Source organism: Triticum aestivum, chromosome 2D (genome assembly GCF_018294505.1).
Source record: "Triticum aestivum cultivar Chinese Spring chromosome 2D, IWGSC CS RefSeq v2.1, whole genome shotgun sequence".
Taxonomy (NCBI): domain Eukaryota; kingdom Viridiplantae; phylum Streptophyta; class Magnoliopsida; order Poales; family Poaceae; genus Triticum; species Triticum aestivum.
The window spans coordinates 654,324,234-654,394,374 of record NC_057799.1 but is presented as its reverse complement, the minus strand read 5'-3'; the positions used below and the strand labels follow the sequence as shown (position 1 = coordinate 654,394,374).

The 70,141-nt window shown below is 45.6% G+C and overlaps 5 protein-coding genes and 1 long non-coding RNA gene across 7 annotated transcripts; 3 read left to right on the top strand and 3 right to left on the bottom strand.

Annotated features, from left to right (window-relative positions):
* Positions 1-19,637: 19,637 nt before the first annotated feature.
* Positions 19,638-32,038, top strand: LOC123055428 (uncharacterized). The gene is made up of 6 exons (XR_006426640.1): positions 19,638-20,004; positions 20,122-20,247; positions 25,963-26,009; positions 26,559-26,599; positions 26,930-26,991; positions 29,279-32,038. It is a non-coding gene; the product is annotated as an uncharacterized lncRNA (long non-coding RNA).
* Positions 32,039-40,260: 8,222 nt separating this feature from the next.
* Positions 40,261-43,027, bottom strand: LOC123055427 (uncharacterized). The gene is made up of 10 exons (XM_044479442.1): positions 42,467-43,027; positions 42,278-42,375; positions 42,150-42,195; positions 41,918-42,000; positions 41,632-41,693; positions 41,383-41,444; positions 41,100-41,159; positions 40,954-40,986; positions 40,765-40,830; positions 40,261-40,633 (listed from the first exon to the last, which is right to left on the bottom strand). Exons 1-10 carry the CDS (start codon positions 43,025-43,027, stop codon positions 40,577-40,579), a joined length of 1,128 nt encoding a protein of 375 aa, XP_044335377.1. The 3' UTR covers positions 40,261-40,576.
* Positions 43,028-43,128: 101 nt separating this feature from the next.
* LOC123055424 (tubulin-folding cofactor B) lies at positions 43,129-45,880 on the top strand. Its single transcript, XM_044479440.1, has 8 exons — positions 43,129-43,378; positions 43,484-43,635; positions 43,728-43,846; positions 44,054-44,115; positions 44,214-44,252; positions 45,101-45,234; positions 45,370-45,439; positions 45,563-45,880. Exons 1-8 carry the CDS (start codon positions 43,280-43,282, stop codon positions 45,611-45,613), a joined length of 726 nt encoding a protein of 241 aa, XP_044335375.1. The 5' UTR covers positions 43,129-43,279; the 3' UTR covers positions 45,614-45,880.
* On the bottom strand, positions 45,807-49,685 carry LOC123055425 (probable LRR receptor-like serine/threonine-protein kinase At3g47570). Its single transcript, XM_044479441.1, has 3 exons — positions 46,853-49,685; positions 46,367-46,689; positions 45,807-45,971 (listed from the first exon to the last, which is right to left on the bottom strand). The coding sequence occupies exons 1-3, from the start codon at positions 49,680-49,682 to the stop codon at positions 45,807-45,809; spliced, it is 3,318 nt and encodes a 1,105-aa protein (XP_044335376.1). The 5' UTR covers positions 49,683-49,685.
* An 8,176-nt stretch (positions 49,686-57,861) lies between these two features.
* Positions 57,862-60,453, top strand: LOC123055423 (UDP-galactose transporter 1). Its single transcript, XM_044479439.1, has 5 exons — positions 57,862-58,213; positions 58,801-59,050; positions 59,159-59,366; positions 59,592-59,823; positions 59,902-60,453. The coding sequence occupies exons 1-5, from the start codon at positions 58,103-58,105 to the stop codon at positions 60,127-60,129; spliced, it is 1,029 nt and encodes a 342-aa protein (XP_044335374.1). The 5' UTR covers positions 57,862-58,102; the 3' UTR covers positions 60,130-60,453.
* Positions 60,454-60,577: 124 nt separating this feature from the next.
* Positions 60,578-67,636, bottom strand: LOC123055422 (putative 1-phosphatidylinositol-3-phosphate 5-kinase FAB1D). Of its 2 annotated transcripts, XM_044479438.1 has the most exons (13): positions 67,039-67,609; positions 66,611-66,663; positions 66,477-66,547; positions 65,811-66,353; positions 65,555-65,699; positions 65,072-65,416; positions 64,119-64,991; positions 63,528-63,862; positions 63,248-63,374; positions 62,987-63,148; positions 61,605-62,876; positions 61,258-61,518; positions 60,578-61,161 (listed from the first exon to the last, which is right to left on the bottom strand). In XM_044479438.1, the coding sequence occupies exons 3-13, from the start codon at positions 66,524-66,526 to the stop codon at positions 60,805-60,807; spliced, it is 4,470 nt and encodes a 1,489-aa protein (XP_044335373.1). In that variant the 5' UTR covers positions 66,527-66,547; positions 66,611-66,663; positions 67,039-67,609; the 3' UTR covers positions 60,578-60,804. The 2 variants fall into 2 exon arrangements, with proteins under 2 accessions (XP_044335373.1, XP_044335372.1); XM_044479437.1 differs by having other exon boundaries at positions 66,477-66,663; positions 67,039-67,636.
* Positions 67,637-70,141: the final 2,505 nt, after the last annotated feature.

Below are 70,141 nucleotides of genomic sequence, written 5' to 3'. Positions count from 1 at the left end.
TGGCCGTCGGCATAGCCCTGAATGGCCGTCGGGACAGGCCTATGCCGACGGCCCCCGTCGGCATAGGACCATCGGCAACATATCCGTCGGCGTAGCCCGGGAGGCCGTCAGCATAGGCCCTATCCTGACGGTGTCCGTACATCTATGCCGACGGCCCTGGCCGTCGGCAACGTTACCTTCTAACGGCGGCCGCCGTCAAGTGCTGACCAACGCCTGCTCGCCACGTGGCAAGCCTATGCCGACGGCCTAGCCGTCGGCATAGATTTAAACTAAGCTGACGGCCAGGCCGTCGGCATAGGCCTGCCACGTGGCAGCAACTGGGCTCTCCTGGGGCAAGGCTATGCCGACGGCCTGGCCGTCAGCTTAGTATATATGTATGCCGACGGCCAGGCCGTCGGCATAGACTTGCCCGAGGAGCTCCCAGTTGCTGACACGTGGAGTCTATGCCGACGGCATAGATGCCACGCGTCAGCAACTAGGAGCTCGGCCAGCCCTATGCCGACGGCCTAGCCGTCGGCCGTCGGCATAGTTTGTATTTGATTTTTTTGTGTGTTTGTTTTCAAATCAATTCAATTCAGATATACAGCACATATCAGCAGATATATATGATGGAAATAGACATATAGAACACATCTAAGTATCATCCGTCACCATCACAACAATATATGCATAAGCATCATCATAATCAACATAAAGATAAGCATAAGCATATAAAGAAGCACGCAAGTCATCTAAAGGACCATCAAAGACCACAAGTTTATCATCATCACCACACACAAGTCATCTAAAGATAGATAAGCATAAGCACACAAGTAACCAAAAGGCTTAAGCGCCAGGACGTCGAGCACCGCGGAGGTCGTCACCGCCAAGACCGCTGAAGCCCAGGTCGTCAGTGCTAGCGGCAGCGCTACCGCCAAGACCGCCTCCACCTCCGCCTCCGCCTCCATGGATCGGAGTGGTTGGGCTCCGTGACTCGGGAGTGCTGCGAAGACCATCGACAACGGTTGATCCACCGGTTCCCTGGATGTTGAAAAGACATATTAACGGGATATATGACTGTGTTGAAAGGCATGATATGCTTTGAGTGAATAGATTGGGGATGAACTAACCGGCGAGGGGCCAGCGTTCTGTGCCACAAACTCCTCAAAGGTCAGCAACGTTGGTTGTGCTGGAGGACCCTCTGCTGATGGCCATTGAGGACACCTGCCGGCCGCCATTTCCTGAAAAGCGTGCTGCATCTGGCGATCCCTCTGCTGATGGTATGCATGAAGGCGGTCGTGCCACGCCATGGTCTCCTGACGTGTGTACTCCATGTAGGCCTACAGTATGACATGATGAGACTCATAAAACTACTAAATGCGGAAAATAAAGGGAGCAATGAAGATAAAGGGAAAATACTTACAGTTTGCTGCTCCTGAAAGAGGGACAGTGACGGTGCACTGCTCATGGGCGTGCTCGTGCGCTGGCTCAGGGTCGGGTCGATCCGACGGAGCTGTGTGTAGGAGATAGTAGGAGTGATCACAGCATCGAGAACCGCCTCCCGACCATGCTCCTTCGGCCCCATGCCCACCACCACCCTTTCATCCAGATCCGCCGCAATGGGGTCAGGTGTGTCAGGATGTAACGTCAGATACCCATCGGAGTAGGCCTTCTTCCTATGCGCGGTCTTCTTGCCGTAGTACTTGGGCTCGCCAGGCTTGGGGTCCTTCCGCGTATGGGCGATCTCCCACGCCTGCATGTGTGAGAGCGGCCGCTTCAGTTTCTCCTCCTGCGCCACCAAATAGAGGTTAGTCATACATAAGAAAGTAATGGTAAATAGAAGAAGAAGAATGTTTAATGGGGTTAGTCATACATTAACTGCCTTGTGGAGATAGTGGTTTCGGTTTCCCTGAGCATGTACTCCCTCCTTCCCTCGGTTAGCCTTGTTTTTGAGTCTCATAGCCACCCAGGCTCCAGCCTCATCACACCAAAGATCCACCAATGCCGCCCAGGACTCGTCTTTTCCATAACACCAATTTGGTAACACCTACATAATGAAAGCATAATGGCATGTCAACACGAAACGGTGAAATGTACCACAAGGTAATGAAAGAATAATGAAAGCATAATGAAAAATCTTTTATACTTACCTTCAAGAACTCGTCCCTCTCCAAGGTAATGCCCATCCTCCGCGCGTCTTCCTTGGTCATCTTCACACCAAGATAGTCGTGATGGTATGTCGAGATGGCCACATAGCGCACCTCGTACTGCATCTGGCGGGCCTTCTTCTTGCATTGGCGTAGCACGATCTGGTCCGCTCTGGCCCTGTGCTCCGGGAGAACTCGATAGAATTTCTACAATCATGCACGAAACAAGAATGGAAGAAGCCATGAGTTAAATCATTCATGAAACTAGAATGGACTTGTGCTTCTGAAGAGAACTCACCCAGAAAGTGGTGATCACGGCCTTGGCATGGGTCCCATGGTCCACGTGGAGGGCCGCTTCCCAGTGCTCCCAGCTCGTGGCCAAGACCCGATGGTTCGGGTGCCTGACTGGATCCGGACAGTACAACCCCAGCCAGTGTAACTTCAGCAAGACGGTGATGATGCCGTTGGGAATACGGACCCCTTTAGAATATATCCAGTTGCTGCAAAAGAATGAACTATTAGCATGTGACAAGCAAAATAAATAACAACCGGAATGAGCATGTGACAAGCAAAATAATGAAATTATTATAAAGTGGCACTTACTCTTTCCCCGTGGGCTCAATGAGCCACTTCTGCTCCTCTGTAGCAGGAACCTACTTTGATAGCTTTGCGTTACCACGTAGCCACCCCTTGTTGTCAACCCCCTCCCCGCCAGCACCATCATCCCCGCCACCACCCTCCTCCTCGCCTGCCTCCCCCTCCCCAACCTCCTCCTCCTCGTCCTCCTCCTCCACCTCCTCCTCGGCCCCATCCCGAACCTCCTTCTCCTCGCCTGCCTCGTCCTCCTCCTCCTCACCAGAGGAGGGTACCTCACTAGAGGAGGGTACCTCACTAGAGGATGGCCTCGAAGACAACACCCCTAAGTCGGTGAGGGTGCGCTCTTTCTGGCCGCGACCCCCTGTAGTGGCTCTCCCCCACCACCTCGCCCTCTAGGGGCTCTCCCCCCGCCCCCTCCTCCTCTAGGGGCACCTCTCCCTCGACCTCCCTGTGAGGAGTCATCGTCAAGTAGCCGGGGGGGGAGGATTACGTGCTCGACCACTCCGACTAGGCAGGCCAACGACCTTGCGTAGGAAACCCACGCCGTCGGCCTTCCCCTTGCCCATGTTCCACGAACCTGCATTGAAAAGAGAATAAGCAATTAGTAAATTAATGAAATGAAGGAAAAGGCATGATAATAAACACATTAATAAAAATGCATAAAAGGCATATTCCTAAACTATAGAAAAAAAGACTTGACACGTACATCTGCTACAAACCATATGAATCATCACTGTTGTAACCTCTTTCTCGGTCCGTCTCATCATCACTATCAATCATATCATCTTCGTTGTCTGACGGAGGTGGAGGCTCTTCCTCGTCGTCAGCGTCTTCGTTTAACTTTTCTAGCATAAGTATGTCATTTTCATTGACAATGGTCTCACCATCATTCCGTGCTTCGTCGTCATTTGGATCCACATCATCATCACCCAATGGTCTAGCGTCATCGTTTCTAACCACATCATCATCATCAGGTTGCTCTTGATAGAACACTCCCTTGTATGTCATGGGGTTAATGTTGTAGTAATCGTCTTCATTCGGGTTCGGTAGCTTACCATGTGGCGACACCTTGAACACAACTTCCCAACCCTTTAGGTACTCTTTCTGGCATGGGTAAGGCAGATAATATACTTGTGTAGCTTGGGTAGCCGCAATGAAGAGATTGGCTCCGGCATAGACGGTTGATGGTTTAACTTCGACCAAACCAATGGAAGGCGTATGTTTTACCCCCTCCCGCGGATCGAACCATCGACATTTGAACACAGGCAGACTTAGGGTCTCGCGTGCATTAGTTAACTAATAAATGTTGAACTAGGTATTTAATAGGGGAGTGTGGAAAATTACTTTCTCCATGAACCAAGCAACAAATTTTTTACGTCCAGGGTTTCCATGACGGAGAAGAGTAAGTGCCTCCGCCTCAGTAGGAGGATTCATTCCCGTCCATTCCTCTTGAACGAAATCACTAAAAAATGAAAACCGGTGTTAGACCGGGACTAAGTGAACATAAAACATGATGATGTGGAAGACATAAAGGAATGGTGTAGTGGTATTACCTCATCCACACTTCCTCAACTTCCCTGATGTTGTGCAAGATATAGAACATGAGGTCCTCCCACTCTTGTCGTGGCATGTTATAAGGTTTCGAGGCCCCAGCCCTCCCACCTTGCGCGTTGAATAGATGGAGCTTGGGTTGATACTTCGGCTCTTCTATATTGTATCGAGGCACCTTGTTATGCAGATGGGGAACGTGGTCTGGATAGTATGATGTCCTGAGGTCTGACACCTCCTCTAGGATAACTGCCTCAGCTATGGAAGCTTCAATCTTAGCTTTGTTTCCACATTTCTGTCGGAGATGCTTGTTCTGTCTCTCAGGGCCGTACTGCCAGCGATTCTGCACAGGCCCCCCCCAACAATACCTCGTTCGCGAGGTGCAGAATGAGATGTGTCATCGGTGTAAAGAAGCCTGGCGGAAAGATCTTCTCTAGCTTGACTATCAACTCCGGTGCCTTCTTATGCAATTTTTCAATCACGTCTTTACTTACTTCTTTAGCACAGAGTGTGCGGAAGAAATGGCTTAGCTCGGCAAGCACTCGCCAGACATGCTCGGGGACATAGCCTCGAACCATCACCGGCATTATCCGCTCAATCCATACATGGTAGTCATGACTCTTCAGGCCGGTCACTTTGCCCGTTGAAAGATTGACTCCCTTACTTATATTCGATGCATAACCATCGGTGAACTTCAAAATGTGTTTCAGCCAGATAAGTACTTCCTTTTTTCTGGCGGTTTAAGGACAAAGTCAGCATCTGGCTTGAACCAGTTTTTTCGACCGCCTGTGGGAGGCTTCATGTTCAGACGTGGTCTATCACAAATTCTCTGTTGATCGGCTCTAGCTTTAACGTTATCCTTCGTCTTATCAGGAATATTGAGGATCGTGTGGAAAAGGGACTCTGCCACATTCTTTTCGGTGTGCATCACATCGATATTGTAAGGAAGTTTGAGGTCCTTGAAATAGGGAAGCTGTGAGAAGGGGGTAATGTGAGTCCAGTTGTGTGTCTCACCATATCCCTCGAAGCCTTTGGCTTTGGCTTTGGCTTTGCCTTTGACTTTAGGCTGGAGAGCTTTTAGCTGAGCAAGAACATCTGCCCCCGAAAATGTTGGAATCTCGGTTACTTCATGAACAACCCGGCCTTTCGTGAAGTTCTTCTTGTCTTCCCTGTCTGGATGGTCTGGAGGGAGGAACTGTCGATGCAGATCAAAGGCTACATACTTGCCACCCTTACTCAGCCAAATCATTCGCAGAGCCTGCATGCACACTGGGCATGGCATCTTCCCACTTGTACACCATCCGCAGAATAGAGCATAGCCGGGAAAGTCATGCATGCAATAGTGCAACCAAACTTTCATCAAGAAATTTCTCTGCAGATCCCGGTCATATGTCAACGTCGGAAAGTACCAAGAATGGTGCAAAGCATCCACCAGCGGCTGCATAAACACACCCAATTGCTTCCCCGGATAATCAGGCCCCGGAATGATGAGCGACAAGAACATGGTCTTGCGTTGCATTAGGGCACCGGGAGGAAGATTGAGCGGAATTACAAACACGGGCCAGCAGATGTATGGATTGGACGACATACCATATGGATTCAACCCATCACCTGATATGGCTATTCTGACATTCCCAGCCTCGGCTGCTTCCTCGGGGTATTCTTCATCGAACGACTTCCATGCTTCCCCTTCCGATGGATGTACGATTTTTTTTGGATTGTACCTTATACCTTCCTTGTGCCACTTTATCATTTTGGCAGACTCCTTCGTGATGAAAAGGCGCTGCAGTCTTTTTATAAAATCAAGATACTGAAGAACCTTAACGGGGATGGTTAGCTGCTTTTTCTCACCATCCTCACCGACCACCTCAATGTACCGAGACGAACCGCACTGCCTACAATACTTGTCATCCGCATACTCGTGCCTAAACAAAAGGCAATTCTTCGGGCAAACATCTATTTTCTCATAATCCATAGAGAGTGCCTTCATGATTTTCTTTGTATCGTACATGCTTTTCGGCAGTTCATGACCCTCAGGGAGGCTGTTAGCCCATACTCCCAAGAATGCTTCGAAGTATTTCTGGCTACAGCCGTACTCAGCCTTGACTGCAATCAGTTGCGAGATGGCATCCAGCTGAGATATTTTCGCACCCGCATAAAGAGGTTTCTTCGACGAGGCCAAGACCTCCAAGAAGGCCTTTGCGGTTGCCTCCGGCTCCTCCGGTTCATTCTTTGAAGGTGTCGCATTTCCCGTTTCTGCAACAATGACATCATCTAGCATGTCCCTGACCCCGTTGTCCTCATATCCATCGATGCGTTGTCGCATCACCTCCTCTCTACCACGGTCCTGCTCGGCTATGTTTATCAGCGGCATGTCAAAGTTTGGCATATATCCGTGCGTGCGAAGGTGCTCACTCATGTCCGTCTGATTTCTACGGTGACATCTGGCACATCTCGCACAGGGGCATGGTGGGATAATTCTCATTGGACGACGGAATATCTCCTTCAAATACACATCGGTTTTCGCGATCCACTCTGATGTTACTCGATTCCGACAGATAAAACCACTGTACATCCACTGATTATCTGCCATCCTCTGCTTTTTTGCAAGCCACACAACATAATTAAGGATTCATTTAAATTAATCACATCAAATTTTCAGTTTCTACCACGTTTAATCCACCTACATCTCTAATAGGTAAAGATGGGTCCTAATCCCACCCGAGGATGTGTAGATTGAGTACGTTCTCCATTCTACCCCGTTCCGAGACAAAATTTCGGCAGCACCTCCCCGCTGTTCTCCAGATACACGTCTCGGCAAATAGCCGAGAGAATGTGCTCCGGAGAACAATGGGGAGGCGCCGCCGAAATCCTGTCTCGGAACGGGGTAGAACATGGAGAACATACCCAATCTACACATCCTCGGGCTGTCCATGGAAAATGCTGGACAATCCGAAAGAGCTGCGGTGATAAATATGCAATTAAATGCATATTTATCGATGCAACCCTTTCGGACGGGAGACCTAGGTTAAGCCAGGTGACTTGAGAATGAAATCTAGTGATATGAAAAAAGGGACGAGACGGACTTGTAGCTCACCCTCGGCTGTAGAGGAAGTAGTCGAACAGCAGAGGGATGCTCAGGGGGACCAACGCGTCGGACAACGGTCACTCCGATGAAATGCGACACCACAAAGCCTGCAAATTCCATCGCGACAAAAAATTAGAACATCACAACTAATAGAACATCACAATATCATCATCATCGTCTAACAATCATCGAATCATAAAAAAAACATCATCATCATCCAAAAATTATCGAAGCATAAAAAAACATCATCATCTATCATCAACATCATCATCTACCATCTGTCATCTATCATCATCATCATCTCAAAATCATCGAAGCATAAAAAATCATCATTATCACTTCTCATCTAACAATCATCATAATCATCTAAAAAAATCCGTATGAACAAGTTATCTATCTAACTACCATCTATGTGTCTAACTATCACATTTAGCCCTCTTATCCTCTGCAAAATCATGAAAAAAACAGAAAAAATGTTCTTGGGAGGGAAGGGGGGCCGGACCTAACGGAGAGGAGGTTGAGGCGGCGGCTGCTCCGGGGAGGGAGCGCGGTGACTCCGGGCAGGAGGCCCTCGCCTCACCACCGAGCGGCGGCAGTGTTGGGTGGGGATGAGGTCGACTCGGGGCGGGGTGGCGGCGTTGGGCGGGGACGAGGTCGGGGCGGGGCGGCGGCCAGGGCGGGGACGAGGTCGAGCCGGGGCGGCGGTGTTGGGAGGCGACGAGTTCGGGGCGGGGACGAGGTCGGGGTGGGGAGGGGCGTCGGCCGGGGCGTGGATGAGGTCGGGGCGGGGACGAGGTCGGGGTGGGGAGGGGCGTCGGCCGGGGCGTGGATGAGGTCGGGGCGGGGCGTTGGCCGGGGCAGGGACGAGGTCGGGGCGGGGAGGGGCGTCGGCCGGGGCGGGGTCGAGGTCGGGGAGGGGAGGGGCGTCGGTCGGGGCGGGGCGTCAGCCGGGGCGGGGACGAGGTCGGGGCGGGGCGGCGGCGTTGGGTGGCGGCGGCTATCGGGGTCGAGAGAGAGGTTGGGGTCAGGGTGAGACAGAGAGGGAATGGGTGTAGGAGGACGAACAGCGAGTGGATAAGGTCACCCCTATGCCGACGGCCTGGCCGTCGGCATAGGATGGGTCCACAAGTCAGTGGAGCGGGAGGAGTGGATAAGGTGGCCCTATGCCGACGGCCAGGCCGTCGGCATAGGAGTGGTCCCACCTGACAGCGAGAGGGCCATCGAGTGGATAAAGGTGGCTCTATGCCGACGGCTATGCCGTAGGCATAGATGGCAACTACTTTTTTTTGAAAAAATAGTCCCACCTCGCCGAGGGAAAAACAATTTGACCTGTTTAAATAGTTCACTAATCCATACGTTATAAGCTCCGGTATTCATTAGACTTATATGAAGAAAATGGACAATTGCTGTGAACTTTTCAGTGCTCGGGCACCGGGCGTGCCCGGGCAGCCGGCCCGGTGCCCGAGCACTAAAATGTTCACAGCAATTGTACATTTTCAATGATGAATAACGGAGTTTTTAATCAATTCAATTATTACATTTTTAAATTCTTAGTTTACCGTCTGTATGGGACCCGGTACCCGGCACCTGGAGGGGGGAAACGGACGCGTCGGGTCTACACGGAGGGGATCTTGCTGTGGGTCTGGCCCGGATGTTGCTCCAAAGTGTTCCTATGGGCTGATCTACCACAACCGGGTGGATAGGTCCACAGCTCAAAGCCCGTCCGTGCAAAGTCAAAGGGCTAGATCCCGTGGTCAAATGCTACAGGTTAGGTGGGACGGGGGGCCTAGGGGGTAGCAATGCCACCCGAGCGTCGCACCGGGCCCCCATACATGCGGGGTGGTGTGGTGGCATGTCCGAAGAGGCGGCACGCGTCTCCGGGGGGTGCCCCCCTCACGAACGGCGATGACACGGTAGTAGACGTTCTGCGGTAACGATGCGGCGTGAATATTATTAAATACTCGGAGCGCGATAAAATCATGAGTTTTTACATGACGCGGGCACATGTGCTGTAGGACTGATGGTAATTTTTCATAATTGTTCGTGATGGAGTAGTATCTGAACAATTCCCTCTATGCGGATTGCTCTTCGCGTGTCTACGACTATGGCCGGCGGCCTCCGAGGGCTAGCATGCCGCCAAATCTTGCGTAGGCGGCCTCTCACAAGTCTGGAAGTGTTGTGGCGGGTGCAAACGCCCGGCACGCGTCTCCGGGGTGTGCATCCCCTCACGGACGGCGCTGCCGCCGGCACCTGGAGGGGGGAAACAGACGCGTCGGGTCTACACGGAGGGGATCTTGCTGTGGGTCTGGCCCGGATGTTGCTCCAAAGTGTTCCTATGGGCTTACCTAACACAACCGGGTGGATAGGTCCACTACTCAAAGCCCGTCCGTGCAAAGTCAAAGGGCTAGATCCCGTGGTCAAACGCTACAGGGTAGGCGGGACGGGGGCCCTGGGGGGTAGCAATGCCACCGAGCGTCGCACCGGGCCCCAATACATGCGGGGTGGTGTGGTGGCATGTCCGAAGAGGCGGCACGCGTCTCCGGGGGGTGCCCCCCTCACGAACGGCGATGACACGGTAGTAGACGTTCTGCGGTAACGATGCGGCGTGAATATTATTAAATACTCGGAGCGCGATAAAATCATGAGTTTTTTACACGACGCGGGCACATGTGCTGTAGGACTGATGGTAATTTTTCATAATTGTTCGTGATGGAGTAGTATCTGAACAATTCCCTCTATGCGGATTGCTCTTCGTGTGTCTACGACTGTGGCCGGCGGCCTCCGGGGGCTAGCATGCCGCCAAATCTTGCGTAGGCGGCCTCTCACAAGTCTGGAAGTGTTGTGGCGGGTGCAAACGCCCGGCACGCGTCTCCGAGGTGTGCCCCCCCTCACGGACGGCGGCGCCGCCGACACCTGGAGGGGAGAAACGGACGCGTCGGGTCTACACGGAGGGGATCTTGCTGTGGGTCTGGCCCGGATATTGCTCCAAAGTGTTCCTATGGGCTTACCTAACACAACCGGGTGGATAGGTCCACTACTCAAAGCCCGTCCGTGCAAAGTCAAAGGGCTAGATCCCGTGGTCAAACGCTACAGGGTTAGGCGGGACGGGGGGCCTGGGGGTAGCAATGCCACCCGAGCGTCGCACCGGGCCCAGATACATGCGGGGTGGTGTGGTGGCATGTCCGAAGAGGCGGCACGCATCTCCGGGGGGTGCCCCCCCTCACGAACGGCGATGACACGGTAGTAGACGTTCTGCGGTAACTATGGGGCGTGAATATTATTAAATACTCGGAGCGCGATAAAATCATGAGTTTTTTACACGACGCGGGCACATGTGCTGTAGGACTGATGGTAATTTTTCATAATTGTTCGTGATGGAGTAGTATCTGAACAATTCCCTCTATGCGGATTGCTCTTCGCGTGTCTACGACTGTGGCCGGCGGCCTCCGAGGGCTAGCATGCCGCCAAATCTTGCGTAGGCGGCCTCTCACAAGTCTGGAAGTGTTGTGGCGGGTGCAAACGCCCGGCACGCGTCTCCGGGGTGTGCCCCCCTCACGGACGGCGCCGCCGCCGGCACCTGGAGGGGGGAAACGGACGCGTCGGGTCTACACGGAGGGGATCTTGCTGTGGGTCTGGCCCGGATGTTGCTCCAAAGTGTTCCTATGGGCTTACCTAACACAACCGGGTGGATAGGTCCACTACTCAAAGCCCGTCCGTGCAAAGTCAAAGGGCTAGATCCCGTGGTCAAACGCTACAGGGTTAGGCGGGACGGGGGGGCCTGGGGGGGTAGCAATGCCACCCGAGCGTCGCACCGGGCCCTGATACATGCGGGGTGGTGTGGTGGCATGTCCGAAGAGGCGGCACGCATCTCCGGGGGGTGCCCCCCCTCACGAACGGCGATGACACGGTAGTAGACGTTCTGCGGTAACGATGTGGCGTGAATATTATTAAATACTCGGAGCGCGATAAAATCATGAGTTTTTTACACGACGTGGGCACATGTGCTATAGGACTGATGGTAATTTTTCATAATTGTTCGTGATGGAGTAGTATCTGAACAATTCCCTCTATGCGGATTGCTCTTCGCGTGTCTACGACTGTGGTCGGCGGCCTCCGGGGGCTAGCATGCCGCCAAATCTTGCGTAGGCGGCCTCTCACAAGTCTGGAAGTGTTGTGGCGGGTGCAAACGCCCGGCACGCGTCTCCGGGGTGTGCCCCCCCCCCTCACGGACGGCGCCGCCGCCGACACCTGGAGGGGGGAAACGGACGCGTCGGGTCTACACGGAGGGGATCTTGCTGTGGGTCTGGCCCGGATGTTGCTCCAAAGTGTTCCTATGGGCTTACCTAACACAACCGGGTGGATAGGTCCACTACTCAAAGCCCGTCCGTGCAAAGTCAAAGGGCTAGATCCCGTGGTCAAACGCTATAGGGTTAGGCGGGACGGGGGGCCCTGGGGGGTAGCAATGCCACCCGAGCGTCGCACCGGGCCCTGATCCATGCGGGGTGGTGTGGTGGCATGTCCGAACATGGCACCGCATCGAGGGGGGCACTCCCCGGAGACGCGTGCCGCCTCTTCGGACATGGCACCACACCACCCTGGATGTATATATGAGGGCCCGGTGCGACGCTCCTGTTGCATTGCTATCCCCCTAGGGCCCCCGTCCCGCCTAACCATGTAGCGTTAGACCACGAGATCTAGCCCTTTGACTTTACACGGACGGGCTTTGACCAGTGGAACTCTGCACCCGGTTGTGTTAGGTCAGCCCATAGGAACACTTTGGAGGAACATCCGGGCCAGACCCACAGCAAGATCCCCTCCGTGTAGACCCGACGCGTCCGTTTCCCCCCTCCAGGTGCCGGCGGCGCCGCCGTCCGTGAGGGGGGGCACACCCCGGAGATGCGCGCCGCCTCTTTGGACATGGCACCACACCACCCCGCATGTATGAGGGCCCGGTGCGACGCTCCGGTGGTATTGCTATCCCCCCAGGGCCCCCGTCCCGCCTCTTCAGACATGGCACCACACCGCCCCGCATGTATGAGGGCCCGGTTAGACGGGACAGTGTACCTGGGAGGGTAGCAATGCCGTTAGGTGTTGCTTTGGGCCCTCCTACGGTTGTGGAAGCGTGGTGGCTGGCGCAGGCACCCGGCACGCAGCTCCGGGGTGTGCCCCCCTCACCGGCGTCGCTGTGGGGCACGGCGGCAGCAACGTCCGTGAGGGGGCAATCGATATACCATCGGGGTATTTTTTTTTGTTAGATAAGGCACGTTTATGTTGTGAAAAAAATAGGAAAAAGTAAATAATATAAATAAAAAATAAAAAAATAGAGGTATGCCGACGGCACCTGCGCACACGGCCACGGATCGATGACGTGGCAAAGGGCGGGGATCGATGACGTGGCAACATCCATGGGCCAGGAGTATGCCGACGGCCAGGCCGTCGGCATAGATTTGCCACCCCACGGACCAGCGAGCGACGCGGATCGATGACGTGGCGGGCGATGCGGATCGATGACGTGGGGACTATGCCGACGGCCGCCGTTAGCCCGTCGGCGTAGACTGACGCCGTCAAAAGGCCGTTTCCGCCCGGGTAGCCGGGCCCACGTTCTATGCCGACGGGCTTATCTATGCCGACGGCCGCCGTAGGCATATTTCTCGCGACGCCGACGGCTGAGCTTTGCCGACGGGGGCCGTCGGCATAGATGAATATACGCCGACGGCTTTTCTATGCCGACGGCTTGGGATGGGTCGTCGGGATAGGCCAATCTATGCCGACGGTGGCCGTCGGCATAGGTTCGGCCATCGGCATCGCCAGTTATTCTGGTAGTGGATGAAGCATATTCATGTGTTCCCGCAAAAAAAATATTAATGTGCTCCCTTTGATGTTCTTTGACATGATTTTAGGAAAAACAAATTTATATTGCCATCATGCATGCTACTCACATGGCAAAACTTAGAATTATTGTCACTCTACAATTTGTCATGGAAATTTTTAAAAGTTATAAGATTTTTGACATGCGAGCTTTTTTTTAAAAAAATTCTATACTTTTGCCATGCAACTACAATATATGGCATTTTTTGAACATGTTGTCTAGCAGTGACATGGCAATTTTTAGGTTAAACGTTCTTACAACATGGCAAATTTTAGACATTTTTAGTTCACTAACATGACAATTGTTGAAACCTTTTTGTGTCATGTGAATGTGCAATGATACTCTTCAATTGCCATCATGCGACTAGTTAGATGACAATTCTTAGATTCATTTTTCTACAATTGCCATGGCAAATTTTTAAGATGTTTGCACATGGCAAATATCATTTGCAATTCATAATTTGTTAAAGCTTTTTGCCATGCTGAAATCTTTTAAACTCTTTTGCAATGTACCAAATCCAATTTTTGGCCATCTAACCAACAAAATTTTTACCATGGCAAAAACTTCATTACTGCGTGCTATGCCACCAATACTAATTTTGCCATTTCAGTAACATAATATTTGCCATGGCAAAAAACCTAAAACTTTTGCCATGTACCAGTTACATTTTTTGCCATGGAATTTTGTTTGCTTATACACCATGTTAGTTTCATTGTACGTATCATTGAAATTTTATTATTTATACTATGGCAATTTCATTAATAGAACGTGTCAATTTCTTTTTCATAAACACCTTGTAGACCACGGAAAAATACATGAAAAAGTTGCCATGTATTTAGTAAAAATAAATCCTAAATTTCCACCCATTATATTTTTTCAAAATGTTGTTATGTGTTTCTAGCGAAACAAAAAAATCTTAAATTTGCTTTAATATTTTTTAACTAAAATAGCCATGCGTAAAATTTTCATAGGTAGTATGGCAATTTTATTATTTTGGCCATGGTAATTTTATTAATTGGACCATGTTAATTTTAATTTTTGCCACAACTTCTTTGTTTTTTTGTATAATAGTCATCGTACAATTTGCAATTTCAACACAGTTTTTGCAATGAAAATTAAACATATGTTGCCATGATACTTTCAAATGATTTTTGACATGCAAACTTGCATTTGTGTTGCCTTGATATTTCATACTAGTTTATCTAAATATACCATGGTAAATTTATGTGTTAGAGCTTGTCATTTTTATAGAGCATAGCATGACCATTTTTATAAATTAGTGCCTGTCATTTGTCATTTGTATGTTTTCTGCGCCTTATATGCACATGATATTTTTTTCGTAAAAAAATAGTTACCTAGCCTCTAGCCCAACTGCGAGGGTCGTGCTGGTTTTCCGCTGGAGTGAACAACGTTCAAGAGAGCGATTTTCGTTCGATCGATCGCTGATCGTTGGATCTGGGAGGTCTCCAGATCGAACGTCAGGTGGATATTCCAGAGCAGAGCTGGGACCGGCTAGCCATGGCCGCATCCCCACCTCTGGCTGCGAGGTCGGGTGGATGATGGGCAGGGTGGTGCGCGAGTGCGAGTGCGGCGGCGACATCTCTGCCTCCCAGGAGGACGCACTCGCCACCTCCCCCTTCCTCGGCGGCGGTGACCACGACCAGTCAGAGGGCTTGGCCGATCTGCCCCAGCAGCAGCGGCAGGAGGACACCGTCGCCATGTGCACCCTCCCCTCTACCCCTTCCCCCACCAGGTCGTCGTCGCCACCGCCTCCTTCCCCGCCCCCACGCCGGAAGCCGAGGGTGTGTGTCTGGAAGGTCGACAGGGGCAAGATCCCCACCGCAAACCCCAGGCCACCATACCAAAAGCAACAACCAGAAGACCGCCACCGAGTGCCAGGTAAAGAAGAATGGACGCACGCCACACATTCCTGGTATGTCAGTCATGCCTAGGAAAGATGACGTAGTTAGATCGATTAGATCGCACAACCTTGCTTCATTCCTTCACCATTCTTTCTTGCCAATACAGTCCAGTGCATGGTTGATGCTCCATGGAATGCAGTATTTCAGCAGCAAGCACTCTTGTTGTAGTATTTTTGGCCATGATATAATATAACCATATATGAGAACGGCTTGATGAGGTTTGTTGATTGTAATAAAATTAGATAGTACTCCCTCCGTAAAGAAATATAAGAGCGTCTTATATTTCTTTATAGAGGAAGAACCAAACTCATTCATTCATCCATCTCTGAATCAGGTAGGAAGATAATGTCAATTCTACCATACCAAGCATGCCCAAATACCATTAACTATCTACTCCCTCCGACCCATATGTCTTACATTATGGGACGAAGGGAGTACCATTCCATTCTCCAATCCAAGGCTAGATTGTAGCTTCTTTCTCTTCACCTACACTCTCCCTACACATACATGCGCACACATACATCACCAGCGTATATGTATACATACCTGCCTCAAAAACACACGCTCTCTACGCACCTGACAACATATACTCCCAAGAGATACCTCCCAGTCACAAACTTGTACTTCTTCTACCACTAAAGCACGGCAGAGTCAGCTGACATCGTCGTCGCCGTGCAGTATAGACTCGAGAAGGGCCTCCTCCTCCTCCTCCTGCATAAGCACAGCAACAAACACACCCCGAAAACACCCGTCAGTACCAGAAATATGATCACCAGTCGCAAAACTAGCTAGGAGCCAACTAGAAAGAAAGATAGAAAGAAAGAAAGCGATCGCTGGCTGGCGTACCACCAATGCCGTGGACTCCGTCTCTTCGTCTACGGCGCTCACGATGCTGGGGTCGTCCATCAGGTCCTGCATGTTCACAGTTGCTCTTCATATACAAAGCGCTTCTACATTGCACCACCAATCATCAGAAACGTTGTTCAGCGTATAAGAATAGTGATAAACAGACTTACATCTTCAGCAATGCGTAGTACACCGTCCTTGTCCTGCACAATGACATGCCAATCATTAATTGTGCATAATTTCTTTCAATGTGGGGTTTATAAAAGCATCTAGCTGCCGAGAGTTGCTAAGCAGGCTGAAAGGGCAACCGACATACCTTGAGTGCAACGAACAGAAGCGGGTCGATTGGTGTATAGATCATATAGTGTGCACCGTCCTGCAAACAGAGTATCCACGCTAATTGCCAGCAATAACATATTCACAAGCATTTTTTTTTTTTAGAAAAGGAGGAGGACCCCCGGCCTCTGCATCTGGACGATGCATACGGCCACTTTATTATAGTAGCAAGACATGAATATGTTAACTATTCTGAGAAGGCAAATAAATTACAGTCACCGCATGAATTTGATTCTTTGGCTACAGAATCTAATTTACTCACCAAATTGAAGTTGCAAATCTCTACACCTTCAAAAGGTGCCTCCCCGCTACCGCCACTAGAATCTGCAATTTTAATGTGACAAATCAAAGAGGGAACTATACAACTAGAAGCACATCACATAAGAGACACACAAACTTTTAAATTCATATCAAGATCTCGTTGAAACCTTTTCTTACTTCTAGTTTTTTTTATAAAAGAAACCTTTTCTTACAAGCAGGAACCTATTTTTGAGGGGTATTATTGGCACAATAATACTAGACAGGTTCGTGCTTCTGGTTACCGAGGAATTCTTGGATAGGGCCCTGTTTGGATACTCTAACTCAGTTAGAGGTTAGAGTTAGATTCTAACCTTGAACCAACCCTGAACTAACTCTATCAAAAAGGTGTTTGGATGGCAGGGTTAGATTGACAATAAATGCTCTTTTTCAATCATTTGGCTATTTTGGACCCTATTACTTGCCAGATTTGGCGGAGCGAGCCCTAGCCGATGCAAACGGGGACGCGCCCGGCAAGGAGCTGCGCTGGCCTCTCGCACAGCCCGCCGACCGAATCTGCCGTCCCTGCGCAAGGAGTCGCACTGGCCGAGGCCGACGGGGACGGGCTGCGCAAGGAGCCTCGACTGCTTACCGGCGGGCGGACGGGCCGCGGGGAGACGAGGGGGTTGGAACGGGAGGATAGGGCGGGGATGCTTACCGGCGGCGGACGGGAGCGCGGATACGGCAAGACGCCTTCACAGGCGGTGCGAGAGGGAGGGAGGGAGAGGACGAGAAGCTTCGAGGAAGTGGGGAGGGATCTGCTGCGGGGAGAGCGAGAGAAAAATGTGTTTTTTTAGTGGTCCCAAGAAGAACTAACCCAAATAAGCACCTCTTGGATGGGTTAGATTTTTTGGTGGGTTAGATGCATCTAACCCAAACTAACCCTCCTGTTTGGATATTTTTGGGTTAGTTGAGTCCAAACTAACCCAAACTAATTCTAACTCATGGAACTAAACAGCGCCAGCATCTTCAGGAAAGCAGAAGCCACGTCGTGCTGTGTAGCAGAATCTGAAACAAGGGCAAGAGACTATTACAGTATCATTTATCATCATTTCCTGGAGTTCTCTCCTTAATGCTTTGATTACTTCAAAAAAACATATCCTGTGAGAAATCAACAAAAAGATTTAAAAAAACTTCACATAATTTGGACTCATCAATCCCACCCGCCACTAATGTCACCCCACCTATAAGCAATTTTATAGTAGTGCTATGATGGACAAGATGGTGCTGGACTGATGCGGCGACATCTCCGCCTCGCCAACTCCCCCTTCCTCGGCGACCACAACAATGATCATCCTGGCGACTGAGGAGGCCTTCGCCACAACCAGGCGCTTCACCAACCAAAATGCCGTGGATGAGTTCCTTGCACCAGCCAGATATGCAAATTGGCAATATGAAAATTTCAGAAGAAAGATGGCAAACACACTCAACAGTCACTTACTTGTCACTTTTGTCTCTAAAATAATTTTTACTTGTCAATTCACAAAGAATACACCTGAATAATAATAAAAAAGAGATTTGCGTGACCTTGCCAAAAGAACCTGACATATAAGAATTAACTGATAGTAAAAATAAAAATCAATCGATCATATCAGGTAAAATAAAAATTCGACGACTCAAATTTTAACAAAAAACAATGATTTATGGCGTTATAAGTTGTAGACGGTAACTAGTTATATGACTAATATAGGTTAAACTAGACCTGATGATACACAACACTTAGTTTTACTTCTTACATAACCAATTGCAATATTATATGGCTGGGCAATCAACCGAGAAAGAAGTCCGTCTTTTCACTGACAAGCAAGGACCAGACTACAACAACCTCCACAGTGGCATTCCTAACCGAAGACTAAGTGTATTTATTTGGCAACGTTCGACAGGAAAGTTGATGTGACTTTTTCGAGCAATACAGCAACAAGACTTCTCATAGGCCATTCTCATCGTTCCGTGTGATTCCACTTAAACTAATTTTCTCGGCAAATGAAATTAGTTATGTAATACTTTATGCTTTCCTTTATCACACTGGTGGAAGAACACAACTCGCCCATAAAGTGGTGGTAATATGATTCTCTGTCACATCAAAATGAGACTAAGAGGAAACAACTCGACATCCACATTTGAAAGGTCGCCTATTTTTGTAACGTGTTTGTTTGGTTAATTTATTACAGGATTAATTTAGTCTTTACTTATATACCAATATACAATTTATCGTCATTTTCGTATTCCTCTAATAATTTTCTAAAACATGAATTTCATTTTATGGTTTATATAAATAATTTATAATTTACCAATTCATATAAATTTGTATGTTCAATTTAGTGTTGCCTAACCATTAACAAACCACTACTAGGAAAACCCTTACCAGTAGCGCTAGTTTTTTGCTATTAGTAGCGCGGGCAGGCGCGCTACTGCTACGGCGCTATAACTATTTTTTAGCAGTAGCGCTTGTTTGACCCAGCGCTACTGGTAACTGAAGCTAGCAGTAGCGCTCTTCCATCCAGCGCTACTGATACTTATCTGCAGCGTGTGTAGCTAGCCAGCGCTACTAATATTTGAGTGCTACTGGTAATCTTTACCCCCACGCCACTGCTAACTTTTGTAGTTTTTTCTAACGTTTTGGCTCTGTACACATTTAAACAGATCCACCGTTTATACAATAACATGCATATTGAACATATAAATCTAGCACACAACCCGCCTAACGAGCGCCATCGCGCTTTCCGGTCGATCCAGCCCGCACGATCTGCCCTGCTGTCCACTTACCATGTACTTTCTATCTCGCTGGTAAACATCTGGACGTTGATTTTTCTGTACGTTATGTGTTCTGGTTACAGTGGATGACACCTGGGCTACCCTTCTGCACGGGCCCGCTATTGCAGTCACAGCGAGCGTGTATTCGTGTGTTCGGCTCGAAAAGAGTGGTGGGCCGCAGCTATCGTGGGTTGCAGGTTGCGGTCAAAGCCTAGCCCCCAATCCCCTTCCGTCCCGAGCCCCACGCCCCACACGCCGCTCCATCTCCGTCCGTGCCATCCGCCGCCGCCGCCATGCCCCTCCTCCTCCCCTTGGTTTCTCTCCTCTTCGAGCTGCCTCTCCTCCACCCGCACCATCGACCATCTCCCTACCTCTTTCTCCTGTCCGCGAGACAGTGCCTTCCCACGTTCTCGATCCGGCATTGCCGTGCACGGTGGTTTCAGATCGTGCGCAGGTCGCAGGCATGGAAGTAAGGGGCGTGGTGGTTTCTGTGATGTGTATGGAGGAGCGGGGGAAGGTGAGGATGACGGACAGGTGGGAAGGCGCAGCAAGACTGGAGCTGCAGCGCTCGCATCATGATGGCGTGGAGCCGTCCATCACTACCCATCGACCCTAGTTTAGGTTTGCACATCTTTGGCCCCCATCTGCTTTCTTCTAGATTTTGCCTTTTGATTTCATCAGTTATTTGGTAATATTATTTTAATTTCTTGATTTTCCCTTTTTTTTCTCTAAAAAAAGATATGTACAGATCAGACGAAGAAGAGAAGAGGCAACCCGTTCGCTATGGTGAGTTGCAAGGTAGCGGGAGGATGCCGGTTATAGCAAAAGGAGCAGGCTGGTGAGGAGGGAAAGCAGCACCGGAAGGTATATATTTCTTCACACTAGTAAGCTTGCACGTGCAACGCACGTCTGAACTCCATCACATAATTATTAAAACAGTTGTATGGTTTTATATAGATTTTCATCTGCAAATTTTTCACTAAAAATAATGTTTGTTTGGGTGGAAAAAAATCAAATCACATGGACAAATGAAGAAGGTGTAAATAATATTAAAGATCAATGGAAATCTCTACTGAACATTGGTAGTCTCATATGCTTCCCATTGAACATCATACATTCTGTGAATTACCACTGCCCTAGGCAATCCACAATCCAGCTGTCTTGATTGTGAAGATCTGATATTGCTCAGTTCATTCTAATATACATCCTAATATACATCTGCAGAATCCGCGAAGTAAAAGCAGAGAGAAAGATTATACCGAATCTGGCGACCCTAACCAGATAGAGACATGAGAGAACAATTAAAAAAGACAATGAAAGATTTTAATGAATAAAATCTTATGCTTACATATCAATCCATGAGAGATAACTATATTTTTGCAAATTTTCATTACAACATTGTCGAATGTGTGATCAACAAAGACAAACTACAGTAGGCTTGTATCATGCATTATGATCTAACAGAGGCAGTCAACAGAGCCGAACTAATGGAGATAATTCATCTAGGTAGCTATAGGATGCATTATGATTTAATTCTCCCCCAAACATGCTTCCTATTAACTCCAAAATCTGATATTGAAATGACACAGTATTTGTCCTATCAGAATTTTTTTAGACAGAGGACCATCACATTCTGAAACTACATACTCATGCTCAACTTTTTCCAGCACAAAGACTAAGTTGTATGTGTTGAAAAGTATCAATCAATAGGATAAAGCATGTACCTGTACTAACCTTGACAACATCAATGGCCTTGTCATTCCTTCAGAACAACCATAATGAAACTATTCTTGTCTTATCTTTCAAATTGAAAGAGATAATATACATGAACAAAGCTTATTTCTGAAGATACATTGTTGCTAACACCCAGAGAGGTTATGGTCCAGATTGAATCGGGCTGCACTGGGTCGGTGGCTGGACAATGGTGGAGTTTCGGTTGCAGTGATGTGGCCATCGTGGTAGAGGCGAACCTCTGTGCTAAAATGCATTATAATGTCAGGTTAGAATCGAGGATTCTAGCAGATAAAGAAGGGATGGAGAGGGAGAGAGATGTCAGGTCGCTACCTTCTAGGTACCGATGGATGGAGCTGCCCGTTCCGAGGAGATAGGGTGGAGGAGGGCGGAGCTGGCAGCAAGGAGCACACGTGTGGCCTCGTTCGCCGGCTCTACACAGGAATGGTTACTTAGCAAGGTTCACAAAGAAAGAATATAGAGCAAGAACAAAATCTGCTACTTACATAATGTAACACGAATCCTCTTTTATATGGATATATATAGTAGCGACCTGCCACATGTTAATATTTTGACAGAGGCTCCAACTTTGTCAGTGGTATTCTCCTCGAAAATAACCTGCAAGTTATGCAAGTAGCATATACTCCCTATATCTCATAATATATGAGTGCTTTTAACACTAAATTAGTGTCAAAAACGCTCTTATATTATGGGACAGAGGGAGTAGTTCCTTTCTTTCCAGAAGCTGGAATCACAATGTGCATCAGTTGGTACAATTCTCAATGATTACCTTGACAGTGTTCATAAATGTCTGTATTGATGTTTCCATGACCGTTAGATATAAGTTAATTCAGATAAGCAGTACCACCAACCTTTACCAAAATTTGGAGAAGCATGTACTGAATATTCATAGAATCATCTGTATAGTCGAGTCATTGTATCTTTTCTCTCGGGTATAACATCTTCCATGACCAAGCTTTAGCAATGCAAATAACAGAGCAATGCCACCATGCAAGAGAAAGACACCTGAATGTTCAAATAAAATGAGGATTGCTCCTGTTGATGCATGATCATAATTACATTTGCATTGACATTAAAGTTGAGTAACAAATGCTATATCGTTGATCCAAGAGATGCTAGCTAAAAGTAAATATTTCGCAGTATTACACCTAAAGTTTAACGTGCAAATGCAAGAATCTCTATCTAATATTACCCTCCCCACATTAATGTGACACGGTTGCCTTTTCCCATCTCTGTATATATATTTTCATACAATCTAGCTTGCAAAACAGGTGCAAGGCACTGTTTCTATGCAATAATATTAGAAAACCTTAACCATGGCGGACATATATAAATATGTGATGAGCATTAAAATGGGAAGACAAAAAAAGGTAGTAAATTTCATGGACAAACCTTTCTTCCAGTCAGTGTTGAGACATGGTCCGGTTTTGCAAATTCTCCCAATAGAAAGTGAAAGTGAAGCAGACTACAATATATAGGGTCCACAGATCATGGCTTCTACTCCGATTGAAATATTAATTCAATTTTCCTTCATGTACATATATTACGCCGCATATATCAATGCCTAAAGGAACCACTTCACCTGAGTGAAGCTTCAATTCTAAAAAGTGAAGTTCTCGATGTCCTACAAAAACAAATCTTATCAAACAAATCAAACAAGCTCAATGGGCTAAGAACAGAAGTCCTACAAATCAAAGACGCCAACCCTTAAAAACTCAATTGTACCAAACATCCGAAGAATTTGCTAGCTTAGCAGTCAAGACCAAGCTATCAACATTTAACTGCAGTTGGCAAACAATATAGACTATCTATCTAGTTCACTAAAATGACCATGCATCCAGCGTTGTTAGTTATGATTAATGACCATTTACATCAAAATTTCATAATTCTCTGCCACGCATATACACAATTAGAAGGATGAAAAAACTCAAAACAGATTATGAAGCATCTCTTGCATCAAATTGCAAGTAATTAAGCACTCTGGATGGACCCGGACGGCAGCGAGATTATTGCTCTGTCCATCTATGAACCAGACCTACGTACCTCAAGGGTCTCTCTTACTCTGTCCATCTCAGAGCGGCTTTAGGCGGCCACTAACATTGATTATGTAATTTCCTCAAGATAAAAGAACATTATTCTGGAATTAATATGTCATCACTTTTTTTTTGAGCTGTTAGAGCACCCGGGAGAAAAAGCTTTCAAAATGGTGGGCATTCAGTTGTAGTTCTTTTTCATGCAGATAGGCCTTCCAACTTTCCAAGAATCTTACTCTGGATTAATTACATAACATACAGAAGCAGAGTCATGTTGCTGGTCTATTGAGCATAAAATTAAACTTTGTATAAAAGCAGGGCTGTTAAGCCTATTATTCTCTACAAGATTACCTTCGTAGAACTATTACACACGATCGAATTTTACGCAGTAGAACAGTGTCTAATTTCAAGCATATTGAAGTACAATTATAGGTTTTCTTTTAGTGAATATAGTGACACCATTGTTTGGTTTCAAGCTTGGGAGTTACAGTGCATATAATCTCTCACCTGAGAAGCCATCACCGAGAGGCCTACCCATTCACAGCTCAAATTTTAACAGATTCATGAATTGCTTAAATTTGTCAAATTTCCCAGTTAGGTCACCTGGGAGGCTGGGAATCCTGAAGGTTAAAGATTATTAATCCATCACAAGTCAAATAGCAGATAAATGGGAAATAAGAAAATATAGAAGTACATCAGCAGTGATTGCAGCTTCTAGTATATCAAGAAAAATACGACGATCATCAGGTCACAATACATCTAAGGTCATACAGTTTGAAGAATCTAACTGGGACTTGGAAGAATTCAGCAAACTATTATTATGAGCCAACAATTCCGTTTCAAAACATAATTGCTGAGATATATGATACTGAAAATTCCTTTCTTCAAATATCTTTCATATTTAAACTCGAAATATCTAGAAAATGAGAGCTTTGGCCTTCTTATGATAACATGAAAGTAGCAGCTAGCAGCCATACTGCAACTCCATATTTTAGACGCTTTCAATGAATTCATAAGACATGCAAGGACCGCTCACAGTTTCGGCGGCAATGTGAGCAAAGCAAGTCAGCAAGCATATAATGATTTCCAGGCTGAGAAGAGTGTAGATAGACCTGCAATATTCTTATATACGACCCTTGACCACTTATCCGCTTCTCAAACAAACCATATACTAAAAGCTGGAATATAGATCATGCAAATGTTGCGATAATTCTGAACTTTGCAGTTCACAGAACACTATTAGTAGAAAGTAAGTAGTATTGTTCTGTGAGTTTAGTGAAACGGAAGCATGATTAGCATATCAAAATACCGTATTAGCCGACCATTGTATCTGGGAGAAGGACGGCGACGATGTCTCACGTGGTCATCCATGATCGCAGTGGATGTAAATCGCGTGGTGGTCGGTAATGAACTGGGGCGATATGGATGCACCCGATGGACGTTTTGAGCACAATACTTGAGATCTTTGCGACCCCTCTCCAAAGCTGCCTTTCTATCCTGAAATCTCCAGAAAAAATCAAAATCAAAATCAGAGACAGATGGTAGCCGGTGAGGGGAACTGACCATGTGCTGCTGAAGTAAGCCTCTGCTTTTCATGTTCTAGTTATACTTGCCAGCCTAAAACTATTTTGGTCACATATGGACATGAAGTCAAACTGATTGTCCAGGGGCTAAGTAGTTCAACACTTTTTCACTGCTAAATAGTTGAATAGCTAAGGGATATGTATATCTTATATTGTTGTAAAAGTAGTTCAGTGATGGCCTTGTATTCCTGTTTCGTTCTGAAATATCTGTGCATGGCCAAGTCGCCAGAGCCAAAGGGGAAAACGAAAAGGAATCAAAACGCAGTCAGTTTGAGTGGTACCGGCAATATATAGTCTGGCACATCAAATTCACTACTTTTTTTGGCAAACTGATTCACTACATTGATATATCCACAAAGTACAGAATTTGCAAATACAGATATACTACTAACTTCTACAATTCCGTCACAACAAACTGTTGAACCAATATGCATACAATGTTCCTCATACCATGGAGGGGAGCACGGCGCCTGGTCGCGGGCATCGTCAGACTTGAAGTCATAGGAGAGGAGGTCGGAGCAGCGCTCCCTGCCATGGTTGTGGTGGTCGTGGAGGAACGGCTCCGGCGGCCCGCGGCTCCCGTGGCGAAGGGGGCGCGGCGGGCGGCTCCGGCAAGTTGAGCGGTTGGGGGCGAAGGGGGCGGCTCCCGCGGGGGCGGGGCGAAGGGCGGCTCCGGCGGCGGCTGACGGCCGCGGGAAGAACGGCGAGGTGGCGAACTGCGCGCGGGGGAACTGCCCAGGCGGGAGGAGGAGGAGGGGGGCGAGAGTCGTGCGTGTGTGCGTTGTTGGTAGATTTCTTTTTTAACAGCGGGGCAGGTTAGCGATCGGCTTAATGCGTGGCTTGTTGGGTTAAACACAGGAGGATTATGAGCCATCAGATATTGTAGATGAACGGTTAAAATTGTTTGGATCTGCCCCTCTCTTTCTTTTATAGTGGTAAAATATAGTAGATGATTTTCACTATTTTTCAACATGTATTGCATTTTCACGGATAATGCTTTTATACTTTCGGCAAAGGTGCGTGATCCCATCACCTGTCAAACTCCTACGTCGGTGCCTCCTCTCCTCTTGCCATGACTGCTCGTTTTGCTTTCGTTCGATTGTTGCCATGGTGTTCGCTCCTTCGGTTGCTCCGTACGTTTCAGCTTCTTCATGGAGCCTTGATGTGCCTGGTTTCCCTCCTCCCTGACTCTTATTTTTCTCCCCCTACAGGATCTACGAGGTTGCTGTTGGTTCTTGGGTTCTCAGTACCCACCTAGGTGAGCTACGACTTAATTCCTTCTGTCTTATGTTTGATAAATTCCCTTCTGTCTCATGCTTGATAAAAAGTTGTTCTTCTGTCTCATGTTTGATGAAAAGTTGTTGGTCAGTGTAATAATGATTCATTACCTCCTCACTGTGAGCAGTGAAATAACCAGTAAATTGTATTTATTTGCAAATGAAAATAAATTTGTTCCTATGTAGAGAAATTTGTAAAAGAAAACAATCAAGTTGATGTCGTTTCTCATATATAGAGGCCTGTCTTGGCGAAACCAATAATTTTATTATAATTCTTGCAAGCGTTCGCACATTGGTTGCCGGATAGAAGTAGAAGTTCTTATACTCTCAAAAGTAAAAACACTACCAGGTGGGCAGCGATTTCACCGTCGCTGCTACTCTTTGAGAGAGTTAATGCTTTACCAAAAAGTATGTTTTAATAGTAGTGTGGCTGGTTTACAGTTATATATAACTGAATAGTTAAAAGTATTCCCTGTGCACTTAAATTGAGCTCATAAAATTTTCTTTATCATGTGCTTTTTCTGCTGCAGATCATTGCACTTCTCCTAGAGGACAGTCTATTATCATAAGGGTGAGTGTCCAGCTTGCTATGCATAATACAATGATGCCTTTGGTGTTGGAGGAGTAGGGATCATTGTGATATTAGTTCTCATTTTTTTGTGGTAGTTTCCTTTTTTTACACTTCCTTCAGTTAATTACATTTTGTTCTTGGAATGCGTAATCACACCCACCCCCATATCTAGCTAGGTTCTTTCTCTCCTTGGGCTCTTTTAGATGTAAAGGGAGGACTAGCAATCTAGCATTCTGTGGCATGCTAAAGTTTTGATCAGTTCTTCACAGTTTCATGAAGACACACATTGAATTAATGGAATACAGTGCTTTTCTATATTGTGCCTTGCAGGAAACTTGTGTGATTGGCAATTAGCATCAACACTTTGAAGAGCTCGGAGTAGTAGTTTGAATGTAAGTATTCTCCCTCTTTGTGCGTATCTGCTTCTTTGTCTTTCAAGCTGCTCTATTCCCAGTATGTCAAATATGGTTATGTTAGCCCTGAGTTTACTTTAGTTTCAGTTTGTATATTTGATGCATCAAAAATAATATTACTTGGCTAATAAACCTTCTTTCCGTGATACATGGTCATTAAGCTATTAATGGTGTTCTTCTGGATTTACGTTGAGATTTGTCAATAGCCTACATAACTGCTTCTTCTGTTTGCCTACCTTTTGCCCAACTTTACAGACTTTACAGGCTTCTGAATCCTTTTATTTAGGACCAAGGAAAAAAAATGCTAGCTGTTAATTGTGTTTTCTCACTGACTAGGACCTATCTTGCCTAAGTGCATGCCTAGGCGTGCTTAAGAGATAGGTGTTCACTGGCAAAAAAAAGAGCTAGCTGTTCTATTGTTGCATAATAAATCAGACGTAGCCAACCTGCACCGTGCTTTACATAATAGATCATGTGTTCGTTTTTGTTCGTCAGGAGTGAACTGTTTTCTATGAACTCGTGTTTAGTCCTCCAAATGTGGTCATCACATTTTGCCTCTAGCTGGATAGAGTAGCTGATGTTTAGCATCCTCTAAAGGCAAACACTTGAAGAAAACATACTTTTTGCCTACTGTTGCAGAAGGTGTATGCTGAACTTGCTAGCTGTATAACTTTTTAGCCTAACATGGGTAAGGGGAAAAATACAGAAAGAAAAGGAACACCCAGATTTTCTTGTGGTTGTGCCTATTTTGGCATTATTACGCAAAATTAAACAAGTACTGAAACGGCTTTCAGCGATGAAGTTTCACTGCTTTATTTTTGCGCTTATGATAATGTATTGCACATTGGCTTCTCTTCAGGTGTTTCTAATTTGACTGTGAGTGCTGAGTGCAGCTCTGTTATTTATCATTTTCTAATTCTTTGTGATTTCTAGGAATTCTTCTACTCAGCATTGTTCATATCTAATTCAATATATTTTTGATTCATTGAAGGCAACTAAAAAATACTTATGCTATTATAGATTCCTAAAGCTATGCATTCTGTCGAGCTATTTTCTTCTTTAGTCATGACATCTATTACAATTCCATATTTCTACAGAGAGATAAGTTGTAAATTTCTGATAAGAATTTTGAAGGTTTGGCAATTATAATATAGTAAACGCATATCCTGAAGTTAGAATTCCTGTACCGTTAATCTATTACCAGTAAAACACCTATCTAAATCAATGCAGGGTTTAGAAGTGAACTTCAGGGATAATTGTTCATGTTGCTTGAATTATAATTGTATGAGGTTTTATTATTTTTTAATTTTAATGAGTGGTATGTCTGCAGATTAACGGTAAACTTTTGGTAAAAGCCTTCCTTTTGGAACCTTGATAGTGCTCATTAGTTATATTGCTACACGTTGTTATTACCCCAAAACTAATGAGCACTATAAGTTTCCAGAAAGAGAGCTTGTAATCCCATGACCCATCTATGGAAAAAAGTAGTCATTACCTTGACGTTTTAATTCAATTTGATGGCAGATTTGATTGTGTCTTGAAGTAACAATATAGAATCAGCTAGAACTGAAAGGTCGGGTCACTTCTGATTATTTCGCATCATTTATTTGTCAATTTTTTGAATTGATTCTAAAGAAAAAAGTATTATTACATATTCGTCGTCTATTGTGAGAGATATCATTCTTTTTAGGTGTTTAGCTGATATATGGTCAGTTTATGTTATTAGGGTGCAATATGAAGCTCGCATTAGTTCATTAAAAGAGGTATTGTTCATCTGTCATGCTTTGTCCTATCACATTTATTTCTCTCCGGGATGTGAAGGGTGTTGTTAAAAGTCAGGAAATTATTACCTGTCGTCTAGGTTTTAAGAGTACCAGTGTATAAAATGCCAAGACAAGCATAGGGGCTTTGCAAGACATAAAGCTATATCCTGAGAAGAATAGATGGAATTTTTCTCGTGGTTTGATGGACATTTCTGTTCCTTTCTCGATGGTTTCTCTGACTTTGTGAACCCAAAGGACTAGAAATCAATATTTGACCATTGTTGAATTAGATTGCCCTTTTTAACATTGATAGTTTGTTGAGATATGATGCAAATATTGATAGTTTGTTGTATAATCGTATTGATTCTGCTGAACGGAGTCTCCTTTTGTGCAACACTGATCTTTCTACTCAACAATAGCTTTTTTACAGTTTCCAGAAAGAATGGCTTTCTTCCTGTATTTTCTTGTTTTATTAATTAATAGCTTATGTTTCTTCTTTGCAGGCAAGCAAACTGCAACATGATTATCTCTTTAACCCTGTTAAGGTAAAGTATTCTTCTTTGTATTTTGGTCATTCAATATTGAATCACAATTCACAAGTGGTCTATGTCTTTCAACGCGGTGCCTCATGTCCGATCACTAAACAATATTGTAACAGTTCAGAGGTACTTTGAATGCTTATATTTTTTGCTTCCATTTTTTCCCAGTCCAATGTCCTCGTAATGATTTAGTGCCTCATGTTTGGCATTTCTAATGGGTAGAGTTTATCAAATGGTTCATTTGTCCACACGATCTTGACATAGTCAGGAAGCATCATATTTGTACTTTGTGTGTGTTCCTCAGTTAACCCTTTTGATCTTTACGATGCATCAATATTTAATAAGTGCACATGCACACAAGAACATGAGACTAGCCACAATGGAGAGTAACATACACTAGTAACATACACATATCCCTAGACTATGTTACTACCTTAATAGTAGGTAGTAACATAAGTGTCGTAACATGTTAAGCTTTATTTATTAGGCTATAGACTCATATTGCATTGGGACATGTGATGTTACAGTAACTAGCTAAGTTACTAGTACTACATCTCTCCTCATTAACTCATTGCCACATAAGAAAATTTGCTAAGTTGGACTCAATGTTACTACCGAAATTACTCCCACTGTGGCTAGTCTGATAGCACGATGATTGCACTATTCCAGTGCCTTGATTGTATGGCATAGACATGCTATTATGCGTAACTACTGCTTGTTGCGCTCAAATCCTTTTCATTTCAGGTCCTCCTGTTGTAGTCATGTGAACTTACAAAGTTCAATAGCTATACACTGGGTATTCTGAAGAAACTTTGCTATCCCTGGATTATAAATGTCAAATACAGTTGACATCCATCGTTGTTTCTCGATTTTTCACCTTTAAATGTATTAAGGTTTTTTCTTTTGTCCACAAGTGAAGCTTACTTGATGTACCTATATCTAATAGCAAAGTATTTCGAATGCCTTCTTCATTTCTGTCTTGATTAACATGTCCAATTTCTTTTTCTTGCTAGAGATGTATATAACGGTGTTATGCATTTTATTTCCTGCTATGTAAAAAACATTTTGTGTCCAACATCTTAGTTCATCGAATGGTTTGCTAGCTATATCACTGGCTTTCATGCTTTAAGACGATGAATTTAACCTGCTGGTCATTCATATCTCCATCCCTCTGCAATGAAAAAAATGTGAATTGCTCTTGCCTAATTTTGGAAAACCAAATCTGCATCATGTTGATATGCTTCACGGCGATCATGCTTTTCACACCCATATAATGATGCCGTGCTTTTCCTTTTGATAGTACTTTTTGTGTGTTCCTTTATCTTGGGCAGTATGTAAGTTACTTTGTCAATCATGTATAGTATGGAAGTTATGTAAAGGAATATTTACTGAAATATTATGTAAAACCTATGGTTCAAAGCAAATCTTTGGTAAATTAGAATATTGACTTAACTATTTGGCAGTGTTATTATTGATGGTCTGGAATTTCAAACTCATCCGTTTAATTATTTGAGAGCATCATCAATATTTTTTCCAGCAACATAATTACAAAAATAAACATGGCCACAAAATTTAGCTTCTTAGGCAAATAAAGTTCAATGTACCATTTGCATCATCTAAATGATTTCATTCGAATTTGAATGCCACCTGTATCATCAAAAATCAGGCACAAACATAGTTACCTTCATGTCCACTTCCATAATCTGATTGTGTTAATGCTGCTCCATGAAAGACAAAAACAATTCTTCTTACTAATGAACAACATCACTTGCAACAAAATTAGATCCCAGCTATTATGAACATTTTATTATCTACTCACATGATGCATATATGTCTACTCATGCTATCTTCTTCTTTGTCGTCAGCCTACAGTGATGGAAAGAATCAGAATCCCAACAAAAATACTGTTCAATGCTAGATGCAGCAGCTAGGCCTCCCAGATGAAGTGTACTCAACACAGAAGGCAAGAGCAATTGGTCTTGGCGCAACTATTCACTTCTATCCCTCCAAGCATCAACTGGACAACAATCTTCCAAGACAATCAATATCAATCCATGTATCCAACAAACTAGAAGATGTTGAAGATCAACTAGCAAACGAAGCTCTCAAGTACATGAAAAGCATCCACCGTAAAGTGCCGTAAAGTGCTGCAGGACATAAACTACGACAAGATGCAGCTGCTCCAGCAGAAGTGTGAAGCTCTTGAGCATCAGCAGAAAGAAAAGGACAACCTAATAGACTATTTTAGCAACAGTTGGTGCTATAGCCTCGGTGGAGATCACATGGCAGCAAAGGAACTTTACCGTATAATAGATAGCAACTTCACAGCCGGATCAATATCCAAAGACAATGATTGGAATCATATTTTGTCGCAAGTAAGATATGTTGCTGATCATACAGCCACACAATCAGAGTATGAACTCCAACAGACAAACAAGTACTACTGGAGCTTGGATGATGATGTTGAAGGAATTTCTGCTATGAACAATGAAAACATCCAACCACAACCACTATGAACAATTGCCTGAACAAGTTTTCAGCGCCGATGATCCACCAATCACACTGACTAATGTTCATGACTTCATAATGGCTATAAGATGTCTCTCTCCCTATCTACCTTCCTTCCTAATAGCATTGTAAATATTTTATCGTAAGCTTCTTAGATCACTATGTATCACGAATAATCCATGTGTTCTAATCTGCCCCTAAATATATTTATGTTCACTCTTTCAATACTTGCCTTACTCTCGCCCCTTGCGCCATTGGCGCAACGGGTCATCTAGTTCATTGAAAAGCAAGTGAGTCATCGATGAGCCAAACACTCTAACAACATGCATTTTAACAGAATTCTAACATGCATTTTAACATGCATTTCACCATTTGGACAAAACAAGCATATGAAGAGGGAGGGAAGAGGGGGTGGCACACCTCAGGGTTGGGATCGGGGTCGGGGTCGCCGGGGCAGAGAGGGTGTGTCCTTCTCCTCCTCGTCGATCTGCAGAGAGACCACATTTGGTCAGAGAGAGAGAGAGAGAGAGAGAGAGAGAGAGAGAGAGAGAGAGAGAGAGACCTGCCGGCGGAGAGAAGAGGGGCGGCACGGGGGGAGGGCCGGGCCGAGGGTGCATCTAGGGCAGGGGGCAGCACGGGGGGAGGGAGCGTCGGGGTGGCCAGTGGCCGGCGTCGGGGTCGGGTGCGGCGCGCATCGACGGCGGCGTGGGCGGGTGCGGCGTCGGGGTGGCAGTGGCCGGCGTTGGGGTTGGGTGCGCCGCGCGTCGACGGCGGCGTGGGCGGGTGCGGCGTCGGTGGTGGCCAGTGGCCAGCGTCGCGGTCGGGTGCGGCGCGCCTCGACGGCGGCGTGGGCGGGTGTGGCGCCAGCGATGGCGTGGGAGCTCAGAGAAAGGGGATCGAGCGAGAGTGAGAGAGAGGAAAGAGATAAGTGTGTAGCTCGATCGATCGTGCTGTGTAGGCAACTTGGCTATATCGCGGCTCAGCAAAACGTGCTACAGCGAAGTTAGCTATAGCGCGGCTCAGCAAAACGCGCTATAGCTAACTTAGCTATAGCGCTGCCCAGCACAAACCGCACTACTGCTATTTTTTTCTTTTCTTTTTCTTTTTCTTTTTCTTTTTCTTTCATTTCATATTCCACAAACTTCCTTCCTTTTTCTTTTTTTCTTTCATTTCATTTTCCACAAATTTCCTTCCTTTTTCTTTTTTTCTTTCATTTCATTTTCCACAACTTATTAGTTCCTTTTTCTTTTTCTTTTTCTTTTTCTTTCATTTCATATTCCACAAACTTCCTTCCTTTTTCTTTTTTTCTTTCATTTCATTTTCCACAACTTATTAGTTCCTTTTTCTTTTTCTTTCATTTGATTTTGCAAAACTTTCTTTCTTTTTCTTTTTCTTTTTCTTTTTCTTTTTCTTTCATTTGCACTTTTCTTTTTCTTATCTTTCATTTGCATTTGTACAAGTTTGTATAGCAGGGGTATATATAGCTCTAGCTAGCTAGGGTTTAATTTGGTCTGTCGTTGGAGCAATACCACTGTTACCCTCCGGATAATAATTAGTATAATATATATTACATCATTTGTCCGCTAACGGCGGTATACAAAATAGGAACACACAAAAATTGTGAATTAGTTTGTCAGCTTGGGCGACGACGACGGTTCAGACTGATCTTCTTCCGTCTTTTGTTCGTTGTCGAATAATTGAGCCCAAGGTCGTGACTTCTCCTTTTCCAGGGATTACAATCTTTCACAGGTAATGTAGTCTTCATTCTTCTTTTGGCGTATGTTTCATCGTCATCAACATCATCTTCCCTCATCGGATCACCGTACTGGTCGTAGTCTTCCTCGTTGGCGACTCCATCCATTCCGACGATGCTCCTTTTGCCTCTCCTCACGACAACACGGCTGGGATTGATCGGGTCGGTTATGAAGAAACATTGTGTCACATGTTTAGCGTGTACCCATGGCTCATTTTTGGCGGTGGCGTTGACGGTACCGCTATCGGAGTCGGGTATACACATCGTAGTGAAATGTCGGTTTTCTCTTTGTACATTCTTAGCCCATCTGACACGGAACATCGTCGCACTATGCAATCCAGAGTATTTAAGCTCCCATATCTCTTCGATCCTTCCATAATATCTTTCAGTTACATTCCCGGTCATGGATTCCATCGTCACCCCTGAGTTTTCGTCATCACTGTTTATATCTTTCTCATCCGTGTAGAACGTGTATCTGTTGATATCCTATGCTTGATAAGTCGCGAGATTGGTCGACGGGGCATGTGCTAAGGCGTATATGAGCGTTCCGTTCGGACAGCCCTCTTCTGGGGGATTAGCCAGAACTCGCTCTTTGAACCAACGCAAGAAAGTGGAGTTGTGCTCTCTAATAACTTCAGCGTTCGTCCTGTGCACCCCACGGTCACGGTACTTCTTTGCGATGGTCTCTTTGTGCAGTGTCACAAAATCTTCTAGCACATCTAGGTGTTGTAGCACTACTAAGTTTTCCCTGTCAAGGTCATTTTGTCGACACATCCCTATGACCGTTGGTGTGACCTTTGCCTTTGAGCCTTCCACAGTGCTTGTTGACGGGCAAACCAACAACAGGGTCTCCGGTGCCTACTAGATAACTCTCACAGAAAGAGATGCACTCTTTGGTCAAATATCCCTGGGCTATGCTTCCATCTGGACGGGACATGTTACGAATGAATCCTTTGATGACCCCATTCATCCTCTCGAACGACATCATGCTGTGCAGGAATATCGGCCCTAGGTCGATGATGTCGTCCATGATGTGGACACATAGATGCACCATGACATCAAAGAACGTGGGCGGGAAGTACATCTCTAACTCATTCAGTATGACAACGATCTCTTCCTGTAGCCTATGGAGTTTCTTCACATTGATCGACTTTCGAGAGATAGCATCAAAAAAGTGGCATAGGTCAGTAAGCGTCTCACACACATGTGTGTCCACAATCCCTCTAAGTGCAGCCGGGAGTAACTGCGTCATCATCACATGACAGTCATGAGACTTCATCCCACTGAACCTTTTTTTTCTTAGTGTCCAGATATCTGCTTATCTTCCCACAGTATCCGGAACTAACTTTGATTCCAGCAAGGCACTTGAACAATTGAGCGACCTCCTTCGTATCTAAGGTGAAGCAAGAGGGGGGCAACATTGTTCTTCCTTCTTGTTCACTTTTTTGCCCCTATCTTCCATCTCCGTCTCCGTCTCGGTCTCCTCTGACGACTTTTTACTGGGCATTTGGAGATCTTTCCTGATATTCAAAAATTCCAAGTCTTTTCTTGCCTTTGGCCCATCCTTGGTCCTCTCCGGCATGTTCATCAATGTTCCAAGCAAACTCTCAAGGATATTTTTTGTGATATGCATTTGATCAAGGCTATGAGGTGTGTCGAGTTTGGGTCAGTATTCCAAGTCCCAGAAAACAGATCTCGTCATCCATACCTTCAGCAGGGGCTCTGGTGCCTTTTTCTTCGTCTTTCCCGGCGAGGGGCGCGCTTCCCAGTTCTTCAACAACTCATATATTTCTGCACCGCTACGCTTACGTGGAGGACTTCGATGCTCAGCCTTACCATTGAATAGATCTCCACGCTTTCTCCACGGGTCATCCTTCTCGAGCCATCTTCAATGCCCCATGTACACGATTTTCGAAGATCCGCCATCTTTTGATAGCTGCTGAGAAGTTGTATCATCCATGCACCTCGTGCATCCACAATATCCGTGGCACACCTGGCCGGAGAGATAGCCGTAACCGAGATAGTCCTGCACCATCGTGATCAGCGCGGCTCTCATGTAGAAATACTCTCCTTTGCTTGCATCCCATGTCTTGGCCGGCGTTGTCCATAAGGTCTGTAGCTCCTCTTTCAGTAACCAGAGATACAGATTTATATCATTTCCCAGTTGTCTCGGCCCTTGAATAAGCATAGCCATGTGTATTATTTTTCCTTCATGCACAACCAGGGGGGAGGTTGTACATCCATACAAACACGGGCCATGTGCTATGATTGGTGTTCTGGTTGCCAAACGGATTCATGCCATCACTACTAGCGCCAAGCATGATGTTCCTTGGATCATTTGCGAAAAAATCAAATTCAGCATTTAATGCTCTCCACTGGCTAGCATTTGCGAGGTGTCTCAGCTTCGGATCATCTCCGTCATCTGGCTTCACCCCGCGTGCCAGCGCATAAGCTTTGCTTCCTTAGGATCTACGAAATACCGCTGTAGACGCGGAGTGATCGGAAAGTACCATACAACTTTCTGTGGAGCTTTCTTCCCAGCCTTTTTATATCGTGAAGCATTGCACTTTGGACAGATGGTTTTTTCCACGTGCTCGTTCCGATATATGATGCAATCATTGATGCATGTGTGATATCTAATGTGTGTCAGATCAAGAGGGCACACAATTTACTTTGCCTCCTCGACACTAGTAGGACACAGGCTTCCCGCGGGAAGAACCTTCTTTAGATACTTCAGAAGCTCATCCAAGCTTGCATCTGTCCATTTGTTTTTTGCCTTCGTCTTTAGAAGTTCTAGTGTGAAACTCAAGCGGGTCACCTCGGGATTGCAACCATCATACAAAGGAGACATCGAGTCTACCTCCAGTTGCGCCAGTTTCGCCTCCTCTCTAGAAGCAGCTCTGTCGCTAGTCGTCTTCTTGCGAAGCAGGTCTCGAACATGCGGGTCCCGCATGGCTGACCTTAGTAGCGACGAAGACGGCGGCGTGTCCGCTTCTTCTCCGCCTTGAACTGCCTCTTCGTCGCCGTCGACATTTCTGAGGCTGTCTTCCTCTTTGGGCACATAATTGGTCATCTCTTCGTCTGGTGGCCCCATGTCGTTATTTCCTGCCCCGTCGACGTCCTCATCATCATCATCTTCTTCACTTATACACCGAGTATGGCCATCCATGAAACCATGCATGAGCAGGTGCGCCTTGAATGTACCACCCTCAAAGGGGTCGAGCCTGACTATTCCTTTGCATTTTCGACACGGACATATGATGTCTACTATGCAACTTTATTCTTGTAGACACGTGTTGGACCTCCAAGCGCAGAGTTTTGTAGGACAGTAGCAATTTTCCCTCAAGTGGATGACCTAAGGTTTATCAATCCGTGAGAGGTGTAGGATGAAGATAGTCTCTCTCAAACGACCCTGCAACCAAATACAAGAAATCTCTTGTGTCCCCAACACACCCAATACAATGGCAAATGGTATAGGTGCACTAGTTCGGTGAAGAGATGGTGATAAAAGTGTAACATTGATGGTAGAAATATATTTTTATAATTTGAATAAATAAAAACAGCAAGGTAGCAAATAGTAAACGGGCGTAAAAACGGTATTGCAATGCTTGAAAACAAGGCCTAGGGTCCATACTTTCGCTAGTGCAATTTCTCAAGAGTGCTAACATAGTTGGATCATATGATTATCCTCAAAAGTGCAATAAAGAATCACTCCCGAGTTCCTATTAGCGGAGAACAAAAGATAGATATTGTTTGTAGGGTACGAGAGACCACCTCAAAGCTACTTTCCGTTCGATCTAATCAAGAGTTCGTACTAAAATAACACAAAGCTATTTTTTCCGTTCGATCTACCCTAGAGTTCGTACTAGAATAACACCAAAGAAAATTCATATTCATAATACTCAATCCATCACAAGGAACTACAAAGAGACCCCAAAGTTTCTATCGGAGAAAAGATAATAAAAACGTGCATCAACCCCTATGCAAAGATTACCCCAATATCACCGCGGGAATCCGTGAGTTGAATGCCAAGACACATATCAAGTGAATCAATATGATACCCCAATTGTCACCTCAAGTATTCATACCGCAAGACATACATCATGTGTTCTCATCTCTGAATATTCAATCCGACAAGACAAAACTTTAAAGGCTAAAGACTCAATTCATCACAACAAAAGTATAGAGGGGAGAAACATCATATGATCCGACTATATTAACAAAGCCCATGATATAGATCACGAGAGAGAGAGAGAGAGAGAGATTAAACAAATAGCTACTGGTACAAACCCTCAGACCCGAGGTTGGACTACTCCCTCCTCATCGTGGTGGCCTCCGGGATGATGAAGATGGCCACCGAAGATGATTCCCCCCTCCGGCAGGGTGCCGGAATGGAGCTAGATTGGTTTCCGGTGGATACAGAGACCTTGCGGCGGCGGAACTTCAGATCTAGGTTAACCCCGAAGGGTTTCGGAATATTTGGGAATTTATAGTGCAAAGAAGGGGTGCGGGAGGCCACCGAGGTGGGCACAACCCACCTGGGCGCGCCAGGTGGGCCTGGCGTGCCCTGGTGGGTTGTGCCCCCTCGGGGCACCCCCCAGGTGCTGCTCTGGCCCAAAGGTTGTCTCCTGGTCCATAAAAAATCATCGTTGAGTTTCTTTGCATTTGGACTCTGTTTGATATTGATTTCCTGCGATGTAAAAAACAAGCAAAAAATAACAACTGGCACTGGGCACTGGGTCAATACGTTAGTCCCAAAAAATGATATAAAGTTGCTATAAAATGATTGTAAAACATCCAAGAATGATAATAAAACAACATGAATACTTCATAAATTACAGATACGTTGGAGACGTATCAACATACAACATCCTTTAGTCTTTTTTCATACATGCCGTCCACAGCGGATTGCTAGTATCTTTCCACCATCCTTCCACTGACCTTCATGATCACCTGCGCGCGGAGCAAATATTATAACCACGTATATATGCGTGCATGGATCAAATTCATACAAAAATTCGGCATGACCTTCCCTAAATATAGGACATATTGAGTTTGCCCGAAATTCGCCGAAACGGAATTGAATCGACATTTCGGCAAAACATAGGCAACTCATGCCACCCGCATTATTTCATCAAATACACAATGTAGGCAACTCAAATTATGCCACACACAATTCGGTATATTCTCATATCACCCACATATATATAGTTTCGGTCCTATCCACACAAATACTTTTTTTGCTCACCTATGTGTCGAGAGGGATATCGAGCACCTTTCTTCTTAATTACCTAATAGCTCTAGATATATAGCTCTGACTAGCTAGCTAGCTAGGGAGAGAGAGCTAGGGAGAGAGTGGGAGGAGAGGGAGAGGAGAGGGAAGGCATTAATGGAAGGGGGTGGTGGAGGGCAAAGAAGAGGGGGGGAGGGCACTAATGGAGGGGGTGGTGGTGGAGGGCAAAGAAGAGGGGGGGTGGAGGGCAAAGAAGAGGGGGAGGGAGGGCTCTAACGGAGGGGTGGTGGAGGGGCAAAGAAGAGGGGGTGGTGGAGGGCAAAGAAAAGGGGGAGGGAGGGCTCTAATGGAGGGGTGGTGGAGGGGGAGCATTGAAAGGAACAAACAAGGTGCAAGGAAAGGGGGAGAAAGGAAGGGGGAGGAAGAAGAGAGTGGAGGAAGAAGGGGAAAGGTGGTAGGTGGCTGGTGGCCATAGCAGTAGCGCGGGTCACCTATGCGTGCTACTGCTATGGGCGCCTGCAAAATATCTACGGGTAGTGTTGCACTACCTATAGCGTGGGCTAGGAAAACACGCTACTGGTAAAATGTTATACATAGAGGAAATAGCAGTAGCGCGTTTATCTAAACAGGCGCTATAGATCCTAAACTAACAGTAGCGCCGGTTGGACAACCAGCGCTGCTAATATTTATTGATCAGGGAGTGTGGTGTGTTACACTTAGCAGTAGTGTGGGGCTAAAGAACAAGCGCTGCTGCTAACAGATACCAGTAATGCTCTTTCTAACCAGCGCTACTACTAACTACTAGTAGTGTGGGGTCATAAACAAACGCCTCTGGTAAACTTCTATCTATAAGCATTTTCCTAGTAGTGAACGACCCATGCTATATCATCTTAGTATAATTGTCTTTTCTCAAAACATGTATTCAAATAGACATAATTTTCAACTTGATATTGTTATTTCTGGCATAAAAAAAATGTGATAGTTTCATGGCTCTAAAAGGATCAAATTGAGATTTCAATTAAGTTTGTTGAAAAAATTGCTATATCTTTAGAAGTTGATATACTCTTGTTTGAAAATAGTAATGATTTCCTAATTTTGGTGTCGAGTATCGCAAGAGTGCTTTTTGTAATGAACATAGTGATGATTATATACGTTAAAATACGGTACTGTTGGTGGTTATTGAACTTTTTTTATTGAGCAAGATACTTTTTTATCAGAGTAAGCGAGATATTTTGAAGTGATGTTGATATACTCAAGATTTATATGGGTAGGAAATCTCAAACATGTAAAAAAGTAAGTAAGTTTGAGTTCAATAACACATTGGAATTAGTTTTGCAAATTATTAAAATGCATTTGTGGTCTCTTTCTTTGCACGATGCAGTTATTTTGGAATAACTCCAAAAACTTGTGTATCCCTCTAAACTTCAATTTGATTGTAATAAAAGTCAACAATACTACTAAATCCACTCATTCATCGATGTCTCCAACTCATAGACAAATGATGTCTGTTTTGTTTCACCATGGGCCACTGCCATAACAAGCAAACAAAACTATCTACCATTACATCCTCCAAATTGAAGACCTGCAGCTTCTTCTTAACCCACACTCGCTTTACAAACACATACAACAACACCAACGATATGTGTATCATCCCTACCTGCAAAATGCGTACTCTCTACGCGAGATCTAACAACACATTCTCCAAAGAGAATCGTTCTCACAAACATACAATCTACGTATCCTCACGTTCTCATCATGCAAGTAAGCATCAGCTAACATCATCGTCGCCGTGCAGTATTGATTCGAGAAGGGCCTCCTCCTCCTCCTGCATACACAAAGCAACCAAAACATCAAACACCAGTCAGTACAAAAATATGATCATCAATAGCAAAAAGTAGCTAGGAGCCAACTAGAAAGAAAGAAAGAAAGAAAGAATGCAATCTCCGGCTCACATACCACCAATGCCGTGAACTCCGTCTCTTCATCTATGGCGCTCACGATGCTGGGGTCGTCCATCAGATCCTGCATGTTTCAAGGTCACCATAAGTAAGTACAGCTGCTGTTCATACACAAAGTGCTTTTAAGTTGCACTGCCAATCATCAAAACGCTCTCCAGCGTATAAGAATAGTGGTAACTGGACCTACATCTTCAGCAATGCGTAGCACACCATCCTTGTCCTGCACAATGACATGCCAATCATTAATTATGCATAACATCTTTCATTGTGGGGTTTATAAAAGCATTTAGCTGCCGAGAGTTGCTAAGCAGGCTGAAAGGGCAACTGATATACCTTGACTGCGACGAATAGAAGCGGATCGACTGGTGTATAGATCATATAGTGTGCACCGTCCTGCAAACAGAGTATCCACGCTAAGTGCCAGCAATAACATATTCACAAGCATGCCAAAAAAACACTGCAAGATAATTACAGTAGCAGCAAGACATGAATATGTCCAACTATTCTGAGAAGGCAAATACATTACAGTCACCGCATCTCTCTACTTGGACGGAATTCGATTATTTGGCTACAGCCACAAAATAAGAAGATAAGTAAAGGAATCTAATTTACTCACCAAGTTGAAGTTGCAAATCTCTACACCTTCAAAAGGTGCCTCCCCGCTACCGCCACTAGAATCTGCAATTTTAATATGACAAATCAAAGAGGGAACTACACAACTAGAAGCACATCACATAAGAGACACACAAACTTTTAAATTCACAGCAAGAAAGATATCATTGAAACCTTTTCTTACAAGCAGGAGCCTATTTTTAGGGGGGATTACTGACACAATAATACTAGACAGGTTAGTGCTTCTGGTTACCGTGGAATTCTTGGATGGCATCTTCAGGAAAGCAGAAGCCACCCCGTGCTGTGTAGCAGAATCTGAAACAGAGGGCAAGAGACTATTACAGTATCATTTTTCGACAATGGAGATCTCTCCCCAGCCTCTGCACACAGCCCAGAGGGTGAAATATCATAGTGTCAGTGTGTTACATAAGCAATGAACACGGTTAAATGTACACATAAGCATTTGTAATGCCCTTGTCTCAGTTCAGTTATAAAGGTTAGAAGTTTGCATTTCTATGGTGTTTCTGTGTGATCCTTACCCGCTTTCTACAAAGTGCATATGCACTCTAGCGAGGGCGTACGCAACCGATGGAATGATCTGCTTAATCTGGTCATCGTCAACCTACAATCAAATGGAGAAGAACACATTGTTTACTTCATTAAACACCATACGGAGAGAAATGGATATTTCTAGTATCAACTGAAATCATGCTTGAACTACAAATGAATTGAGCACTCGGTCGATGAAAGTGTAGGGAACTGGAGACATACAGCGATCCAGCCGCTGAAGTTTGTGCTCTTGAGCACCTGCACAGGCCTGAAAGAAGTAATCAAAGAAGAGGGGAATCACTTATGAACATTGCAAGTTTGCAACTAATTTGCAGAGTGTGGTAAATTACATGTCGACCGGGCAGAGAAGCAAGCATTCATGATCCTGGGTGCTGCTGAAAACTCTCCTGATTATGCACTCCAATGGACGATTGTTCGCGTCATCAATCTGCATAATTTTGCAAGATGAACATTAGGATAATAATGCATTTGAAGTATGAACTGCTAGCTAGGAGAAAGCTGAATGTGGAGCAACTGACGATGGTGACGATGCGCTTGGAGGCGGCGGCGATGCACCGGCCCTGGTCGTCGAGGACGAAGCCGGCGGGCGGCTTGGGCATGGCGCCGCCGGACCGTGTCCCCCCAGCGAACCTCCCCTCCCCCTCCTCCTCATCCTCCTCGTCGTATTCCCTGTACCCCGCCTCGTCGTCGAACTCCTCCTCCTCCCGCCGCAGAGCGACGACGGGCGAGCGGGCCATGTCTGTCGGCGGCGCGCGGCCGGATTGCCCCCTGGGCGGCGGCCGGCCGGCTGAGCCCCTCGGCGGCCCGCGGCCCTGGTGGTGGCGGCTGGGCGCGCCAGGAGAGCCACGCCTACCGGGCGGACCCTGGTCGTCGCCGTCGTCGTCGCGGAGCCTGGGCGGCGGCCCGCGCCGGCGGTTCTGCGGTGGAGGGCCGCGGTTCCTTGGTGGCGGCCGGGACGAGCGCTGCTGCCGCGGAGGCGCAGCCGCGCGGACGGAGACGCACCGCGCGCCAGCCGGCGGCTGGGCCACCCGGGGGATGACCGCCATCCCCATCCCCATCGCCATTGCCAAAGCCGCCATCTTTCACTTTCACTATCCGTTAGCGGGTCGGGAGGTAGAAGACGAGGAGATAACAGAGTGGGAGACAGATATTTGCTCCAGTGGACTCTCACGGGCCTCATCTCATCTGAGCCCGGCCCGGCCCGCAGACGAGCCCACCTAGAGCCCCTACTACCCCCGCAGATCGGCGTCGGCGGCGCCCGCTCCTGCTCCGACGACCGCCGCCGCCAACACTAGCAGAGAGTCGTCGTCGTCGTGGTCACCGCCGGAGACATGTCGAAGCTGCAGCTGCCGGCGGACGACAGCGTGGCGCTGCGCGTCACGCACTCCAACCTCGCCTCCTTCGCCTCCGACATCCGCGTCTCGCAGCAGGTACGCGCCACCAACCCACCTGCTCTCGCTCGGATCTCGCCTCCAGCTTGGATCTCATCTCTAATGGCGGCGGGGGTGGGTGTGTCCGCTCTGCTCTGCTCGCAGACCACCGTGGAGGCGCTCAAGGAGAAGCTGTGGAAGAAGACGGGCACGGCCGTGGGCTCCATGCGGCTGGAGCTCCGCGACGAGGCCGGCGCCAGGGTCGCCGACCTCGACCGCGACGCCGCGCCCCTCGCCGCCTACTCCCCCTACGACGGGTCCGTCCGTCCGTCCCCACCTGCATCTCCTCTTGTTAACTACTGGTATCTTTCTACTGCTGCTGTTGGACTGATGATGGTGTGCTCTGAAGGTACCGGCTGCACATCATCGACCTCGACCCCTCGTCGGTGACCTCCGGCGGGTGGCTGGAGGACACCTCGCTCGTCGAGAAGTACACCATATCGGACGAAGCGTATGACAAGCTCGGCAGTAAGTTCAGGATGCATTCGGCTTCCAGTTTACAAGAAGATGAATTTGGACCCCTTGTGTACCTCTTGTAGAATTCCCAGAGTCTGAAACATAGTTCAGCTTATTCCTTAATTAAAGCTTGGATGACTCTAGTAGAGGAGTCTAAAATATAGTTCAGTTTATCATTTGCACTCGATCATACCATCTAACTTCTGTGCAATCATGCAGCAAACTTCCGGAAGTTCAAAGAGAAAATGGTGTCGAAAAACCCTGTATCGGACGATAAGCAAGTAAGTTGCTCATGCTCTGGACTTGTTTGTTCCTTTCAAGGCTTCAACAGGCATACACATGCAAGCAAGTTTACTCTGTTTCTTGTCCTCTTTGGCAGTCAGACAATCATATGGAGGAATTGTGTGCCAACATCAAGGTCAGTTCGTTTGCTTTACACATGTATGCTAGATTATGTTTTTGCACACGCTATGGCATGGAATATTGCCAACTAATCTGCTCATGTTTAAGCCCCGGTCATCTCAGTTGCCTACCTTGCATACACTGTTTTTTTCCAAGGCAAAGTGTTAAATTTTTATTGTCTAGCTTGCTGCGTAGTAGTAATGGTTTAGCACCCCATCACTGGTTGATCTACCATTTTCATATTTGATATCTGGCATAGCAGCCCAATTAGCAATAACTTGTTCCCATAGAACACGCCGAATTAGTATGTATGAATCCGTGGCCACATCAACTTGACAAACCCACATGAACTTGACAAACTTCCACCATTGGCTGGATATTCTGTTTTTCTGTCTACAGTCATATAGTGCATTATTCTAAGTTTCTAACTGTGAAGGAATATGTGTATTCATCTTCCCCTTGTGTTTTTTGCTAACTGGAGCAGCTATTGGGAGTACTGCAGTGTATAGTTTACTGGCTTTTGTGACCGCTTAGTAGCTTCCTGGTTTGAGTAGCATTTTGAGTAAAGCATAATAGGAATCTCACTCGCTAAATATGACTATCCAACCGTGTGTAGTTGACCAAGTTGACGAGGAATACGGAACTGAGCCAATATAACTGATCACTTATCAACAGGGTACTCTGCTTTCAGAGGCATGTGTGTGTAGTAAATATTGGTCCTTGGTGTGGTGATTGATTCTTTGCTATTGAAAAGAACGGTCTGGAATATTGACACAGGCTTTCTTCTTCTGTGGCGTTAAATGGAAATTGCACCTGTTTTGTTATGCAATATTTTATGATTTAAGATTAACATTTATGTCATAGGTGGGAGACAGATGTGAAGTGGAGCCAGGTGCCAAGAGGGGCACCGTGAAATTCGTTGGCAGAGCTGAAGCCCTTGGGCGTGGATTTTGGGTTGGCGTGCAATATGATGAGCCACTTGGAAAGCACGATGGCATGTATGTTCATTCTCAAACTATGGCGGTGATAAATTTATACTCAGTGCCCAAGTTACCATGGCTTCTTGCGACTAGTAACGACATAGCCTTGGAGAAACAATTCATTTTGTTTGACTTGTTGGGTGCTTGCTGCAGGGTGAAAGGAGTTCGCTTCTTCGAGTGCCCTCAAGGGCATGGAGCGATTGTTAGGCCAGAGAAAGTGAAGGTAGATGCCTACCTACCTTACCTAGTACTAGTATATTTTTCATCGCTTCTTATAACATTCGGTCTTTATGCATCCGGTTAAAAATTCAGGAGTGGAAGTGTTATTGAGCAGTTTCGTTTGCAGGTTGGCAACTTCCCGGAAAGGGACCCATTTGATGATGAAGACGAGATATAGGCAAGTTTATATCTTTGGTGTGGATCGTTTTGGTGTCTCTTCAACTTGTGCCAAATTCATTTGTTATGGAGTCGCTCATCTGTACCTAGTGAGATGATTGAACATGCATGTACTGGCTAGTATTTGTTATGCATGTTGTATCAGCAAAGGGAGGGGATCTAGAATCCATATTTTTATGGAGATTACTTTGGGTTCAACTAGTCGCTGGATGACTAAAAAGTTCATACCCCCAAGAACCAATGACCAAGATTGCGGGCGTTATGGGTATATAAACTTGATAACCATTGGGTTTATATCCAGAAGTACCCAAAAACTCGAAGCACTGTTTTTCATTAGCCACTGGAATCAAAGCAGTAACCTGATTGTGACAAGCATTATCTTGAACTTTAGCTAGCTGAACCGATGTAGCAATTCAGAAATTCTAAAGATGATACAACAGCAAGGAGAACTGAAAATCTGCTAGGAGTAGGAGCCACTTGATACAGTCTTGATGCCATGAAAAATTGCAGCCAAACTTATTTTCTACGAGGATTGCAGAGTAAACTACTTATGCTTCTAATACAATGCCATATTCTCTTGCATATTCTTAAAACAGAAAACAGGAATGGTCACCAAACATACTAGGACATGCTTGTAACCACATCGCCACGGGGTGGCAACAACAGAGCTGTAGATATGATCGTAGCACTCCATTGCTCATCCAGATCAAGCGGTTGCTCGAAATGCATGAACATGCATATGAGCGGCGCACACCTTCTTTATGGCATTCAGCTCCTTGACTACATCGTTCATCTTCATTCTGTGCCTTGGGGAATCCTCACAGCAAGCTAGGCCAATCTTAAACATAGGATGTAAGAATATGTCTATGATACGTTGCGGGTTCCCGCTGTAGGTTGCACTAGCATCTAATACTTCCAGTAGAGTATCAGGATAGGCCATCTTGACATAGTTGACAAGACTTGTCGCGCCATCTCTGAAACAGTCAGTTGGCCTTCTTCCAGTAAACATTTCCAATAGCAATACCCCGTAGCTATATACATCACCAGCTGTGGAGGCTTCAGATCCTGAGCCATATTCTGAAACAAACATATAAACCAAGGGTTCATTGACTACGTAATGAGTACACATAAATTCAGTGTGTTTCACTCTTCAGTTTGAATTGGCAAGTGAACATTAATTAGCGACATAAAATGTATACTGAACAATGCAGTAATTTTAATTAAAAGAATCATTGCTGACCTGGTGCGACGTATCCAATTGTGCCTTTAATCACAAGTGTGCTGCTTTCAGTCGCACCGCCACTTTCCTTGCATGCTTCAGTATGCATTATCTTTGCTAGACCAAAGTCAGCAACATGCGCAACAATGTCATCATCTAGAAGGATGTTGGATGGTTTGATATCGCAGTGAACTATGGGTGGCTCGATTTGGTGGTGAAGATATTCCAGTGCCTCTGCAACATCAAGAGCAATGCACAACCTTTCCATCAGACTTAGCCTTCTAAAGGTCATGCTGTTCTCTGTGTTTGGATGCAGCCACTCATCTAAGTTCCCATTGCAGATAAATTCTAGGACAAGTGCCTTGAACTCATCGCCATTACGGTCCAAACTGCTGCACACAGTAATCACCTTGACAAGTTTCCGGTGTCGGATCTTCCTCAGGGCTTCACACTCCCTCAAGAAGCTTCTGTTAGCTCCTCGTTTGGCAAGATTGAGAACTTTGATTGCTACGGTGTATAAACTCTCATCAAGATTCAGAGTTCCAATGTACACATCGCCAAAGCTGCCGGAACCAATCAAATTTGCTGGTGAGAAGGACTCTGTTGCTTCATCTATCTCCGCATAGGATATCCTCTCATGCTTCTCATTGTGAAATCCGGTTTCTTGATCGACACTATTTGGTTTGATTCTCGTCTTCATCAAGTAGCATGCAGTTAGGGAGCACATGAAGATCAAAGTTCCAACCATGCAAATGAGTATGACCCAAAGACGATGCTTCTGCGAAGCATGGTTGGAACCAATATCTGGGCATGGAGGGAGTTGCAAGGACGAGGGACCTCCGCATAGCATGCTATTGCCACGGAGCAACAATACAGTGGCGTTGCGGAAAATCCCTGCATTTGGCACGGGACCAGATAGGTTGTTGAAAGAGAGGTTTAGATACGTTAGAAGGTTGAAGTTCTCGAGGAACTCAGGTATGGCCCCTCCTAAGTTGTTTCTAGAAAGATCCAACTTTTCAAGGCCCCTCAAAGAAGACAAACCTTTTGGGATTTGCCCTTGCAAAAGATTTCCTTGCAAGTATAGGCAATTCAGTTGGACGCAACTGCTGAGAGCTTCCGGGATTTCACCAGATAGCTTGTTCATGGATAGGTCGATTTTGCCGAGGGTGCTCAATCGTCCTATCCGAGTTGGGATGGAGCCAATCAGAGCATTGTTGGAGAGGTTGAGAAGTTTGGTCAGGGAGGGGATGCTAAGTACCTCCGCTGGGATTTCCCCCCTCAAGGAGTTACCAGAAAGATCCAGAGATGTAAGCACTGTGAGATTACCAAGGCTTGCTGGGATGCTGCCATCCAGAAAGTTATTAGATAGAAAGAGGTTGCTCAATTGCGTGATATTGCCTAATGATTGTGGAATCTGCCCATGAAATCTGCTATGGGATAGGTCAAGATACTGAAGGCTAGGAATTTGGCCAATATCCAGAGGCAAGGTGCCTGTGAAGAGGCACTGCTGCAGGGAGAGGATTTCAAGGTTTTGAAACTTGCTTAAACCTGCAGGTATGGTCCCAGTTATGTTGTTCTTACCTAGTTCAATCCATTTGAGCTCTGCAGATAGGTTGGCAATAGTAACTGGCATAACCCCTTCAAGATTGTTTTCGTCAAGGCTTAGCAACTCCAAGTTACTACAGTTGGTTAAGGATGTGAGGAAATCCCAATCCTTAGGCTCTGTGGTTTGAAGCAAATTGTCCCCTACCAAAAATACCATCAAACGACCATGGATGCCAATGTCCCGTGGAATCGGACCATGATACAAGTTTCCACTAAGAAGCAAACATTTAAGTGCGGATGCATTTGACAAGGAGGCTGGTATTGGTCCTTGGAATTGGTTCACATGTGTGGCCAAAACACTTAGCTTGGGAAGCTTAAAGCCAATATCAAGCGGCAGAGATCCTGTTAGCTGGTTGAAGCCGACGTTTATGTTTGTGATGGAAGAAATATTGAACATGGATGGAGGAAAAGGGCCTTCAAGTTTGTTATCCATGACATCAAATGTATCAAGATTAGACATCTTACCAAGATCTGGAGGGATATGGCCAGTGAAGCCGTTCTGGGTTAATCCTAAGTGTGTCAATGAAGTCAGGTTGCCCAGCCATCTTGGGATTTGGCCATGGAAGTAGTTGATCTTCATGTCAAGGCTTGTGAGGGACGTGAGGTTGGAGAACGACATGGGAATATCACCAGTCAGATTGTTATGGGTAAGGTTGAGAAATGTGAGCTTTGAAAGGAGACCCAGAGAAGAAGGCATGGAACCAGAGAGGTGGTTCTCCATCAGGTCCACGACGCCAAGTGATGCACAGCGGCCGATGCTGCCTGGGATCTCACCTCCCAGGCTGTTTGTTGAAAGGTTGAGTACACGGAGACGGGTCAGGTTACCGAGCTGCGGGCAGATGGTGCCGACCAGGCCGAAGCCATGCAGGCGTATGGCAGTGACACGGTCGGGGTGCTGGTGGTCGCTGCAGGACACGCCCATCCATTTGCAGAAACCAGGCACCTTCGTGTTCGTGCTGCTGGTACCATTGCCAGCGCCAGCACCAGCACCGGGACGGTCCCATGACCAAGAGGACAGTGCCCCCGTAGGGTCACTGGTGATGAAGGATTTGATCGACAGCAGGACCGAAAGATCGCCGCTGCTGGCAGTTTCATTGTTGGTAGTTTGAGAGCTGGATGCGACGAAAAGGAATAGGATATGAGTGAGAAGATGGAGCATGAGGAGCTGCTTCCATGTCCTTTTGGTGCTCATGGTTGAGCAAGGAGCTAGGTGGAGGTGATTATTGTTTTCTTGGTTCTTGCCCATCTGTTTGTGTATGTCCAAGTTGTTAAATAAGCTGGAGGTGGTCCTATGGGTTTCGAGTTTTTGTGATTAATTATGTCACCTTCAAGAAAACAAGCGTGACAATGACCAGTGTTTCGTCTTGCGCGACATGTGGTTAAAGATACCGCATACAATTCCACAAACTGAAGTGTCCCGATGATGTTACAGCGCAATGGCAATAATTATTTCGGAGAAAAACGGGGTCCCATGGATGTTTATGTTCATATGGAGTGATCAGATGGATGAAAGGTCACCAGATACTGAAAACTGATACGGCTCCAGTTCCGCCACGAAAGGTGTTGTTGCAGAACTGGGCGCATGCTGTATTTTTCCATTGGGTGCACCCAGTTTCTACTATTAATAGATGGCCGGAGGTATTTACCTTCCAAAAGGCTGATCATGATTTCATATTTGAATATGGACCTAATAATTTTTACGAGAGATGTTCATACATAAATTCTCTCTTCTAATTAACTTCTAAAAAGGGCGCGTGCTAAGTAAAACAAACTTTTACTTTTCTTTGTAGTGATAAATATCTCTTGTCAGGATGGGAGAAAATGATTTGTGATATTGACTAGTGCGATATCCTGATGCCATGCTAGTTAAAGATCTGGCATGTTATTTCAAACCTTGAAATATTCCAATGATGTTACAGGGAACGGCAATAAATTGGATGTAGAGAAAATCAAGGTTCATATGGACTTTATGTTCATGTGGCGCAATCAGCTCTACAAAAACTTGATATGGACTAAGATTGAAAACCCACTTAGTCAGAAAAGTCAATGAAATCATAGGGATCTCAGGAAACATGATGGTTTAACATAAAAAATAGGATTTCAAAACTTATGTACTTTATGTTTAGATTATATTCTTTCTGATCCATGTTTTTGTTTTCAATAACCACTTCTTGATGACCAACCGACAAAATTGGCAAACTATTTAATTGGTGAAACTTAGCTTTGTTAAGTAGCGCGGGCCACTTTGCTAGTTTTCTGGAGACTAAAGTAAATGGAAGACATGCTAGGTGTGTGTTAAATTCTCAAAACAATTTTTTTTACATTTCAGGGACAAGTTAGATATGCTCTTACAGTGCTAACCCGGAACCTAAACAATAATCTTGTCTAGGATGTGGAGAGAAGGCAGTGCACATGCCCTCGAGAGAAGTCAGTGCACATGCCGACATCAAATCTACAGCGAGAGCGATGAGTGGTTACGAAGCCCGCCTCCTCCCCCCTGCCCCCCCCCCCCCCCCCCCCCGCGCGCTAATTTGTACATAGCTCTTCAACTGCTGAGCACATTTCATTTGACAAAAGAAATATATTCTATTTCTCTTCTTATGTGCATAGAAGAACATCTTTCATTTCACAACTCACTTGCCATATTCATTTGATCGACCAACTATCTCTATGTTTGAATTCATAAGCAATTTCAACACAATACACTTTCTTCCAATCCCATTTTGTGTGTATGTGTGTGTGCAGGGGGGTGGGGGAGGGGGAATAGATGTGCGGCGAGGTGGGCTATGGTTTTTTTGTGAGGGAGGGTTCGGGTTTTATAGCTGGAGATGGGCCAATTGGCCGACGCGCCTGTCATCACACCATGAATGTGGGATAGGCGGAGGGGAGCAACCTCCCCTTTTTTTTCTGAGAAGTGCTCTTCTCAGAGAAAAAATGGCTTGAGGAAAAAGTTTTGGCAATAACAAGCTATCTTTTGGAAACTAAAGTAAATGGAAGGCATGCTAGATGGGTGTTAATTTCTCCAAACGAATATTTTACTTTATATATAACTTCTAGGGGATAAGTTGGAGATGCTCTTACGGGGCTGATCTAGAACCTAAACAATAGTTGCAGTAATGACTGCCAGTCCAAGAATAGTTGTTGCTCGTTGAGGGCACATTATGTACAAAGGGATCAAACGATGCATTATACGTACTGGATACCATAGTAGTATGCCCAATATGTAGTAGGTTCTACATATTCTTAGACTTGTTTGTCAATTCCAGCCGTCTGAGAGCAGCTTTGTTTTTCTGCAAGTGTTTCCCTTGGTTTCCCTCACCACAGGTATATATCAGACATCAGCAAGGATTTGAGCGTGTGTGGGTGGGTGGGTGGGGGGGGGGGTCACAGATTAGTTTTTACCATGTTATATTTTTGTATCCATGGAGATGAAGCCTCCACGGTGAAGACAACATTGCTTGAATAATAGTTTTGTGCCTCTACTCCACAGTGGTGTGTCAGTGTGGCACTCAAGATCGATAGCTCAAAGCGCAAGATCCTATGGAATTTTGGCCCCATGGATAACAGTTCTCGATCATGTGGTTTGTTGTTCGACGCTTCAACCTATCTTGGCGCCGGTGATGATTGTGTCAAGTTTGGTGTGGTTATTTGTTCTCTAGCTTTTATCCTATGTAACACTGGGGTTCCCCTCGGGCAATATGGCTCGAACTAGAGATTCACCAACTTGTCTTGCAAGGGATGTGTCCCCGATTACAGTGCATTAAACGATACTAGGCTCTCACCTATTGGGGATGGGAGACTCATGCGGCGTTTCAAAACCATTGAGTTTAGCAAAGTTTGTGTATATTTGGTCTCCTCATTTTCACCGGAGTCATGGTGAGACGTTGAGCTGCAAATTTGGACCTCAAGATGCTAATTCCAAATAACTTCTATTTAACTTTTAGTTTTATCATAAATCTTTATTGTTCAATGTATGCCCGTTTATTTAATCTAATGTATTTTGCTTCCTTAGTTAATAAAGAGGGGTCTTATTTCTCAAATAATTATAATACTTTCGTGCATTACTTGATTTTTAAAAAAATAGTTAGTGAAGTCACGGATCTTAGTTGGTTAGAGGTTGTTTTTGGCAACATCCAACATTGGTATCGAATCAGTTGAGAACATACCAGATTGCTTGTATCTCCAGAATAGATAGACATTTCAAGCAAGTTATGTTTTTTAGAAATAGTCAACATAAAAGATTAAAAGACTAGTGAACAACACTACAATTCATATTAGTTTGAATTCTGAATAAGCATGCATACTACAAACTGCATGATTTTGATACAAAAAATCCAAATTATGCATGTGCCAGTAGCAAACTATTGCCCCACCCCTTACCCTGATAATTAAGGGTGGAAGATGGTATTGGAGGACAGAACACTAGTTGGCATTTCGTGCAATCTAGATGTATCTATTTATCCACCACTAAGCATAACGGTCTTGTACTCTAGAAATCTCTCACAGTTTACCAATTGTGTAGATATTTTGACAATCTTATTTACAAGGAGACATACAAGCAAATATTGTGATTATATTTGTTTATTCTGATTTATAATGAAATCCAACCTAACAACATATTTTCCTAAAAATCCAAATTAGCTGAATTTTTTTACAATTTACTAATAAAAATATATTTATAATGACAAATGTTTGAATGATATGCCAAATATTTACCTAATATGCATGATTGTGTTACATCATTCATTCTGCTTACCATACCTAAAATAGTATTCGAGATAGTATAGCAAATAATGCATATTAATAAAATAAAAGTTATTTTACAACAGTATGAGTTATCATTAAGTAAAAAAGTTCAATATAAATAGTTAGAAACATGTACATGTTTCGAAAAAAAAAGTAATTTGACACCGTATTTAGTACATTTTTCCAAAAAAAGTCATAAAATTGGAGGCAAACAAATGTTTTATATTTATTACAAGATTATCAAGAATTCATCACTACAATTTTATCGTTTGTTTTGAAAATTGTAATCAATCATTTTGTCTAAAGTGTGCAGTACACCATTTTAACTTTTTATTAACACTATTACAATAATTGTTTTGGTAAAACTAGTCGATAATATGTCAACAGTCGAATTTTGGACAGTGTGACTATATTTGCAGATTTGAGTAGTCTGGTACGCTTTGCGTATTGAGTTTAATCAGACCATTTTTCGCATTTGTGTACCGAACAGTCTGGAGAATCTCCGAAAATACGCAGCCAACATGAATTTTAAGGAAACATAATGATAGAGGCAAAGGTGTCCCGTCTTTCGATGAGATGGTGGCTATCGTTTTGGAGGAGGTCGACTTTGACGATCCGACTACGATCGTGCGAGGACGCTGCGCCTTAGCAATCGCTAAACCAACTCCGAGAGGTTATTGACCACGCCGGAGCACGATCAACCTGACCACGAAAGTCTGTTTCCTGCAAGCAAACGAAGAACAAGCAAGGAACTAAGATTGCAATCTGGATATTGCGAATATAAGAGGAAAGCTTTATTGATCAAGGTGGGGTTCTGTGACGCCTTTGTCTGGTCGTTGAACACAAACGAAGTACGCGAAGTTGCAGCTATGGTGAACTTTTAGTCTAAACAAAACCCAAAGTCTAAACGGTGCCCTAAGGGCTGTATATATGGAGGAAGAGGGGGGAATTTCGTGGCCCTTGGGGAAGGGGTCCGAAACCAACCCTATCTCTTGTTTCCCAACACATACGGACTCTAAAAATAGCCTATACTTATGTATTTCAAAATTACATCGGCCTGGCCCAATAATAAGGTGACGCAGCACCTAGAATAGCCTTTGGACGAAATTTATGAAGTGGCATCTTGTATATTTCGTCCAAGGCTTCATGCACTCATTATGGTGGCTTCAAAGTCCTGAAATCATCACTTGTAACTCCGTTCTTGTTCCCCTTGCGCATGTCATCCTCTCCATGCTTGGTCTTGCTCCAGTGTTCATCCTTCTTCAAGGTAGGCCCTTCATTTGTAAGCAAAACAAATGTATCCAATTTAGGCAGCATCATATTCTCATGAACATTAGAATCATTACCAAGAAACGAAAGTACCTGAAAATTTAAGTGGCGTGCGCGAGCTCTAGTAATTGGTCCAGTATATGTAGCAGTAAGGGCTGTGGGTGTAACAATGGTATTGATGTCCTCGTCACATAAACTTAAAGTAACTAAATAGAACTGGATGATGTACCGGTGACATACTAGGCATGGTCTATGAGGCCACCGACACCTCCGTCGGCGTACATGTCGTCATCTGGACCGTAGCCCCCACTATCTTCCTCGTCGTCGCGCTAGGGGCGGCAGGCTTGCCAGGCGTTGCTGCATCCATGTCCGACTGCCGTGGTGCGCTCACGGCGCAAACGCTCCATCGCATCCTCTAGCACCTGCACCGCTTGTCTTCGGCGGCTCGGGTGAAGCGGGCGCTCAGACTCCATCGGCCCCACTTTGAGGAGCTGGACATTGAGTCAGCGCCAACAACAATAGTTCGATTGGCCCAAGCCTTCGTGAGCACCCAGGCTGGCGGCACCTCGCTCTTCGTGAACGTCGCCCTAAGCGTCATATTGCGCGTTTGCACTTGGATGAGGTGTTGCCATTGCGCCTTTGAAGTAGTAGTGGATGTGTGGGGACAACTTAGACGACGACGAAGAGGCCGGCTCCTCCTTCTTGATAGTGGGGAGGACAGGGAACCGCTACTGGCTACATCAGTGGCTTCTCCTTCATGTGGCGTCTCATCTAGACGTTGGGGGGTGAGGGGGATGCCTACTCCTTCACGCAAAAGCATCTGATTTGGACGTTGCGGTTGCGCGGATGGAAAGGTGGCATTGGGCTCGGCTGGTTAGGGACCAACACAATGCATCGTTCATTTATGTTGCAAACTCATCTTCCGTCGCTGCAGGGAGGAGGGTCGGCTTCTGCTCCTCCTCATCTGAAGAGAGCGTCTCCACTTTAACGGTGGATGGAGCCATGGACGATGAGGGGACCGATGAGCGTGGCGTCGGCGAGAACTTGATCCTGAGCTGGATCCACCATCGAGAACTCGATCTAGAGTTGGATCTGGCATCCTGGCAGCTACTGCCAAGTAGCCACCGCGTTTAGCTGCCAAGAAACCACCATGTTTAGGTGTTCTTGGCACCCTTCTTCCCGCCTATCGCCAACTAGGGTATGTGTGGTGTTTATTGGAGGTATAGAAGAGGAGGAGTGTGCAGATAAGCTTTGCCCATAGGTGTGCTACGAAGTCAAACAGAGTGAATGCTCGGAGGGTTATGAAGCGGAAGCAAAGAGGGTTTTTGGGACGAGTCCAGGGTGTCGGTCCAATGTGATGGACGTCCAGATTCCACCAGAGCTCTTCTCAATTTTTGGCTAGGCTCTGTAAGATTTTGAACATCCGAATCGTTCCGCCCCATTCGATGACCCGCGTTGGAGGCCTAAAAAGTCCAGACCATCTGGACAAAACATGTGCGGGTGTTTTGCTAGTCCGCATTGAAGACACCCTGACTGTGCCAACTAAGGGCATCTCCAGCAGGTTGTATGTTAGTCTTGTTGGTAAAATGTCCATCTCATCAACCAACAAGCTATCATACAACTACTCCAATAAGTTGTATCTAAGTTATCCAATAGATGGTGAGAAAATAAATGTGATTGCTCTCTATTTCACCTTGTAGCTTGTGCAAAGGTTGTTGATTAATCTACATACAACTTTGTTTTCTTTTCACATTTATTACATGCCACATTATCATTATATCCTAGGTGACAAATTTACCAACACCTATCTTACAACCGTTGGAGATGCTATTCCTTTTCTCTCCATCCGAAGAAAAATAATATGTCACTTGGCAGCGTGTCAAAAACTGGTCAGCAAAAGGGGGCCGGGAGGAGAGCAAAAGCAGCAACCTTTGCTTGACCAGCGACACTTGGTAGTGGTGATCACACAACCTTTTTTCGAAGTCTAGATCTCGAAGCAACTTTTGATAGTTCTCCTTCAAGTTTGACTTGGGCACTTTTAAGTGCAACGAATGCAACCTAGTAGGTTTTTTTTTTCTGTCCTCCCGTTTTGTTTGTTTGTCTGCTTCTTAACCTTCCATGCTAGCTAGTGGGCCTTTTTCTGTCCGTGGTGAGACGTCGGTGCCGACGAATATACCAACTCCACCTTGGATTCTTCCTTTTTCAAATGAAAAGACGAAGAGAAAATGGTATCACGGGAGGAGTGTACCTAGTAATTTCAGTGTAAACTAGTATTTCCTCTGTTCACAAATACTCTTATAATATGTTTTCAAAATACATACAGGTGAACAAACACACTGAAATATGGATTGTCAAAAAATAAAACCCACTGAAATGTGTCTATATACATTTAATTTACAAAATTTAAAACATCTTATATTCATGAACAGAGGGAGTATCTATTTTCTTTGTACTTCCTATTTTGATTCCAGTTAGTTAAATGAGAAAAGAAAACCAGCTTAGCCACCCATCACTATCAACCTCCGGCCTCTCCTGGTTACGTGCTTCTGTAGACACGTCCGCCACCACCAGCCTAACAGCCCCTCCCCACTTCCCCCGCCACCCGCGGCCGCTGTAGTTGCCTTGCCCTTCCACACTGCACGAGTCGACGCATCTTCAACCATCCCTTTACTCCCTTCCCCTCTGTGAGAGCCCGACTTAACAGGAATGATAGAGTACTCATATCAATAAGAAATTCCTTCTTTTTTTGAAAGTTGGTGCCAACTACGCATGAGTGAGGACAAAGTGCACAGAAAAAACTAGTGTTGATCTGTGGGGGCAAGTCTAGATCCCGTCAAAAGTAACAACCAGTAACCGACGGGTGTGTCCTTGGCGTTACACCTTCCCTCCTCTTCTCTACTGTTGGCGCCCCCTCATCGGTCCGACTCCCCATTGGCGGTGAACCTATGGCCAACCATGTCGCCCCGTCTCCGGCTCGGTCCCGGTGCCGTCTCAGAAACACCAAAGATTCTGGGCCAACCGAAGGTCATAAGATGTATTGTTCTTCTCCATGACAAACAAAATGCACAGAAAAATACCAATAGTTCATTTTACCTCTTAATACGACTTTGTCGTGGATGGCCGGCGCTTCTGTTGTTCTCATGCGCGTGAGTTGTTGTCGGCCTCGTGCATCCTAGCTATTTATGGAGCCGAGCAATATCCACTTAGTGCTACATTTTTTGAGTTAACAAAAACAGTATTTATTTAATTATATGAAACATCTTAATAACTGGAAAAGAAATTGTAAAGGTAGTAGGAGAAAAGTATTCCTGGTACTGTATCTTTCAATCAACCCACCAATCAATGGATTTAGGTATACGGAGGGAGGAGAGATCCATTTGGATTCAGAGCGAGACAAAGACAGACACGAGAGCGGCAGCTTCCTCCCTCCCTCCCTACTCTCTCCTACTCCTTCCCCTTCCTACTCCACTGACGGACGGGACGCGGCCTTCTTCTTTGTCTTCCTCTCCCTCCCCCCCCCCCCCCCCCTCTCGCCGCCGCCTTCCTCCGCCGGGGCTGCTTCAGCTACTAACTGCGGCCGGGGGAGGAGAAAGGCCGCCTCTTGTCCGGCCACCTTTCGGCTGGTTCAGCCCACGCGGGAGCCGGATTGGGATGGAGTCGGCCGCCGGCGGCGGGCTGGGCAGCATGCGCGCCGTGCTCGCCATCCTCCAGTGGTGGGGCTTCAACGTCACCGTCATCATCATCAACAAGTGGATCTTCCAGGTAACAGTCCCCTTCTCCCCCTCTCGCATCTCATCTCGCCGCCGCCGCCGCCAGCCCGCCCATCTCCATTGCTCGGATCTGCGGGTCGGGACACCACCAGGCCCCGTTTTCCGACCTGATTTTTGTGCTAATGCAAGGCAGCCACACCCACAAGGAGCTGGAGGGAGCAATTGGTAGCAACGCGTAGCTCTCCTTGCCCCAATGGGGGAAAAAGGACCTCCCTTTCTGCGGCTTCCATAGATTCATACTACTACTAGTACAACAAGTCAAGAAGAGCACATTCGTTGGGCTGGGAGCTGCCTCTGCTACACATTCACTGGACCTAGTGGTCCAGTCTGATTTTGAGATATTTGTCCCCTTCAGCACTTCAGCTCATCCACCTGTATGCAATCCTTTGTAGTAGTAATGTTTTGCACCTGCAACCGGGGCTCAATTAGCTCTTGGTTTACAGTGTCATGTTCTGGCCGCAAAAATGGAATGAACTATTAATTTACGCTGCATAAACCATATGGCATGAGAACAATGGCCTCCTTTCAGAGAGCAATGTGTTTGTTTGGTGATATGACATTAAATCTTTTCTCTCGCAGAAGCTGGATTTCAAGTTCCCCCTCACAGTGTCCTGCGTCCACTTCATATGCTCCTCGATCGGGGCTTACATCGCGATCCACGTGCTCAAGGCAAAGCCGCTGATTCAGGTCGAGCCTGAGGACCGCTGGAAGAGGATCTTCCCCATGTCCTTTGTGTTCTGCATGAACATCGTGCTCGGGAACGTCAGCCTGCGCTACATCCCAGTCTCCTTCATGCAGACTATTAAATCCTTCACCCCTGCAACCACAGGTACCGTACCCGCTCTTACTGCCTGCATTATTCCTGTTCACAAAGAAGCGGTAGAGTTGTGGTGTTGCTGCCTATTAACAACTTTTCTGACGATTCGGTGTGATGCAGTTATTCTGCAGTGGTTGGTTTGGAGCAAGCACTTTGAGTGGCGCATATGGGCTTCGCTGGTCCCGATAGTCGGGGGGATCCTCTTGACCTCGATGACAGAGCTCAGCTTCAACATTTTTGGCTTCTGTGCTGCCATGATAGGCTGCCTCGCCACGTCTACAAAGACCATCTTGGCAGAGTCCCTGCTCCACGGATACAAATTTGACAGGTACATGCTCATCTCGTTGTGTAATGTCTGATGCTTTAGCAACTGGTGTTGTCTGGCATCCGTAAGTTCAAAACATTTTATCTTCTCTCTTCCTAAAATGATAAGTTGTTTTTTTGAGTTCAAGGATCAAAAGATTTAGTTCTTACTGTAGTGCTACCGTCAGGTTCAGTCCTGTAATTTCTTGCCTCTGTCAGATGATTTATTAAGTATTCTCTGTTTCTACAGCATTAACACAGTGTACTACATGGCACCCTTTGCCACCATGATACTGGCTCTGCCAGCAATGTTGCTTGAAGGAGGCGGCGTAATCGACTGGTTCTACACACACGACTCTGTCTTCTCTTCGCTGATTATCATCCTAGGCTCAGGGGTTCTTGCGTTTTGCCTCAACTTCTCCATCTTCTACGTGATCCATTCGACCACGGCAGTGACCTTCAATGTTGCTGGCAACCTTAAAGTAAGACCATTCTGGACTATCCATGCTTTCTTCCCTCAAGTTTCTCCTCTGTTTCTAGAACTGAACATTCCACTGTAGGTTGCCGTTGCAGTCTTGGTCTCATGGCTGATCTTCCGGAATCCGATCTCCCCAATGAATGCAATTGGATGCGCAATCACGCTCGTCGGCTGTACTTTCTATGGGTATGTGAGGCATCTCATCTCCCAACAGCAGGCTGCTGCCCTCCTAGGGAGCCAAGGAACGAACTCGCCGAGAAGTCGGGTGGAGATGCTCCCCCTTGTAGGCGACAAGGAAGATAAGGTCTAGCAAGGGAATACTCCCATATTCAAGAGCCGTTCATTTCAGCGGTTGACGGTACACTACAGTTTGGCACACAGATGCTGAGTTGAGGGAGGCCGGTAAATTGGTAGGGGGGCAACACTTTCTTGTGAAGCTGCATATGTTGTACTCAGGCAAACTGTGAGGGGTTTGTTCAGTCACTAGTTCTCATAGGGTTGCTAGCTGTCAACTTAGTCAAATCCCCCCAGGACAATTCGTGCGATTAGGATGGTGTCAACTTCTGTTTACTTGTTTTGCTGCCATATGTTTAGACCTTGAACTGCTGGTATGAATATTGATGCCATTATGATACGAATCGTGTTTGCATCGAAATTCCATGGCGCATTGTCTCTGATTGGAAAAGAGGGACTTAGGAACATGAAGGTTAAGCCACTTCCAAAATTTAGTTATGCAGGAATGTAAAGAATTAAACAAATGATCTACAAATCATGTGATTTCACTTTACTCATTGTGAACTTTTACAACAATAAAACTTAGTGGGTACATGTATTTTGGACCTCACTTCCCCCAAAAGTTTGCCTAAAATATGCAAACTTAGGATAACTTTAAAGGTGAATCCATGCACTTATCCTATGTACACTGGTTGCAAAATGGCTAAAAAATAAGCTGGAAGATGAACTCCATAACGGCGAGAGCAGTTCTTCACTGGATAGAGCACGACTCAGCTCGAAGTTGAGGCTTCTGGCTGTCGATCTTTGACAAGTTACAGTTGCCGCGAGCACAATATTTACAGGTCCCTGAACTCTTCTTCGCGGTGGTCCAATCATCTGGGACCGTTAGGAAATACTTGGCCATGAACTTCCTGAACCTTTTCTTGTACTCCCTGGGTGAAATCACTGTCGGCGACTCATTCTTCGGCACCACGAGAGAAGTTTTCGCCCATGTCTCCAGTTGCTTGTCCCATGTGTACTGCCTCAGGTAATCGATGATGCCAAGTACAAATTCATGGTTTTGTTCATCGACTCCCACAAGTAGAGAGTAGTCCATGACATTAACTGACTGCAAGCGAGCGTAATAATTTCGTTTTGTTAAACCATATTCTGATAGAAACATGGCTAATTTACCTGTGGGTTAAAAAGTGAAGTAGATGCATACCGTGAGGAAAGATGTATCGTTCCAGATTGCCCGCTGCAAGAGATGTTTTGTTCTCCCACCAATATAGATTGGAGAGACACGCATATCCTCGACAAAGTTTTGATCCAAGTAGACAGTGTGAGGGTCACTCGAGTCGGCTATGTATCGAGAGAAAACCGCACCTTTAAGATCGTATATCCGTGACACATTGTGTCCAAAGAGGAGATTTTCCATCACCATCAGATCAATCTTCACTTCCTTGCCGTGCCTTATCTGCTTAACCTGAAACAGGGACACTCGCACTGTAAAAACACATGCACAGCAGTGCAAATTATGCTCCATGTATACATTGATGTAAAATAAAATACCTGATAGATGCCTAGAATTTTGGCAAGGCAGGTTTGGCTCCCGGTGTCGAGAGAGTGGCAAACATGCTTGAAGTAATCCGGGGCAAATTCTATGAAAGACTCGAACTCTGTCTTTTGTATTTGCTTGACGATGAACCTGCCATCCATTGTTTTCGCAAAGAAAGCCTTGCTCTTTCCGCCTTGCGCGTTCCATTTCTTGCATCGGCTTAGGGAAGCGACATATGCAAGCTCAGATGGACAGCATTTCTGTCTAAGAGTGTAAAACTGATTAGCGTGCACACATATAACTGAATATTTTCCTTTGAGATTTGCTTTCCCATTGACAGATATCTCCGGATGGAGAGAGGATGATAGGAGCGAGCTGTCGTAGTTGTACAGTTCGTCGGACAAAAAGCCTGCTTCAGAATCTGAAGATTCGGATGACCAGGATGATGAAGAGGCGGAAGAGGAAGATTCGGATAACATGCTAGTAGTGTCCGATGCATGACTCTCGACAATAGAATCCAGCAGGTGGCGACGGTCCTCGGATATGGCGAGAGCACAGGAGACTATGCTGGATATCTCATCCTCTGATACAGACAAGACATTGCCACCCGGACCAACGACGAACCGTGGAGAGGGCGCCTCTTCAGCAGATTGTTTGTACAAGGGTGGCAGATGAGATGGCGAATAGCGGTTAACAAGCTCAAATTTTTCCAAACATCCGGCCTGAAGCTCCTGCCTGTAAGCCAATCTTAACTCACTAAGTGGACTCCAGACCCATTTCTCCCTGTCCTCCCATTCAGAAACTCTGAATTGTTGAATACCTTGCTTAAAGGAAATCGAACGTTGTAAAATCGGACCATTTCTCTGCCCCTGAGCATCCAATATATCTGATGTTCTGGACGGTGCGCTAGCTTGCTTTTCATAGTGCCTATCCTGATGGGTTTCATCAGTCACTGCTGATGAATGTCTGTTCACCCCCAGTTCACCAAACTGCACTGGCTCAATAGATCCATTCTCCAATGATAGTTGGCTGCTGGTGCCCTCGGCGATACCATCGGCCTCGGCTCCAGTTGCTGTTCGGTCATAAGTAAGTTCAATAGTCACCTTCTTCATGCTGTTACTCATTCTTTCTTTTCCAGCAGATTTACCAAGTAGAAGTCCATGCAACCGACGGTCCCAGACATACTGTCCAAGCAGGAGGTCCTGATAGAGCCAATTTACATCAAGAATCTCATGTACCGAGGACCTAGACACCCCATGCCGATCAGCAGCCTTCATGAGAAAATCCTGCATGATGATATCAAATTATCAATGGACAATCAGGAAAATAACGATTACCAGAAATCATGAGTAACTTCATTGAATTAAAGTAACAGAAAAAGGGGCATGCAGTTTACCACAAACTCGGCCTTCTCTTTGACCAACATCTCATCGAGTTCAGAAAACTCTTTAACAGGAAGGAAGGCGCCGCAGTTGATCACCACCTCAGGAAACTGATTCTTCATGTGCTGTATTATGTTTTCAACTTCAGTGAAAAGGGTAACTCCTCTGGCAAGAACCTAAATGAACACCACAGAGGCATTAGACTGAATTCAGAAGGTTGGTATGGACGGTGACCATGGAATAAAATAAAAGAACCAAACGAAAACTGTACATACATTTCTCCCCTGTTGCTCGAACAACTCATGTGTACTGGGATTATGGAACTCGAGGGTTTGCTGTGGCTTGCAGGCGTTGTATATTTCGACCGATGAATACTGAAACATTGCAACTTTGGAGCCCAGCCTGAAGTTGACAGATCCCAAACCAAAAGGAAGAAAAAATATCAATACAAGTACCTTTTTGCAAGAGAAAAATTGCAATAAAATACACACACACACACAAGAAATAACTTATCAAATAATTTGAACTGAAATGCTAAAAGGTGCTTGCGCGTACCCAAAAAAGCGCAAGCAGTCCCTGTTCACCGAGTGTCCACAGACTGATAGCCTTCTGTCAGCAGAGTGGCTTGAAAAACTGAGTTCAAGGAACTTCCCGAACGAGAGATTCCGTGCCTCAGCGGACATCATCACTCTTCGAGATGATTTGGATATCCCGCTTTCCTGCTCACATCTTAAACATCTAGTCCACATCCAAATTTTCCCTTTGGATTCACCAGACAAGCGATGCTCAGGCAGCAAACGCTTCACAAGAACTGTCAGGTTACCATCGCGGTGGGTGTAAGAGTACATGTGAGACTCCGGAGGCTCTCCGCATGAGAAACAGCTTAGGTTCTGCCACAAGTTATTATTCAGGAATCATGAGCAGTTGTAAGTACCAAATCTGTGCAGCTGGCATAATGTTAAACAATAAATCATCTTCTTTTTTAGTAAACAGTAAGAAAGGATCCCTACTGATTCTTTTCATTAAAAGAGTCATGTACAAAAAGAAAACAAAAGTAGAAGGAGATTACCAGTGAAAATAAATTATCCATGAAAAATATTATCTAGATTGCTCAACATAAGAGGGATAGTATAACAACAGCGTTACCTGATTCTGCAAAATGTCTTGCAAATATCGTCCTAAGGAGACGTCAAAATTTCCATAATAATTTATCCGGGACAGATGACTCTGCTCACAAATGACCTGTTTAGCGATGCATTGGCTAGACATCAAAATCAGTATGCTCTGAGAATCCAACACGTCGTCAGCCTCGTCAATGTAAGTTTTCTCTTCACTGTAAGGGGTGCTGTGTTGCTCCCCATTTTCAAATGCAACTGACAATTGCTCATGTTTTCCAATGGTTGGATGACCAGCCAGTATCATTTGCTGATCTTTTTGTTTCTGGAAATCTTTTAAACTGTCCGTGTACTCACCGGAATCAACTGGTCCATCTGTCATTACCACGGCATGAAGACCTTCACTTGGTACATCTTGATTGAGCTCAGGTGTTCCTTCTTTCTGGTTATCAGCTGTCTCTTGAGAAGTGACAGGTAGATAAATATTCTGACGGCGGAATTTATCGATGAATCCTCTCAGTGATCCCGAGACTGATGTTACCAGCATTTTTTCAGAAGGAAGTGCATGATTTGAATGGATGGTTTTACTTGCACCCTCCGTGAGCCCACTCGAGCAGCCATCCGTCGGTGAGTGTAAGGCATCTGAATTTGCAGAATGAGCAGTACTTGCCTCTGCATCAGAAATGTGCTCCACTGATCTACTATACCTGACACCATTCTCTGCATGACTGACAGGAGATGATGGCCCTTCCTTCATACCAACAGAGTTTGAAGCATTCAAGAATACCTTCTGATCCTCAAAGAAGGATGCCTCAAGAACCAGGTGGTACGCTGCAAACACGGTGTAGAGCATGACTTGCTTGACTTTCTTCAGTTCTTCGCTATTTGCTCCTCGCAATAATATCTGCAGAAAGCAAAATTTATAATGGCTTCGAATGAATCTTATATATATAAATATACACATGATAGACAAAGAGCGCCTACCGTGCATCCCAACGGCCTGGGAAAGCCTTCCAAGAACATCAACGTTTTCAATGTCCGCTTCCCGCCCTCACCACCGTTATGCTCCTCCATGACCTTTTCGATGTGGAAGTAGTCGCACTGTTTCAGCTTCGTCATGGTCATGATGTCCAAAACAGAGACTATAGGAGATCCAGAACAGCGAGCAATTCTCTGCAACCGGTCGAGCTTCATATCGAGCACCAGAGTGACACCTTGGTTCAGGAGAAGCTCCTGTATGTCCCGCGAAACTGTTTTCTCCACCAGGATGACATCTGGAGCACATTTCTCCATCACTTGGCTGATAGCCTTTTCCAAATGGTCCTTTTCCTGGCAACACACACACAAAAAAAAACCCTCTCAAGTTGTGTTTCAGAAAGGAGCATAAATCATCTCTGACATACAAAAAAAGGACAGTAGAAATGCGAATTCAGTATTTGAAGAAAAATCATATATATGTAGTTCCACCTGTCCCATGGAATCAAATGATGACAGACCAACATCGGAGTCCCCGAGGGCGCCTTGGAGCAGCAGCAGCTTGGGGTTGTGGCACTTGGTGGGCATGTGCTTGTGAGCTGCATACTTCCTGAACACCAACCCGTTGATCACCTCACTGCAAACATGACATAAACAGCTCCATCAGAACATTCTATTGCCGCAGTGATGATCCGGTGTCGATCAGCATACATGGCTTGTAATTAGGAGACTGGTATATATAAGTTACCACTGTCTTCGGGTGCCGGAGGCGATGCGCTTGACCTTGATATAAGACCCAGGGTCCATTTCATTTCCGGCTTTGCCGTCAGGCTTGATGAGCAGAGCAGCCTCCCAGGACAGGGCGGTTACGATGTCGAGCCAGCTTTCGCCGCCGTCATCTTCGTGGGGCAAGGAGATGCCTGCAGATGCTAGGAACCGTGTGGTGAGCATCTTTAGCTGCTTGTCCATGGCCTTGAGCATCCCAGTGTGCCGGTCCTCCCTGGGACTAGGACTCGGGCTGGGTTCAGAGTCACTGGAGCTCGGCTGCCCCCAGCTGATACCATCATGCCATTCATCATCGTCGTCGTCATCATCATCATTTGTGTGTGCACCCAAATGGTTGGTATCGTCATCGTTGGTGGCCGGCTCTGGTGGTACCCACACGGCATCACCCTCCTCAGGGTTATTGAATTCAGCGGCACCGTCAGAGTCGTCAGGTTGCTTGACGGTGGTTTGGTACGCCGGCAGCAGGAAATGGACACGGTTGTGTTTACCGTCGACGCTGCCCTCTCTGCAGCAGCAGCAGCAGATACAGATACATGTATATTGTCGCCTCAGAACCAAACATAGAGTACCTACTAGGCTGCTAGGGATGCAGGATTAGGAGGGAAAAGAAGATGACAGACACACATACCTGCTGATACTGCTGGTGCTGGTGGTGATCATGAGCGTATTGTTATTCATGGCGAAATTACTGAAATTAAGCTGCACATATATCTATCTCTGTCAGTGAGTCAGTCAGCAGGCTGAAGAATGTTGTGGTGCTACCTCTGAATCTCCTGCCTGCCTGACTGATTGCTCCCCTTGCTTGCTTGTGTAAACTGGAGGTGGATATATTAAGAGAGTTAGCCATACGAATGAATGAATCGGCTATGTCTGCGTGTGCAGCGAATAATTGGGAAACGAAAGCAGTGGTGATGGATGCAGTTGATGAGGTTGAGGGATTACTACTATCATCTGAATTTGAGGAATGTTCGTCATATTCATTCATAGTAAAAGTTTCAGAGTACATTCAGGAAGCCCAAAATTAAGAGGGAGGAAAACATCTCATCATTCTTCCGTTCTAGAGCGACAAATTCAACCAATTGCTTAATTAACCCATCCGTCCATGTACTCTATCATCCTACTAGTAGTAGATTAGATTGTAAAGAAGAAAGAAAGAATGGAAGTGTGGTGCTGCAGAGAGAGGAACTTACTCAGCCTTGCAGCTCGTTAGTTAGTTAGTAGGAAGAAGGCGTCATGGTTGGTCGCCTCGGAGGACCCAAAATCACAAGGGGAAGAAACAAAATGGGCCGCCGGCGAGAGAAGAGCAAGCAGCAGGTGGTGGACCGAGATGGAACCAGCAGCCGATTCAGCAACAGTTGTCGCCGGCGACTGCGAGAGAGAAGAAGATGGAGTAGCAGCAGGCGGTGGTGGACGGAGATGGAACCGGCAGCAGCAGCAATGGAGCAACGGAGCAGAGCAGGGAAGAAATAGGACAAGGGGGAGAAGAAGACGACGACGAAGAAGCCGTCCAATCCACAAGAGAGCGAGAGCCTGGCCGGTAGCTTCTACTCGTGTCGTCGGTGTCTCCCTCCGCCTCCTCAGCTGAGCTGACAATCACCCAACCAGGCAACCACCCAAACCAAGCAAAGCCAAGGATTGAGGAGATAGGAGCTGATGATTTGACCACCCGGCGCCGGAAACTCAAACAAGATTGATCGATCGATTTTCTACTACAAAAATTCTTTCTTTCCTTCTTTCTTGTGTGCCTCGCTTTCTTGAAATGATTCTTGTGTCTAGAATCTAGATAGATAAGCCACGAGGGACTACTACTTTTTCTCGAAATGATTCCAGCACGTTACTGCATTTGTGTCCAGTTTAGGTACGCGTGGCTATGTCCAAGTAGGCACGTTGCATGACATGCACGCTGACACATGGCCGATCCATCATACATCCATCGTCTTCTCTTGTCCACCCTAAACGCACCTACGTGTCCAGCTTACCCAGCCACGCCATCATTCCATTATTCCATCTCCATGAATCAAATCAAATCAAACTTGTTGCGCTGCTGCTTGGCCGCCCCCATTTCTCTGCCGGCCCGCCTGAATTATTGATTGTGCCCGCATATCCTGTGAGGAGGCCGCACGCAATTATTCACGGCGTTTTCTTTCCCATTCACTCGTTAATCAATTAGTATATGTTTTCTTCTTCCCATTCGTTAATCGGTTATTAATTTATTAATAGAATCTTTTCTTGTCCCGATGATGGCGAGATTTGGTGCCGGATTATTAGACCGAGAATCTTTTCTTCTTCCCATTTAACTATGCCGATTGCGGCTCTGGTTTGGTCCTGAGTTGAGCGGCATGTGTATGATGGCTTCTCGCCTGTCATTGACAAGGTCATGCCGGCTTCGGTAGAAAAGTGACGGCAGTGGCTCATTCTAGCAGCGACAATGCTCGTTCACTAGTCCAGGAATTCGATATAAATTTTATTATGTTTGATATGTTTTATGATTTCTTCTAATAATAAACCAGATTCCTTTAAAAACCATTATTACATAGTTGACGATTTAAGTTTCTTTCCCTTCTTTTCCTCGACGGCTAGGATAAATTCTCCACTCCAAACTTTGCGGGCGGGCCCATGGATTCGTCTCCTTTCTGCCTACCGCTCCAGTGGCCGGTGACGGAGAGGAAAGTCCCGTTGCCTTCGCTCCGGCTAGTAGTGTAGGTTAGGGTTTATTATACCTCGCAGGTACAACGCTTAGGCTGATGGCGGTGCTTCTTCTACAAGTTTGTCTTCTGAGAGTTTGTCTTTCAGACTCCGATCCTCCTCGAGCTCATCCATCTAGAAGTTGTCAACGGAGCTCTAGCGTAGATTCCAGTCGTCTCCTTGGTGCAGCGAGGTTAGGGTTTCTCGTCGTACGTTCGCGATGGCGAGATTTGACGTCAGTTGTTTCAGATCTGTTCAAGAGTTCAAGGACAACGACTACTGCTCCAGGGCTTTGGTCCTTAGGGGCACGTGAATGAAGACTTCCCGGCTATTATCGATAAGGTCAAGCCGGCTCCGGTAAGGAAGCGGCGACAACGCCGCTTCAACACTCGTTCTAACGGTGGTAATGGTCTGTAGACCTCGATGTAATTTTTATTACGTTTGTGGTGTCTTGTACTTTTGATGAACTTTTATAATAGATTTGTATCTTTTTTGGAATTTTTTACACAATAAAGACCCCTCGCAAAAGAAAAAACAGGTTTATACAATGAAGATGGTTGGTTTCACCATTTGATCATGCAGAGACTACAAGGATATCCTACTTTCCAGAAAATAATGGCCAATGGGTTTTGTTTTGTAAAACAATATTTATAACTACATGAAAATCTACGCTCGTTCTACTCCTGAATAGAAAATGATTGCTGCTTTCAAATTTACATTGGCCCAATGAATTACATTTTGAGGTGGCACTTCATCTTGGTGAGTAGGAATTATCTTTCTACTGAAGCAAGGTGCACAGGTGACTGAGATCCTCTAAGTTAAGTCATCTAACTTTGTAGAGGCTGGTATGTGAGCACAGCAAGTCACCTAACTTTGTAGTGGCTGACATGTGGGTCCACATGCCATCCACTGCAAAATCTCAGAGAGTCTCTTTCTGCAACTGGATGCACACCCACTGTGAGTGCGTTTGTTGATATCACACACAAAGTTATGGAAAATAGAAATTTACTCTTGAAATTTTCAAGAAAAAACATATTAACCAGTCATGATCCATATGAAAATCGCAAGAAATAGGTTACCACATGAAAAACTACACTACAATTTTAACTCGCGGTGCAAAAAACAATGGTTATTATTATTATTACTATTAATTTGCAAATTTTTTTATTAATGCATGATTTCCTTTCATAGTTTTTTTAGTGAATTATTTTGGCGAAGTTCTACACATGAGCGTACTTGTGTCCAGAATAACACTATCCTATGCGTACTTGTCAGGCCAGATGTGTGGCTAGCTATATTCTAGCTCATGTGTGCAAGCAAGGTGACATGATTAGATACACCAATAATTCCTACCAGAATTAATAATGAGAAAACTACGGATGATTGATCCATATTATTCAACATGGTGTTGACCATTTGAGCATCCGACTGGACGGATCTCCAGGCCACAAACAAATAATTCCCCTGTCCACATATGCCCATCGTCTCCATTCGTTAATAAATGGTGTTAGACTCAAAAAAAAATTAATAAATGGTGTCAACCGTTGGAGAGCATGAGAAAAATTTAAACCCGCAAATTAAGCTATACCATGGTCTTAAGTGCACCCA

Bases quoted from the DNA above. Each gene is read 5' to 3' on its own strand.
- LOC123055427 (XM_044479442.1), bottom strand. From the start codon at position 43,027: ATGGCGGCTTTGGCAATGGCGATGGGGATGGGGATGGCGGTCATCCCC. The intron at 42,001-42,149 runs GTATGTCTCCAG...ATTTGATTGTAG, and splicing joins ACTTCAGCGGCTGGATCGCT to GTTGACGATGACCAGATTAA. The intron at 41,445-41,631 runs GTAACCAGAAGC...TTAAAATTGCAG, and splicing joins TGCCATCCAAGAATTCCACG to ATTCTAGTGGCGGTAGCGGG.
- LOC123055424 (XM_044479440.1), top strand. From the start codon at position 43,280: ATGTCGAAGCTGCAGCTGCCGGCGGACGACAGCGTGGCGCTGCGCGTC. The intron at 43,847-44,053 runs GTAAGTTCAGGA...GCAATCATGCAG, and splicing joins AGCGTATGACAAGCTCGGCA to CAAACTTCCGGAAGTTCAAA. The intron at 45,235-45,369 runs GTATGTTCATTC...TGCTTGCTGCAG, and splicing joins CTTGGAAAGCACGATGGCAT to GGTGAAAGGAGTTCGCTTCT.
- LOC123055425 (XM_044479441.1), bottom strand. From the start codon at position 49,682: ATGGGCAAGAACCAAGAAAACAATAATCACCTCCACCTAGCTCCTTGC. The intron at 46,690-46,852 runs GTCAGCAATGAT...TGTTTGTTTCAG, and splicing joins AATTGGATACGTCGCACCAG to AATATGGCTCAGGATCTGAA. The intron at 45,972-46,366 runs GTGTGCGCCGCT...TGTCACAATCAG, and splicing joins AGCTGAATGCCATAAAGAAG to GTTACTGCTTTGATTCCAGT.
- LOC123055423 (XM_044479439.1), top strand. From the start codon at position 58,103: ATGGAGTCGGCCGCCGGCGGCGGGCTGGGCAGCATGCGCGCCGTGCTC. The intron at 59,051-59,158 runs GTACCGTACCCG...GGTGTGATGCAG, and splicing joins CTTCACCCCTGCAACCACAG to TTATTCTGCAGTGGTTGGTT. The intron at 59,824-59,901 runs GTAAGACCATTC...ATTCCACTGTAG, and splicing joins ATGTTGCTGGCAACCTTAAA to GTTGCCGTTGCAGTCTTGGT.
- LOC123055422 (XM_044479437.1), bottom strand. From the start codon at position 66,526: ATGAATAACAATACGCTCATGATCACCACCAGCACCAGCAGTATCAGC. The intron at 63,863-64,118 runs GTAACGCTGTTG...AACTTGTGGCAG, and splicing joins AAGACATTTTGCAGAATCAG to AACCTAAGCTGTTTCTCATG. The intron at 62,877-62,986 runs GTAAACTGCATG...ATCATCATGCAG, and splicing joins AAGAGAAGGCCGAGTTTGTG to GATTTTCTCATGAAGGCTGC.